This window comes from Coccinella septempunctata, chromosome 8 (genome assembly GCF_907165205.1).
Source record: "Coccinella septempunctata chromosome 8, icCocSept1.1, whole genome shotgun sequence".
Lineage (NCBI taxonomy): Eukaryota > Metazoa > Arthropoda > Insecta > Coleoptera > Coccinellidae > Coccinella > Coccinella septempunctata.
The window spans coordinates 15,148,365-15,220,453 of NC_058196.1; the positions used below are offsets into that span (position 1 = coordinate 15,148,365).

At 37.1% G+C, this 72,089-nt stretch overlaps 2 protein-coding genes across 2 annotated transcripts; one reads left to right on the forward strand and one right to left on the reverse strand.

Moving 5' to 3' along the window:
- Window positions 1-1,801: 1,801 nt before the first annotated feature.
- Window positions 1,802-14,195, reverse strand: LOC123319346 (F-box/WD repeat-containing protein 4). The gene is made up of 5 exons (XM_044906261.1): window positions 13,813-14,195; window positions 13,463-13,744; window positions 13,126-13,413; window positions 7,441-7,711; window positions 1,802-1,995 (listed from the first exon to the last, which is right to left on the reverse strand). The coding sequence occupies exons 1-5, from the start codon at window positions 14,067-14,069 to the stop codon at window positions 1,816-1,818; spliced, it is 1,278 nt and encodes a 425-aa protein (XP_044762196.1). The 5' UTR covers window positions 14,070-14,195; the 3' UTR covers window positions 1,802-1,815.
- A 306-nt stretch (window positions 14,196-14,501) lies between these two features.
- LOC123318858 (programmed cell death 6-interacting protein) lies at window positions 14,502-46,314 on the forward strand. Its single transcript, XM_044905616.1, has 16 exons — window positions 14,502-14,739; window positions 18,430-18,548; window positions 18,607-18,734; window positions 23,534-23,687; window positions 23,750-23,874; window positions 25,911-26,012; window positions 26,068-26,287; window positions 28,827-28,950; window positions 29,009-29,186; window positions 29,613-29,765; window positions 29,823-29,981; window positions 35,846-36,061; window positions 37,489-37,638; window positions 37,715-37,865; window positions 39,148-39,363; window positions 45,533-46,314. The coding sequence occupies exons 1-16, from the start codon at window positions 14,534-14,536 to the stop codon at window positions 45,703-45,705; spliced, it is 2,574 nt and encodes an 857-aa protein (XP_044761551.1). The 5' UTR covers window positions 14,502-14,533; the 3' UTR covers window positions 45,706-46,314.
- The last annotated feature ends 25,775 nt before the right edge of the window (window positions 46,315-72,089 follow it).

Sequence of the window (72,089 nt, forward strand, 5' to 3'; positions counted from 1 at the left end):
ATTGATGAAGTAACAGCGAAAATGTGAAAGCGGTCGAGATGAATTCATCTCGAGAATGTTATTTGTATCCGATACATTTCAGTTATTTAGTAGTTATGTTGTTAATTTTTTGTCCGAAAAAATATTAATTCTTTGTCCAAAAAGAATTTTTTGATTCACTTTAGTCTATCGTGAATTTTTAAGAACATTACAAAGTGTGTCAAAGCGATTGTAAATTTGTAGTAGAATTAAAATTTCCCGTAGGTATAGAAGAAAAGGTGAAAATGATAAAAATTTTTTTTTGAAATAACAACTCTGTGCGAACAACAGCAGCATTATATAACGAACGACATCCTGAAAAAATGTATAAGGTGCTTTCGGTGTGCTACTGGTTGCCAAATTTGATGCTACTAGTCGGAAACAAAAAGAGGGCACATGAAAGAGACAAATCGAGGGACGTGGCTTTATTAGGTCATGTAGCAATGGATCCGACCTTAATATTACGTACTTATAGTACGTTATATGTACTATCCTGATAATCCTTTAACAATATAAGTAATATTGAGTAATATGTGCGTGAACGTTTTCAGCAAAACTTGTATTACTGCATGGAAGTGAACGGTGCCCATTTCCAGCATTTAATAAACTAATCACAAAAGTAAGGACTCTTGCACTATTCTATTTTTTTTTATGGAAGCCTTTATTCCCTAATAGCACATAGTAGTCCTATGGACATCCATAGGACGTTTCCTTCGGACATTACGGACATCCATGGGATGTCCATTTCTGTTACAATGGACGTTCCATGGACATCCGAGAGACGCACAAATGTCACAAGTTTGAACCGAATTCGGACGTCCATCGCAGACGTCCAATGGATATCCCGTTGGGACCATCATTAGCTATCTCAGCGGTACAAAAATTTACCACGACGTTACCTATCCTATCTATTATAGCGAACTCGCGAGTACGTGGGGACATCGCATTAGTGAGTCTTCGCTACAGCCGTCCTAGCTACCGAGACTAACGATTACTTGTAGGAACATATTCATTATATTGTTAACTGATTTATGATAGTAGTCGATTAATACAGAAATACCATATAATAAAAACTTAAAACTCAAACATAGATTATTTTATAATAGTAATTACTCAGAGCGATTTTCCACATTTTCCTTTTGATGCCGGAAAATCGAGATGTTAAGTTTTCGTTGGGCTATACTGTATAATATACCAAGGGATGTTTTGCATTGCCATTTGTTTTCGTCGCGAGTTGCGACAATATCGTACGAATGAAAATCTCGTTCATAGGTTAATCGGACAGATATTTTAGGCATGTATGTGTAGATTACAATATCATTCATTTTGATTCAATCAAAACTTTTACTGATATTTTAGCGATCTAACCATCATCCTCTATATGCGTGGAACTGTTCAATCAAAGAGGAATCTTTGGTTTGATTTAATGAATTGAATCTAATCCTTGAAATCGAAAAAAATTCCGCCAACGGACTACCATATATGCGGTAGTCTTCAACCTCCTAGGACATTTGTTATTTGTTCAATTTATTCGTTAGTTTGAAGAGCCGTCGTGTGCTGAGAGCATTGAACTCTAAAAGAACTTCTTTCGGAGTTCATTGGCTGAGAGCGATGTTGGTCAATATGTGTCGTACTCCCACCTCAATAACTCGAACGTTTTGTGAGCCGAACTATAGATAAGTCGAACAGTGTTTTACGGTCCCTGGGAGTTCGACTTATCGAGAGACCACTGCATGTAGTTGGCTGATATTTCACATCAGGCGACAGTAATAAAACAGCGCTGTATTCTTAATAAATTTATATCACAAGTTGCTTGAAAAAAATTTTACTGTAATCTTGAAAGCCTCCATTCATCACAGAAAAGTCCAACATATTCAAATAAAGATCTGTAGCTGCAAATAAATGTTCGGCATCGAATGCAATACTATGTATCGGTGATGTTGTCCAACTGAGACGAGCAGATTCCATAAAATACACCTGAAAGCAAAAATTATGTAGTGCTTGATCCATTGGTTTCGAATGTTATTAATTTTTCGGTAGATTCAATATACAGGGTCTTTCACGAGGAACCTCACCCATATTTATGCGGGAAACTATACTGAACGTATTTTCATGAAATTCAGCACTTATAAGTATTTCACGACGCTGATGAAATCTAAAATATTTTCAAGGCATGAGCACCTCCGGTTTTTCCGGAAATGACGTCAACTTCCGTTTTTCAAATTAGAACACCATTTTTTTATTGCAGAAATAGATTCCTTAGAAAATTTCAAGTTATTTTGATGTAACATTTTTCAGTTTTGGTTGGAAAATTCTCTCTGAGCGAGAAAATTCGAAAAAAAATCGAAACTAGAGCTCCGCTGAAACCAGAATAACTTCGAGGTTTTTGGATGGAAAATTTTCATTTTTGGGATTTTTCAAGATGTAAGATTGATGTATCCACTTTAAAAATCGAAATCGCGATTCATGATACAGGGGATGACAAAATCGTGAAAAATCAATTTTTTCAAATTAGAACCCCATTTTTTTATGGCAGATATTGAATCTACGTCAAAAAATAATGTGAGTGTATGCATCACACCCTTGCCCTAAAGTGGATATTTTCTGAGTTATTCACAAAAAACTGTTTTTCGTCTTGAATTTTCAGTTATTTCTTTTCCCTTCACGCCAAAAAGATGAAATTTTCAGGAACTGTTACTTAAACCATGTTTTAGATTTTACTACCCTAATATGCAAGAGAAAAAAGTTACAGGTTGTTCCTAAATAGATGGCGAATTTTGATTCGAATTTGTATCGGAAACCTCTTTATTTCAACTAATCGGCCATCGGTTTTCTCTCCAGTGATAAATAAATAATTCCTTATGAACCATATGCAAAAACTTACCATTTTTAGATTCATAGTTTTGAAACTCAATTTGGTTTTTAAACACTTTTGCAGATCTCTTCCTCCCGATGAAATAAGAAGAGCAACGAAGCATTCCTGAGACGTATAAATAAATGTCTAGAAATTAACGGTCAAAACTTTGAGCATCTTCTCTAGTTATAACTGCGAGAGTTTGCCATGGTTCTCCTAATAGTAACTTGAAGTCGGTTTCAAGAAGGGGTGAAAAATCTACAGCATGGTTCAAATAACAGTTCCTGAAAATTTCATCTTTTTGACGTGAAGGGAAAAGAAATAGCTGAAAATTCAAGACGAAAAACAGTTTTTTGTGAATAACTCAGAAAATATCCATTTTAGGGCAAGGGTGTGATGCATACACTCACATTATTTTTTAACGTAGATTCAATATCTGCCATAAAAAATGGGGTTTTAATTTGAAAAAATTGATTTTTCACGATTTTGTCATCCCTAACTTTGAAAGCGATTTTTTCACCCCCTGTATCATGAATCGCGATTTCGATTTTTGAAGTGGATACATCAATCTTACATCTTGAAAAATCCCAAAAATGAAAATTTTCCATCCAAAAACCTCGAAGTTATTCTTGTATCAGCGGAGCTCTATTTTCGATTTTTTTTTCGAATTTTCCCGCTCAGAGAGAATTTTCCAACCAAAACTGAAAAATGTTACATCAAAATAACTTGAAATTTTCTAAGGAATCTATTTCTGCAATAAAAAAATGGTGTTCTAATTTGAAAAACGGAAGTTGACGTCATTTCCGGAAAAACCGGAGGTGCTCATGCCTTGAAAATATTTTAGATTTCATCAGCATCGTGAAATACTTATAAGTGCTGAATTTCATGAAAATACGTTCAGTAGTTTCCCGTATAAATATGGGTGAGGTTCCTCGTGAAAGACCCTGTATAGAATAATGAAAGGAATACGGGAAAAACTACTGGATTGGTAACGATATGCACTGAATCAGAATATTGCTATCTCAAATAGTCTTACCAACTTGAGAAAACGGTATGAACTATGTATATTGAACAATGGTGGCCATTTCGAGCAATTTCTTCTGTTGATACGATTTATATCACATTCTATACATACTTACTTTTTTTTGTGATTTTTATTAGTTATTGTTAGGTATTTATAAACAATGCTGTTGAGTAGTTTGTTCGGATAAAGAATTTTGGGATAATTCATTATTTCAAAATTTTGGAACTATAAAATTTCTCGGAATAAGAGACACACCTACATCTAATCTTAATATATAAAATTCTCGTGTCATAGTTTTCGTTACCATACTCCTCCGAAACGGCTTGACTGATTTTGATGAAATTTTTTGTGCTTATCCGGTATCTATGAGAATCGGCCAACATCTATTTTTCATCCCCCTAAATGTTAGGGGTAGTCCACCCCTAAATTTTTTTTTGTATTTTTTAGACAAAATTTTTAATTTCTATTTTTTTATGATACAACATACAAAAATACATACAATCCTCAATTTTCACCCTTCTACGATAAACCCTTATTTTTTAATAGCCATTTTAGTAATTTAATCATTAGGAAATTATTTATATGGCAAAACAACGTTTGCCGGGTCAGCTATCTATGAGAATCGGCCAACATCTATTTTTCATCCCCCTAAATGTTAGGGGTAGTCCCCCCCTAAATTTTTTTTTTATTTTTTAGATAAAATTTTTAATTTCTATTTTTTTATGATACAACATGGAAATTATTTATATGGCAAAACAACGTTTGCCGGGTCAGCTAGTATGCATATAAATTCGAGATCAGGATAAGAAGCCCACCAACAAATGAAAAAATATACTGGATGTTTCATTGAAAAAAACGAAGTTGCATTCAATATGTTGACCCACTCTATATATATTTCAACTGGCGTAATCATTTTGAAAAAATTCATACAATTTTTGTTTGAAATATTTTTATGTATTTCTTTCTGTAAAAGAGTTAAAGAGCCAATTTATAGTAAAAACCTGTACAAATAAAATACTGCCTTCATTTATATTCTGAGCACTGAAGAATTAGCATAAAGTGTAACTAATTAAATATCTAATAATAATGAAAAAAAATCATTGAGTGCCAAGTTGGGAATATAAAGGCTGCTACACAATTGCCCGAAAACGAGAACATGAACAATAAGAAAAGGAAAAAAGTTTCGAGAAATTTTGGGTCAACTTTCCAGTTCTCGTTCTCGGGCATCTTCTCGTTGTCATTACATGCAATTGGTTTGCATAGGTTCTTCAAAATTGGGATTGGTTAAAAAAATTGCCAACAATAGATTATTTATCGTACGATAGTTTGATTTTCGAGAGCCACAGCGTTGAGAACGGAGAAGAATGTGACAAACAGAAACCATGCATAAACTGATCATCAAGGTGGGTCCATATCAAGAGCTTTCAAAAGCCTGCGGGCCTTCGTTTAGGATATACAGGTTGATCAGATGTTGAATGAAATTTAAAGTTCAATAAATCTTGCACGAATCCACAGACTGATTTCAAATTTTACAGGTCACTTCCTCCGACCGCCTTCGTTCAACATTTGTGCAATATTGAAAAAATCGGGACCGGAGTAGATAAAATTTTGGATTTTTTCTATATACCCTAATGTCAGATCATCCTGTACATTAACACTATAGCATTTTATGACCATAGCAAAGCAAGTCGACAATAAAATCAAAAAATTTGGCTTGGCGCGGTCATACGACTGATGAATATTTTTTGTGAATGAAAACATTTTTATTTCATTTTTGGTTTGATTGGTAATCTACCTTCTATTGTGTAAAATATCATTGCTATATCCGTGAATCATTCCGCAAAAATATATCCATGAAAGCAATGAGGTTCCAACATGACGGAGTGACAGGAAAAACACATGGATTGACACTGCAGGACACGTGGCTTGGCCACCTCGATCCCCTGATCTGACACTTATGGATTATTCTCTACAAACAAGAGGTATATATCATGATTACCTCATCGTTGTTGTTCGGCGCATAGATATATGACAGAATTTAATTTACTCTTTGACATTTGAGTGCGGGAAAAACCACTTCTAGGGCTCTTTCCCGAACCGTTTTGGAAAGTGAGTCTTTGCGAGTTGAAATACGTTCGGGAAAGGGGTTGAACACGCACGCGTGTAGAAAAAAACTTTATACCTAGTGTGGAAAAAATTGAAAAAATTTTACTCTGATCCTGCCTTTTTTCAATTTCAAAAATGTTGAACGAATGCAGTAAAAAAGGGTAAAACAACTGCAAAATTTGAAAAAAGTCTGTTGATTCTTTCAAGATTTATTGAACTTTGAAATCTCATTCAACATCTGATTATCACCCTGTATATTTTAAACGAAGGCCCTCAGGCAAATGACTCCTCTTGATATGAGTCCAATTGGAAGACCTCAGTTTATGGTAAGGCGGCTGCACAATACCGACGGAAAAAAGGAAAAAACACTTAGGCATCTATGCACAATCTATTTCTGGCAACAAGAATGAGAAGATGAGCGAGAACTGGAAAGTTAGCCAAGTTTTCTGTAACTTTTTTCCCGTTCTCTTTCCCGGGTAATTGTACCAGCAATATACGATAGTCTTGAATGGTGCTTTATCATCGAAACTTTTAATAAGATGATTGATGCACCATTCTTGACTTAGTTCACATATATGTAATTTCATGAGACTGGAGCTCGAAAATTTTTGCGATGTAATTACAATTTTTTCTTGTCAACAACTAAAACAAGGCAAATATTGCTCACACGTCAAAACGTAGCGAGTACGTATATTTCAAAAAATCATAAATGGATCGCGCCTTCTAGATAAGGCAGATGAATAATAAACGAAATTAATTCAGATACATAACAACCTCCGATATAAAATCAACTAATGTTACGAATTGCACTAGCAAACCACCCTCACTCAAAGTATCAAAAGAAATGCCATTTCGCGATGCTGACCATGATTTCGGTCTTATTTGACGTCCTCAGAGAAACAATTCGATATATTTTCGTCAAGGTGTTAGTTGTGTTGCTTTGATGAGGTCAAATGGGACCGAAACCATGATCAGCATCTATTCTTTCTTGACGAAATGGTATTTCTCTTGAAAATTGGAGTGGTGTGGTGGTGGTATGCTAGTTCTATTCAGATCGTAATATTTGTTGATTTTAGTAATTGGGATATCTTACGTTGCTATGGTGTAGAAATATTTTGTTATGTATGAAACCGATCGAAACTAACTAGATATTGAAAAACAGTCAAAATATTCTCCCTTGGACAAAATTCATCGATTACTTTGACGCATGAGACGAGGAAGTGTGATAATTTATCTCGAATCAAGAATAATTTTGTTTCTCATTAGCAGACCTGTAAAAGTATACACGAAGTCCGGGTTCAGCAAATAAATGGCAACAAAAGTTTCAAGAGACATATCTAACAATTTTAATATAATCTATATATTTTTGAAGAAGCCGAAATAATTTATATAGGATCTAATATTACTCCTTCAAAGGAAAAAATAATATTGTATGTACCTGCACATATCTGTCCTTTCTGATATCCCATAATGTAGCTCTACTGTTGTCGCATCCCGTTATCAATGTATTAACGAAATCGTAGTCGAAACAGTTAATTTTTGAAGACCAAGGGTCCAGAAATTTTTGAACGCATTGGCCAATTCTGAGGTCCCACCTTCTCAAGTAACAGTCATAGCCCCCTGACCACAACACATCGGGGTTGTCCCATTTCATTTGCAAAATTCCGGCGCCATTATTATCTCCAACGAATTCATGTAAGGTCTGGCCACTGAAAAGCACTTCAATTCCATTAGGTATTAATGTAATACATATGTGAAATGTTCGAATAGAAATATTCGGTTCCCACTCTGAACACATATATACAAGAAGCGTTGTTAGAAGTTTCAGTTTACGAGACAGGACCGGTTTATCCATGTCATGGCATTGCCCCCTAGGCAATAGCAACAGCCCTGTCTTGTAGAGGACTTTTTTACCACAATGCCATCATGTTATTTATTACGCTACCTTTACTACGTTAAGAATGTAGTAATAGAAGAGACAAACGATTGAATGTGATATACATATTTACATATTTTTAAATGGATACAATACAAATTCAGGTGGTTGTTATTCTTAAAATGAACGAGTGCTGAATCCTTTTTTCCTCCTACCTAACATTTTGTCTTCACAACCATCACAACGCTCGAGTAAATCCCCATTTAGCATCGTGAGCTGCTCAACTACAAAGGGCTAGGAAAATTAACCGAACGGTCGATTATTTCAAAATATACATTTTTCTATTCATAATAAGTATATAGGGGTTTTCGGGGTAGGAGATTATGACCCTTCTGTCCAAAGATTATCAAATCAATGAGTGTAACAAAGATGTATGAACAAAACCAGAAGGGAAATATAGAGAACAAATATTTCTCCTCTTCCACCAACGTTTCCTCAGTACCTTAAGGTAAGCCGACGCTTTAACCATCAAGCTACGGACGATATAATCACCGAACTGATGTGAAATGTTTTCGAATTGTTTTTACAACAATGATTGTTAAAACACAGCAATTGAAATCACAAAATTCGAATTCAATATTATAGCAATAGTTTATATCAATTTTCATAATTTGATTTGTTTTTCTTCTCAAGAATACTTCTTTTCATGTCACATTAATGTATTACATATAGGTCTCATACGGAACAAATATTTGCATGATCCATATTGGAACTATTTATGTTCTCAGAAAGGAGATGTGTTTGAGGCGGACATAGGAGCATATAGCTGCTATATGCAGTTACTAAACAAGGAACACTGGATATATTTCTGCTATATAGCTGCTGTGATGTGGTCACCTGCGCTCTCTCTTCCTCTCATGGGATATTTCTTATTCCTAGATTACCCTTTACCAGGCCTGTAAGTATTATGTACTATAATCTTCGCTTCTGTCAAAATCGAAAATTTAAGCTGGTTATTGCTCCATTATGGCAGACGAGTTTTGTGTTTATGATCTGATTGTATTCAAAATTGGTACCTGGAGGTTTTCATTTTCGGAGATTCTTCAAAATTGAAGATATGAGAGGGGGAAAGGGCGACAAGACTAAAAAGCAGAAATGAAAATACCTATTGTGAAAAAAATTTTAAGAACCGCGCTTATAGTGAGATGCACTAAAAAGGAGAAAATATTTTTTCTCTTAGTTATACAATATTGAACCTATAAAAAAACGACAAGAAATATTTCGCAATGATGAGCACTCCAGGCTTTTACTCATATTTTTTTATAATTCGATAACCAAGAAAATTATTATTTCTCCCTTTTTTTAGTGCACTTTGAATATAAGCATTGTGTTAAATTTTTTTTTCAAATAATTTTATCTTTTAATTCATGCGACGAGTGCTTCGGTCTGCAAACGTTGGTAAGTTCATTATTGAGAGTTTCTCGTTGTAAGAATGGCGAGAAACACCAGACGAGTCGCGCGACGCTATAGAGTAGACCCTCGAGCAGCGACAAATCACTACAGGGTCACACCTACCAAAGGCTTTCAGGATCTAAAATAATCTTGGACCTCTTGGCTTTATTGACAGTCTGGAGGATATGATCCGATCAACTCAGGTTGTCCGTAACAATCACCCCTAGATCACAGTGGCTGCTTGAAACTGGACTTCCGTTAAGATAATACCAAAGAATACAGTCGACACAGATTGCGGGCTCCCATATGAAGAACGATCCACTTATCATTGTTGAGAGGTAACTGACAATTTTGACACCACTGTGCGCTAGAATTGAGGTCACCTTGAAGGGAATTGGCACTAGTAGGGTTCCCAAAAATTCTTGTGTCGTCTACGAATTGTGTGGCCGAACATGATATGGCAAGTCTGAGATATAAAGTAGTAACAACACGAGACCTAGCATTGATCGCTGAGGAACTCCACTAATAACAGATCTAGGTGATGCTAGAGATTACCCAACACGAACCTGAAAAGTGCGGTCTGAAAAAAAAACGCCTTGATCCACGCTAGAAGACGACCACGAATGTCAAGATGCTCTAGTTTGTACATGAGGCGCCTGCGAGGCATACGGACAAATGCAAGAGAAAAGTCGAAATAAATAACGTCGACTGGTACACTCATTGACCATGAGTTGACACATTCAAGGAGGTTTGTAAAGACTGAGCGTCCTGTGAGAAACCCATGTTGGAACTGTGCAAAAAGGAAGGATTGCATCCTCTCCTAAAAATAGGTGTAACACGAGCAGTTCGCCAACAGGAAGGGAGAGATAAATAGACTGAATTTAGGATATTTTAGATTACACTTCCCGGGTTTCTCGGCACCAATAATTGGTCGCATAAAGTGTTTGTGACCAATTTCAGATGATAATTATTGTAGATGTTGAGCAACTGAACAGGTGAAAATGCAATCAACTACCCTAACAGGCTTAGGAAGAACTTCCGATAATTGAGGCGATATATTAAAGGATTGCTTTGGTTTTTATAGAAAACCTTCGGTTATGATTGACAGACGACAGTTTGTTTTGTGCTCGCAAGGCGTCGTCACCAACTAGGGCAGAATCCGCCTGACAAACCCGAGTCAGGCAACTTGGGTTGCCCGACATGATCACGATGTAACACACCCTTTTCGAAAATAGGTGTAAAAGGGTCGGAAAATTGACTAACTGTGTCAGATTATTATAGCGGATACAGTCCACAAAAACACTAGAAGCTGTGTTATAGTTTTTCATACATAACGGCCAGACCACCTAAGGTCTGTTGAAATCGCCAGCTATATGGAGATAAGGTTCAATTGTAGAAAGACTTCCAAGCAGAACAGCCACTTGTGTATCAGAAGAACGCGGTCGGTAGATGCAACTTATGGTGAAGCAGCAGGAGCCTTCTTTAAGGAGATCAATGAATAAACCAGTCAATTCCAAGTATATCTAGACCCAAGAGCTGGAGTGAGAAACAGTAAACAATTTCACTGGTGGTTATGTTGTGTGTTGTCGTAGATGATGGACCACTCGCAATCACCAATCAGTTTTTGGATTTTTTGGAAGCTGACAATTTAGTTATGGTCGGGATGCCGGACAAATATAAATACCTTATATCGATGTTAGATTCCCCGGCGTTCAGTCTGTACTTAAGTTGTTCACGTAAACTGTTGAGTTATCTTATTTAAAGAGGGCTCTTATCATCTGAAATACCAACGCCGCGCAAATCTAGCACATTCTTATTCCTAAGGACTCGGACTATAATCATTGAGTTGGAGAATGTTACTTTCAAGATTCTAGGACAGTTCTCAGAGGAAGAGCCAAATCTTCCAACCGAGATGCGCTGCGTGTTAGCCTCCGGAGGCAAATAATCGAGAATTTTGGAAGCAGAAGACAGATCCTCAGCAGGGGTTCGTCTCAGGCAGCTGGCTCAGAAGCTCCATTTTTCGCCAATTGATTAGTAGAATCCACTACAACCTCGAGTGAGTTATGACTTTCAGTCAAGAGATCAATTTTGGAAGTGCACAAGGCAATATTAATGTCGTGTCTAATAATTAATTGGAAATGGTTAGCTAATGCTTTATAAGAATAGATTTACACTCAGTCAGATCGGACTGTAGGGTCAGTTGGGTGGCCTTGATGACGGAAATATCAGAAACAATCTAATTCAGCTTTGCCCTGAGTAAAGTGAATTGAAATCGAGTGGCTGTCAAATCGTTTATCAGGTAATCAAATTTTTGGGAAAGACACCAGGTCCTTCCGTCTGTTTCTTGGAGTAGTGTAATCGACACTGCACTTGAAATCAGCTGATTTTCAGTCTAGTTGCGCAAATGTGACGTCCGTGAAATTACCATCAAATTTTGCATTTCTCACCACAGAACACTAATATTACACCTCCTTTTGACTAGGTGTGAATAAACTACACCTTCTCTGCACTGGTGTAAATCCAATAAGCAAACGAATACTAAAATCTAGTGTAAATTACACCGAGTGTAGAAAAGTGCTACACTTCCTATGCAAACGAGAAGGAAAAAACGAAAGGACCTACTGTTACAGTAGTGTTACAATCAAGTTTAATTTCTCAGGCGATAAGTTTAGGCAGTCTAAATGAAGGGCATTTCGCAGAGCGGGTAGAAGAGGTTCGTTTCGAACATATATGACACTTAGCCATTTGTGAATAATAAGTTCAGAAGGTGTTAATGGAAGAAATTGTAGATATGTGTATCAGGAAGGGAACAGGAAATAACAAATTTCACTTTCCTGTGCCGGTAAGAGAGACTTTAATACCATCCCATGTCAAGCAGATATGGTTGGCGCATAGGTCAATGGCGAAGATTTCCGCCTGAAATGCTGTCGCCGACCTGCCCAGACCAGCACTGAGTTTGGTCTACGACTGTAGACTCCGGCTCCAGAGCCTTGCTTGCTTCTGGAGGCCACGGAAAGAAAATAGAAGACAAATAAATGCAAGGAATGAAAGGAAACGATCTGCAGTAGGTATAGCACGAAACGGGGATGAGAAAAAGACGCGACTACCAAGAATTTAGTAAGCAAGTAGCTGTTATGAAATGATGTATACCTCTCCTATGAATTCAGTACCCACTGATCGGAAAATCCATTGAACAAGACAATGTTGGTGAAGGTGAAAATAAATTTTCTAGTCTATACGGGTACGGGCCAAGATTAATTGTTGGGTTAAAATTAACATTGCTGTAGCTAAGGTAGCGTAAGGACTCAGTAACAAAGCCTACACAGAACACAACTCGTTGTTCAAACTCGTACAAGCCAAAGAGCTTCTGAGGGGTACTTCAGTACCTACAGAAAATCAGGATAATATGAAATATGTATTCGCGTGACCGGGGATATAAACAAAAGCAAATTAATTGGGGAGAGAAAAATGGCCACTTGAAATGTTGTGCCATGAGTCTCCTTCTCAATTAGAATTCTCATTAAAATTTGGATGGATTTAGTATAATATTAACTACAAATATTATTCATTTTTTTATGGAAAAATCCAATATGGCTGCCATACACTAGAAAAAAAGTTAAAAGTTGTATAATCTCATCTAGGAGGCCGTAAAATAAGTAAAATATTATGATTTGTTTTCTTTCAGTAAATTTCTATGAGTGAATATATGCAATAATGAATAGTTCTCCATAGACTTTTTCAGCAGATTCATAATAATAAAGGATGAATAAGAGAAAATATGTTTCATATAGTCACCTTTCTGTGTCTGTCACAATGATACAAGTCCTACATATATTTGCAGCAGTACCTATGCTTAGTTTATCTTTATTGAAAGCCAGACACCATACAAGATCCTCATATTTTAATATTTTACAAGGGACTAAATCCAATTCATCAGAAACATTCAACAATTGTACTACACCTTCCTTACTTCCAACAGCTACTGAATTCATTTCCATATCAATACTGGTCAATCTGATATCATTAAAACTTATATTACTGGTACATTCTCCTTTTTCTAAAGAGAACAGTTTGACCACATGTCTAAAAAGGAAGAATTAATTTGTTATAATGCGATATTGTGATAACTCACCCATTGGCAGTACACACTTTATCGTTTTTAACAACAAACTTGCATACATCCTTATAATTAAAACCACAAAAGTCATGTTTTAGTTTATTTGAAAATATCTTTTTTTTAGACCTTTGATAACATTTTATACTATCATCTTTGCCAAACCATATAGAATTTTGTTCCAGATGAAAGTGAGGTATAAATTCCTTCGATAAAAATACTTTACTCTCCTTATAACGTCCCACCTTCCAATTATTGGAAATTCTATGTTTTTCGAAAGGTGTTAGAAATCTTTGAGATCTATAATGAAATATTATTCAACATATGGTAACATGTTCCCATTATTCAAATTAAAATCTGTTTGATACCTCTCTTGAATATATTGGCTGCATTGATTAGTAACCAAATATTTTTCACGGCGATTAAAAAGAATCAGATCCCAATGATGACTGATTATTTTATTGAAACGACTGCACACTTTCCTCAAGTTCTTCAATTCTGTTATTGATAAGTAACTAAAAATTATCAATAAAACTTCGGTCGACAAGTTCTCCAGTGAGAATATATTATCGTAAAGCATAATTGAATTATGTAGCAACTCCACTTCGAATTTCAAGTTATTCATGAATTGTTAATTATATAATAGAATTACTTATGAATCTTTTTATCATTATATATATGTTTTTTATGGGATGGAATGGTATAATTAAACATAAACAAATGAGAGAAAAGAAAAAGCGATCAACTTGGTTATGTTTCATGTTCTACTCTGTAATCTGTGGTTATGTTTATTCAGAACAGCTGATCTTTGACAATCAAGTCTCCGCCACAGAAAACCAAACAGCTAGTCTTCATAATAACTATTTTTTGGGTATTTCGAGTGAGTAAGTCAATTTCTGGAGGTAATTTTTGGCAGTATTCTTTCTGAATATCAATTATGTTCAGAATATTTGTTTATATTCATCATTTCCATGATTTAAATACTCCAACGGTAACCGAGTTATGAGCACAGCCTGTATATTGAGTAGTGTCACTTTTGACACAAGACGTCCAATTAGCTGTCAAACTAATAAACTTATTCCAATCAAAATGGCTGAGTTATTGCAAGTTCCTTTGAAAAAACCCTCCGAAATTGATATTGTTAAGCCACTTCAAAATGTTATACAATCGAGATTCAGTACAGCAGATGAGCCAGTCGATTATTCTGATGCAATAAACGAATTTGCCAAAATAAGGAGCAATGCTATCTGGAAGGCCTTCGAGAAGTACGAGAGCTCTTTGGAGATTATTTATGGGTATGATTCATCATTTGATTATCATTATCAATGAAGATCATTTGTTGCTTGATTCATCCTAATTTTCAATAATTCTATGTGTAAGTCATGTATCAAGATAAAGTAATAACTTCAATTCTCTCAAGAGGAGGCCGACTCAGGATCATAAAATTGCTTTGGACTATGGCTTAATAATACCAAAGAGCACACAACAACGGACAGAATTAGATTTCACAATATCAGCTCGATCATTAATATTTTCATTATGAGTGCTATCCCATTGACTCGTATCCCAATTGAATTAAGTACTCATGCCTTTATACTCTTTATAGCTTTTCCTTCGTTTTGTCAAGAATTTCGTGTTGGTTATCCTCACAAATACTTATTTCATTTTCTTGTTCGAAACAAAACTAACTAACAAAAACAATTTGTTGTGTTTGGAATAATAGACCTTATGCAAGACCTAGCTAGATCCTAAGATTTGGAGGAAATCACGGAGGAAATGTAAAGAGACCTACAAACATTGAGCATCCAGTGAAAGGATAATGAATGCTCTATCATTTTTTTTATTCCAAAGCATGATAAAGTTGGGTGCAAATCAGAATGAGGGACACTTATTTTTGTGGTTTTTTTCTGATTTCATGATTTTGGCTTCCGATTTTGTGAATATTCCACTTGTGGATTTTGGCTTCTTTCACAACAATGAATTTGAATTCTATATAATGAATATGCAAGATTAAGTACAAAGAATCAGGCAATCCAGGATATAAATCAATCAAATTTGATTGATCGAACATCATCCGAAAATGGTCCTTCCAATTCATGTTTGCTATCTACTTATTTTGAGGCTTGAATATCCCTACTATTAATGAGAATTAATTGTAACAAATGTTACAATCTGAATAGAACTAACCAACCACCATCGTTCCAATAATGGAAAATGGTCATCAGGGAACGAAACAATAGCTGCATAAGGCAAAAGGTCCTGGAATACTGGCGCAACCTTTCTGGAATGCGTCACTCATACAGGGCCATGTCAGTGCCTCTCAATTTATATACCGACTAATGGCTAGGATTCTCTAGAACCAATCTGAGATCTATGATGGCGGTTTTCACGAGACTTTGCAGACTCAGAGTTCAGTTACATAAACTTAATATCCTCAATGAATCACTCTGCCTAGAGAAGGACGAAACGATTGAGCATATCCTCTGTGACTGCCCGGCGGCAGACAGGGTAAGACTTGCAGTCTTTGGCTTTCTCAAGCTGAATCTAGAGGAACTCAAGAATCACTCCCCCTCAGACATCATCTTCTTCCTGTGTAAGATTGGACTGGCTCCCTGAGCTTGTTTGTGTGCCACAATAGACCGCTTTGGTCTAGATGGTAGGTTTGGTGGGTCCGACCAACACCCCCTTCAATCTGTTGTCTGTAGTGAAAAATGGTTTGCATAAATAATTTTCAATTGGATTTTGAAGTTTTTGGTGAAAGTCCAATCGATGGTTCCTTTATTCGATTTCAGCAGTCGCACCCTTAGGAAATGAGGACCGACTCAATTCATTCTGCCAACTATAAGAACGAAGATAGTAGTAAATATCCATTTGCCCCAACTCTCAGATTGCAGGTACCGCATATTTCACGATGATCAAGCATCAAGAGAGGGCGCTAGAAACGTTATGATTCGCGGCTTTAACCGTTGCCTCGGAAACGAATAATAAACGAAATTAATGAATTTGGATACGTAACACACGCTGATATAAAATCAACAAATGTTACGATCTATCAATTTATATTGTGGGGGAAGATACGAGGACAGAAGCGTATTGGATGCGGGAAAGGTTGAACTCCATAAAATCCCTGCTGCAGGTATATACATTCGTTAATTTTATTATTATGTATCTGAATTAATTTCGTTTACTTGCAAAAATGCTTCCGAGAAACTGATCTTGAAATGGACATTTTCAAAATATCTTTGATAATTTATCCAACTTTGAAGACGACTAGGACGAAAACGATAAACGAATAATTGTAAATACGCATATAAATACCGTCTTTAGACGCACTATTTATTCCTCTTATACTTTTATAATAAGTGATTAGTTGATATACGTATTTTCTGGGGAGATACCTATGAAAAACCACAAAAACATTTGTTTAACTAGACATTTTGTCTGTCACACCCGGTATTTCTATATCTCGTTGAACGCAAAAATTAATTTCGAAACTATCTTCATAAAATTTTCCTACATCTAAACCTGATAGTTTCTGAGCAATTTTCAATTTTTAATTCAAAACTAGTAAACCATTTTCGTCATTATCTCGTAAATGGTCCTTCTAAGGTATGAAGTGATCTGAAGAATATCATCATAATTTGAGCTCGTCATTCCATTTTTGAGGTCAAATACAGAGTGTTACATTTAAAAAAGTGCAACTTTGGCCTACATCTTTGTTTTCGAAGACCCTGTCTATATGACAATAATTTTAAATTGTGCTTTTGAACACCACAAGAAAAGATTTTCGAAATATCTTTATTTACTCGCGTCTGGGGTGGGCCACCTGGTATATATGTCGATATGTCAATTTGAAAACTTGCCAAGCCAATTATGTCACGATAGGGATGTTTTGATGGAAAATGCCGGAACAGGTCAATTTTCATTCCTAGAAGGACATCTTTCGAGTACAATTGTAAGCCAAAATCTCCTCAACCCAAAGGGTAGGGGTGACCCCTATTCTGTAAACAAATTCGACATCGAATTCACTGAATTCAACAGATTAACGCGGGAAATGTCTCTAATAGCTCTCAAGGCAACATGACACAGTAATTAAACTTTAGTTATTCCCTCACTCAGTACATCAAGAGTGAAATTAAATTCCTTTTTTTTCGAGAATGTTTCGTATAAATATTATTAACTGTCTGTCCCCTACTGGGATATATGCTCGAGATTAAAGAGGAACGCTGCTCTCAGTCTCGGAAGTTGAGGAGCGTGACAATGATCGGAAATCTTTGTAGATGCCTGCTATAGGTACATAGCTGCGCAAGTTTTCTTGATTTCTGATCGGCACGGAGTCTTTTAGGCAACACAAGTAAAAAAATCGAACAGTATCAGATCCGGGGAATGTGGGGGCACAAACGACCAATCTATTAATCTGAATATCTGTCCGTTAAATCAACATTTTCGGCATTATAATACTTATATGGCCTCCCTCCCAATACTTTTCTGTAGTTTCTGACCATTTTGTAGATGTCTGAATTTACCCAACGAAACAACCATTTTTTATAAAAATCTATATATCATTACTGGCAAAAAAAGTATTAAGGTCAAATCTGGCCAGAACGTAGTTTATACCTCAGTTTAGAACGGCAAATGCTTCTTATTTTAATCTATTACATCAGTGCTGAAGGTGATTTGCATGAATGATTAATTTTTATTTATTATTAAACTAGGGATTTTCACTTTAATTTGAAGTTTGTATCACACTGAACATAAATACTAGGATACACATGTTCAGTTACCCATTATGAGATGGCACTGCCGCTAAATTTGATTTTACATCGAATTGTCCGAAATTACCCGTACTGTCCGAAGTTATCCCAATTTACCGGTACCTCTAAATATAGTAATTTCCCGGGACTCTGCATGTGCCAATCTGCCCATATGCGCTTAAATAACAAGAGTTACTATAATCTTTAGCACCTCAATGTTTTTTATTTAAGATATTACGACCAGCTGGCTTCAATTGAATCAAAGATACCACCGAATGAACTTCAAGTACCATTTAAGTGGAAAGATGCATTTGACAAAGGGTCTATATTTGGATCCAGACAAAGTTTGAGTAAGTTATAACCTTCGTTCTTAATATTCCCTTAATTTGACCAACATTTTATTTTCAGCTATTTCATCCCTTAGTTATGAAAGAATTTGTATATTATTCAATATTGCTGCGCTTCAGAGCGCTGTAGCAGCAAACCAGAGTATAGAGAGTGATGAAGGATTAAAGTTAGCAGTTAAACTTCTTCAGGTGAGATGACCTTTGAGGAAAATTATTAAAATCTATTCTGAAAACGATCCACAATTTAAGATCACACATTTTCACCGATAAAAAAATAATTATGTTTGCAGGTGGTACTGAATTTTTTTGTTTTGTTATTTTAAGACTGGTAAAATTCCAAATTCCCATTGATATCAGAACCATCGATTATGAGAATTCGACAGGGATTTGATGAATAACAAACCTGGAATTCAAATTATCCGAGTTTATAATCGTAAATTTAAAAAAGTTTTGGAATATTGGTATAATAGATATACAGTGTGGGCTTTTTAAAACGAAATAGACGAGATAACGGGCGGAATAAATTTATTTCGAAAAAATGCTCGATTTTTGTTTCGAGGGGTACAACTTTTAAGGTCAAACTCACAACTATATCGCTTCAACCCTTCGTGTTAGAACACCAACCCCTAAATTTTGAATAGGAAAGATAGGGTGAGTGATACCTCATTTGAAAGGCTTTTTTATCCTGAATTCAGCGTATTTATTTTTTTCTCATTTAATGCATTCGTTTTCGAGATATTCATTTTTGAATTTCGTACAGTACCAGTCATTCCCCTAACCATGCTATGTGAAATCATCAATTATTTGACTAATTCATTCTGTGGTTACGATGGTAACCGTTAATTGTCAACATTAGACAACGAAATATTTAATATTGGTAATTACTTTCTTCAACAATTAAGGTGGTTGTTTCGTCGTTTTCGTTTTAAAAAGCCCTCCTAGTATGCAGATCGTAGACAAATTATATGATTTTCACAAAAATTAGTTTCAAACCACGACACGTGTTTCGCTATCACAAAGGAAACTATCTATTAGTGCATAATATAAACTACAGTGGAACTCCTCTAACTCGAACTTCCCTATCTCGAAGAATTCTACAAGTCGAATTTTCTACAGAAACAAAAACGTTTTTGCAACATCACCACGTATTTTTTTCTCTTTAAGTCGAATTTCGATAACTCGAATATTTCTAAAACTCGAACTAAAATTCGGCAGTAACTGAGGCGGCAACTAAGCATAACTCGAATTTTTTAGGGCAACACACACTGCAACTTCGGGAAATTACCGAGTGGAGAGCCAGGGACAGATCCAAACTTGTTTTTTTTTTTAGTGTCCTTACATACGTCGCATCACGCACGCGCTCTATAAAATATTATCAGTTCTAATTAGCAACAGTTATGAAATTCGAGAAAGGATTTGTGTTGTGTGATATCAGTGATGAACTGAAATTGCATCGAAGCTAAACTTTGTGTTTAACGCTAAAGAAAAATTTATATTGTTATACATCTTCAATACATATATGTACATATACATTTATATATGCGTACGTATTATGTTCAATTCAAAAACCCTCAATTCAGCGCATTTTTCCATAATTCGAATTTTCTGTAACTCGAAGTCAAAGTACTGACCCTTGGAGATTCGAGTTAGGGAAGTTTCACTGTATATTGTTCGATGATATCGAAAACTATCATCTGCCTTAGATTTCAACGAAGTATTTTAGTTTTTCTTCATTTGATATCGAAGTTTTATAAATTTTTGTTTTATGTAAGCGACTGAACTGAATATAATACTACTTCATAGGAAATGGATCACGCCTTCATAGTAAGGCAGGTAAATAATAAACAAATCAATTCAGATGCATAACATCAGCAGATAATGAAATCAACGAATGTTACGATCTAAATCGAACTAACAAACTACCATCGCTCGAAGTATTACCAGAAATTTCATTTCGTCGACAAACGAGTAGATGCTGACCATGGTTTCGGTCTTATTTGACCTCGTGAGTGCAACAAAACTCATTCTTCAACGAAATGCTATGAATAAAAGGATCCCGCAATTTATAGCATGAGTTTTGTTGCTCTGACGAGGTCAAATAAGACTGAAACCATGGTCAGCATGTACTCTTTGTCGACGAAATGAAATTTCTGGTAATACTTCGAACGATGGTAGTTTGTTAGTTCGATTTAGATCGTAACATTCGTTGATTTCATTATCTGCTGATGTTATGCATCTGAATTGATTTGTTTATTATTTACCTGCCTTACTATGAAGGCGTGATCCATTTCCAATTTAGTTGAACACAAATATTCAAAATAGATTCAGTAATGGGGAGTTATTGAGGTCAATCTGGCGCATAATACAGGGCGCCTCATTTAAAAAACACGGACTGTTCTCTCTATCTTTGAAATAGTAGTTGATTTCTATGATCCGTTACGAGTATCCTAAAACGTTAGAATTACCGGAAAAAATGTTTTAGAATTTTTTGAATATCTCGAATATAAAGATATAACACTTCAGAAACATCAATAACTCCTAAATTGTATCTCATTGGACTCAAAATACGCAAAAAAAGTAGCAATTCACCAAATTCAATCATTTAATTTTCATAATAAAAAAGGATCGATAAAAAATCATCCCCATCAACAAAACGTTAGGGCTGATATTTAAAAAACTCAGCCATTTTTCACCCCTCTTATAGGGTGCATGACGAACTCCTCAATTATGCATGAAAAATTGCGTAAAATGAAATATAAATGGACCTGTACGAGCACTTTTCTTATCCTACTATTCATGGATCATTTTACCCTGAACAAGCTAAATGAGGAATAATGAGTCCCCGCATGGCACATCTTAGCCCAAGATAGATCGAAATGGCAGTATACCATCAAAACGGATATCACAGATATAGGGTCTTCCATCTGAAATATCAAAGATTTTTCCATTTTCGATAAAATGCCAGAATTATTTTAGATTATTATTTAAATCTAAAAAATGAACATTTAAAATAATTCCCGGTATTCGTGAACGTCTAACCTACCCTCAAACTAGAGATACCTTGTATATACAGGATGGGCCATCCATAACTTTCCATCCCGAAATAACGCTTAAACAGGTCAAATTTTGTTTGAAAGGGGGACAAATAAGGGTGTTCAAATGAGTTTGATTTCACTATCTAGCCGCAACCCCTAACAGCTCTCATTTCAAAAATGAGGGAAAAGGGGTCGAGCAGCATCTTGTTGGAAAGGCAATTCAATTTTTGTATTTTTTTCATCGCTTTTTGTATTTTTTTCATCGCTTTGTTATTATACAGAGTGACTCAGTATTTCATCAATAACTTTCACACGACGAATTTGGATCTTTGAGATGGAAAAAACGCTCGGACGGGTCAAAAAATTAATTCGATATCACTACTCCTCTAGCCGCTACCCTAACAGCAATTATTTCAATTCAAACGAACGCGCACGATTTACGACCTATTATCTCTATTCAAAAATAATTGCTCTATGTGGTAGCGGCTAGAGGGGTAGTGATATCGAAGTAATTTTTTGACCCGTCCGAGCGTTTTTTTCATCTCAAAGATCCAAATTCGGCGTGTGAAAATTATTAATGGAATACTGACTCACTCTGTATAATAATAAAGCGATGAAAAAAAATACACTCATGCAGGAAATTGAATTGCCTTTCCAACAAGATGCTGCTCGACCCCTATTCAATATTCAAAAATGAGAGCTCTTAGGGGTTGCGGCTAGAGGGGTAGTGATTTCAAACTCATTTGAACACCCTTAATTGTCCCCCTTTCAACAAAATTTGACCTGTCTGAGCGTTTTTTCGTTATTCCATCCCAAAGCTCAAAATTCGGGGTGGAAAGTTATGGATGGCCCACCCTGTATAATAGATAGATACGCTTTATTTGATCAATTTTTACATATACCAAAAAGGTGTAGATCGTGTCATAAATAATACAATAACTAAAAAAAAAACAATGAAATGCAATCAAAACCCCAAATTTACCCCTATAACCCCTCAAAATGCCATTCAAGGAAGTATTCTCCTAGAGAATAATAACATTTTTTACATAAAAAATTTTTTAAAATCTTTTTATACTTATTGTTACCTTTACAATTAATTTTGGACTTGAAACTATTCGGTAATTTATTCCATATTGCAAACACATTTTTCGGTATGTATGTTAAGCTTGTTATATCCTGTATTAAATTGTTTTTATTTCTTGTTTCATATTTATGTTTGAGCTCATAATGTTCAAATTCAGTATAATTATTTGCTACATAGATAATGCATTCATATATTTATATTGACAATATAAAGTTTAAATGTTTTCTGCAATAAAAAGATTTTTGCAGCTTTCGGTTGGTTTCATCTTGAATACAATTCTCAAACTTCTTTTCTGCAATTTGAACATTCTGTCAGCTTCGCTACTCCTGGCCCAAAAAAATAATTCCATATCTGATCTTGGAATGAATGTAGGCATGGTACGCTGACAAAGCAGCTTCAACTCCTATGTTTTCTCTAATTACACGAAGGGCATAACAATATCTTGAGACATCTGTGGCAACTTTCTCTACTTGTGATCTCCAGTTTAAGTTCTGATCTATTACTATTCCCAAAAATTGTATTTGATTAACTGTTTTGATTTCGGTGTTCTGTGCTCTAACTGTGAATCTCTGGTCATCATGTTCTCGAAATATCAATATTTTAGTTTTTGTGACATTCAAAAGCATGATTCTGTTATCTGTGATTCAAAAGTAAATCATTTCCTGTCAGCCATTCATTTATGCTTTCCAATCATAGAAATCCTTTTTTTCTCTTTTTTTCTAATTCCTTTTCTATATTTTCCTTGCATGGTTCTTTATTTATGAGTTCGTAAGCTTTTCAGGATTCTCTAGAATTTTTTTGTGCCAGCGAACGAATCGAATTTGATACAGTCAATTTTAAGACTCAGAGTTCAATTTTTCACATTTTAGCAATCAGCGGGCATTTTTCATCATCTGAAATCTACTGTGATGCTTTCAATTCAACAAGATCCAACACCCGATTTGAATCCTGATACTTTGGGGGCCCTTTCCGCTTTGATGCTAGCACAGGCCCAGGAGATTTTCGTTCACAAGGCCATTCATGGTTCGTAGTTGCCTAACAGTTCTTGTTTAACAAAAAAAAATTACTATTTATTTCTATTTCAGACAACATGAAAGATGCTATTGTGGCCAAGTTAGCATCGTCGTGTGAGGACCTTTATAACGAAGCACTGAAGATATTTCAACGGGAGAACCTGAAGCCGATGTGGGATAAGGAATGGATACCAATGGTGAGTTCCCTTGATTCTACTACGAAAAAATTGGATCGATTGCCGATGTCCCCAGGCTATACTTTCAACTTACTTAGTAGTGACTGTATTCTCGTATGCCTATCTGAAATATTATATGTAAAAAAATTTTTTTTTGCAACTTTTCCTTGTTGAAAAGCGTGAAAAGTTACAAACTGAGAGATTTATACAGGGTTGGACATAAGTCTAGACTAAATTACTATTTTTTTAACCAATAACTCAAAATGAAAACACTGAAACCCGTTTTTCACATAATAACATATAGCGTATTAGGTTTCGTAGGAAATCTCACTGAAAATGAATCCCACCATATTTTTTGTCAATTGTCAACGAAGGGGTAGCCAGAAATATTTTTAACACCCCCCCCCCCCATTGTTACTTCGGCAACACTGCATTTTTGAGTAACTTAACTCCTTTTTTCTGCTAGGCTATGATACTAGTCTGAGGATTTCAGTTTGGAGAGATTTCGTTTTTCATATATTGGTTAGCTTCTGGGGTTTGCGCGAAGAAACGGATCAAATAAACTGCTCCACATGAGTTAGGGATATTGACTTAAATTGCAAAAAAATAAAGTTAGAATAAGATTTTTGTGATGAAAATTCATATTAATATGATTTCAAGTTGCAAATTAATTTTAGCCTGTAAGTCTGCAGCGTATACAGAGGGTTCGAGTAAAATAACGAAATTTTATTCCCAGAGAATACAAGCATTCTAAGACTATCAATACAATGTATGGCCTCCACGGGCATCAATAACAGCTTGACATACTACACACGAGGTTGTTGAACATTTCCTGAGGAATTTGGTTCCATAAACGGGGCAGAAGCTCTCTCAGATCATTTAAGGATTCTGGGGTAGGTTGATGATTATCAAATCTTCTTTGGAGCATGCAATTCAAATCTGGTTCGTGCGGAGGTATTGGTGAATGTGGAATACCAAGCTCACCGTGCGCATTCTCAACTATGGCTGCACGGTGCGTTCTAGCGTTATCGTCTAGAAATTGAAAAGTTTCACCAATAGCAGCGTGAAAATTTGGCACAACATTGTCAATGAAATGCTCCCTATATTGTAAGGCGGTCATATTCCCAGGAAAAATGTGTAGATCCTTGCGCCCGTTGAAACATATCCCGGCCCATACCATAACACTACCCCCTCGGAATGGATGGACTTCTTGGACATAGCGACGATAACGGGGTATGCGTGGGATTGTCCATATCCTTATTCTTCGAGAATCTGAAAATCGTCAATATCTGGATTCATCAGTGATAAGGACACTACGCCATTGATCGTTCCAATTGATATGCTGCCTTGCCCATTCCAGTCTTTGACACTTATTGTCACGTATTAATGGAACTCCTCTTATTGGACGTCTAGAACCTAGATTCACCTCCCTCAAACATCGTCTGATGGTTTCGATGGAAACTTGGACCCCATCTGCATTTTGAAGAGTATTCCGTAGCATTCTACACATAGATGGAGGGTTTCTTCTCGCCGAAACGGTGATGAAACGATCTTCAGCAGTTGTTGTTTTTCGTCGCCCACCAAGCCTTGGTCTTTCCAACACGGAACCTGTCTCCTTGAACCTATTCCAAAGTCGAGATATCACACTTTGGCTGACTTGGAGCCTTTCCGCTACAACAACCTGAGTTAAGCCACCCTGTAGCATTCCGATAGCCTTATTAGCCTCAGCGTTTGTTAATTCGTATTGACATTTTCAGAAAACTTGTTTCAAATCAAAGCCGTTGATAAACTGACTTCATTTCGAAATAAGAACATTCATGAAGCATATGCAAAGAACCAAACTTCAGAAAAAAGGCGACCAGATTGACGAAATGTCTCATACTGATTTTTATTGGATCGATTCGAGTTATTATTGAGTTTTAAATGATTTTACAGCGATTTTCTCGAAGATTACATACTTTTAAAAACGATTGAATACGATATACCTAACTCTTATGGAGCAGTTTATTTGATTAATAAATTATAGAGTGCATTCGAACTTTTAATGTTTGCTTCAGATCGCTGGCAAACAGGCAGGTTTTCACGCAATAGCGGAGTTTTACCAGAGTTTGGTATGCAGGAATGAGAAAATGATAGGAGAAGAACTCGCCAGGCTGCAGGTAAGCACTTTCAACTCTTTTATCCGTAAGACATGGTAATTTCATTATTTTGCAGCATTCCTTGGAGCTCTTCAAAGCATCTCAACAGAGATCAGGAAGAACTTTATTCAACAATATCTTCGTGAAGGCACAAAGGAATCTGGCAGAGGCCACCAAAGACAACGACTTCATCTATCATGAGAGAATTCCTGATGTCAAGACTCTCGAACCGCTAGGAAAAGCTCAGCCCGTGAGACTCTTGCCTGTACAGACCCCTATGAGCCAAAATTTCAAAGGTGAGAATCAGAAATTCTTCTAGGGTTCAGTCAAGTGAGTGATGTCTATGGAACGATGTAATAAAAATACATATGCTTTTTTCACTTGCGAACCGAATTACAAATTCGCCATCTGGTGAATATGAACCTCGAAGACCATTGGCTATGTTTTTAACTCAATAGTTTTTCTTGAACACATCATGTTCATGGAAAAAGAGAAATAAAAAAATCATTTTTCATCTAATACATGGTATATCTATGGAGGTCACGTTGCACGGTTCAAGATGACATTCAGTTTCATCATCGTGGGTTCTGAAAATCTGTTCTCATAGCGTGGGAGTTTCAGCCGTTCAAACATTGGATTTATGAAAATTATTCACTATTCCGGATCATCCTTCCTTAAACTTAAAAATTATACATAGAATTATACTCAAAAAAAATTTTCATGAAATTAATATTCACTTTGTTTATAAGGGATGACGATAAAATCTAAAATATATTTTAAGTTTCTGTCACGTCCAGTTGTAACGGAAGTAGCTATCAACTCCGTTTTTCATATGGCATGCCTAATAAATAATTTGATTTTTGGATTTTCCATCAAATTTCATTTCTATGATGAAATCACTGATATTCCGAAGCTTTTAGGAGATTGTATTATAGTATTTATTATTTATTTATTAATTAATTCTCACAATGATTCTACCAAGTGAAATAAAAGAAGAGTAGATCAAAAGTGAAAGTGAATTTAATCCATGTGAAGTTCAGATAGTGAGTAGGGTTCGATATAGACCAAATAACTGAATATTTTCCTCTTGAAAGTCTTCATGTTTGTGATGTTTCGGTATTCCTTCGGTAAGGCGTTGTAGTATTTCATTGCCATATAGAATGCACCTCTTTCATACATCGTTAGGGAATGTTAAGGGTAGATGTAGGGGACCACCTGTCTTGCATCTTCTCGACGTCTGCATCCGGCGCATAGGTCTCACGAGAGATGACAATTTCGATTTCGTTTATAATGAATCCATCATCTTTTTGATATCTTCATCGCAAAAGTGCTCTTGACACACAAATTGATTCGGAGTCGATTCTTGAGATAAGGTTTTTTCCAATTTTCTCTCAAAAATGCTCTCGGAAATTTTATCTCTTCTCCTTTTCTTTCTGATGCCAAACCACTCTTACACTAGCTCACGCTTCAGAATATCACCAAGGTCATATGTTGTTCTCTTATCAAAAATCGAAAATAATAATATTTCTATCATCTGTCACCAGGAAAACAATTCACTCAGCCAATTTCATCTAGTTTAAATCAAAATTTTGCCATCCCGTGATGCCCAGCGCGCCTGTTGGCAAAAACATGAACTACCATATTGGTACATATTTAAGGGGACAAAAAATCTATGGTCTCAAAGCAGCGATCGTTCTCCTTCTCTCTACTCTCCATATTATTAAGTTTCAATGACAGATTTATTCAATGAGTAACACTATCTGAAAGTGAAAATACAGCATTTTTACTTATCCTGAAAATAAGACTTATCTATCGAATAAATTTAGTTGTTCGCACGTGAAAGTACCGGGCCTTAGTTGTATTTGTTAAATATCTCGAAAATGATCAATTATGGGTATATTGTTGTGGAGAGCAATCATAATTTTGATAAACAAAATATGGGTCAAAATAAGGGATATCTCTGCGAATTCTCTGTAAAAAATTTTCATAATAAATACCCACAGTGGACAACTCACAACATGTCCTCCTTGAAATTCAGTCCTTCTAACGAAAGGACAAGTTGAAATGACAATCTTTGTGGTCATCCCGAATAGGGAATGTTTGTCCAAAAACTTAAATATCCCTGGGAAGCTTCGTAATATCATTTCCGCTTGCCGCGATGATAAAGTGAGTACCGAATTCAGTACTGAAATTGAATACTAATAACTGCGCGATCATGGTATTTTCTCAGTACTGAAATAAGTTCAAATTAAGGTTTGAATTTAAATAAATTCAAACCTTAATGCATATATTTCGATGCATAAATATGCATCGAAAGAAAAACTGAAAGGATTCATTCAAAATGATATCGTCTATGATATATCTTAATTTCAATTATTTCGATTCGAATGTTAAAAAATACTCACAAGAAACAAATTCCTCATAGACCTTGTTTCGAAGCATTCTGCAAGGTCGAAATTCTTTTTAATTGTGATCTGGTTCATCATTATTTTCTATTTGATTCACTTGTAAAATAGCATCTGAAAAAGTGGAAATTCAGTTTTTACAATGTTATCATTTCGGATGCACTCTACCAACTTGAATTCAAAAGTGGCGGTTAGAAATAATTCAATAAAGACTCATCAGTCTTCGCCTCCAAAAATATCTTTTGTGAACTTTTATCATTTATTGAATTATTTCTGACCGCCACTTTTGATGAATATTGATAAATATGAATAGTTTCAGCCGGGTCATGGATATTTTATTCCATTATCACCTGCATTTTACCGTTTCTTCATATGCACCCAGTAATGCCACCAGAGGATGTTCATTCCCACATTTGCAAATTTGTTTCAGATCTTTTCAGCGATCTTGTGCCGGTCGCTATACACCAGGCCCTGGCAGCTTATGACCTCAGGAAACAAGAACTTGTCAATGCCGAGATTGGAAGACTTAGGGAGTCGACACAAGTGTTGAACGGGTAAATTGCCCCTTCAAATTGCGGAAATAGATTTTTTCAACGCTTTGCAATTTTCTAGATTGTTATCGGAAATGAATCTGCCCGCTTCAATAGAATTAACTGATGGCAAAAGCTTGCCTCCTTCCATCATTGAAAAGGCCAATGCTGTAAGCGAGTTGGGCGGGTTGAGCAAGTTGCAGACTTTAATTGATGAGTTACCGGAACTACTTAAGAGAAATAAGGATATACTGGACGAGGTGAGTTGTTGGAAGGAAAATTTCCATGGAAGAAGCTGATGTTGATAGCTGTGACTTCCATATACAGGTTATTTAATCTTAAACTGGACAAACGTATACGCGGTGTAAATGAATATTGCAAAAATTAATGCAATACGACTGACCTACATACCTCTGTTGATAATTTCTCAAAAACCATTACTTTTTTTTTATGTTCAGAATCTGTCAGAAATTAATTTCTATATGGTATAATATGAATAGTAACCAATTTTAGGGGTGGCCTTTTCTATCCCTTGCAATTATGAAACCACCAATATTTTTCTTGCCTTCTCGCTCCTATAGAATGCCTGCAATTTCATTTTTGGTTTGTAAGAAAAAACAGTTCTTCTTTACTGACAACTAAATAAATTCGAATTAGGAGACACGACAAACGTTCTTTCTTTGCAGACCGACAGAATGTTGAACGAAGAGAGAGAATCTGACGACTCGCTAAGATCTCAGTTCAAGGAAAAATGGACAAGAACCCCTTCCAGCAAGCTCACCGAAATGTTGACCTCCAATTCCGCCAAGTATCGTCAGTTGATTAATAACGCAATCAATGTGAGTTTGCAGACGCAATCCGATAGGTTCTGAAGAAGTAAGCCATTTTTTTTTCAGGCCGATAAAATAGTCCGCGAGAAGTTCGAGAAGCACAGGCACGGAATGATGATGCTCAGCAAGCCCACTTCCGAATGGGAGAATGCCGTACCAAGGGGCGCTTCCGAAGATTTTTTGAATTCTGGTGCAGCTGATATTCTCAGGGGCTTGATGGAAGAGGTGAGTCGATTATTGCAAATTTCAGATGCTTCGGTATTTTAAGAGAGGAGTGCTCACCATTTGAATGGAAAATGGATTCTGTTAAATTTTTGGTATGTTGTACATTTCGAACTCTCTGGCAAAAGTGTTCATATGGTAACAAAAAATCGTATGATTATTATTCGAGATACAAGATGCAGGGTGTCAAAGATGAAAAGTGAAGGTTTCGGCTGAGAATTTGTAACAATTTCGAGAATTGACGAAACGAGTATTGTGCGAATACGACTTCTCAATGATGACACGTCACGGTTATCTTTTATCCATTATAATTGTTCGTTTTGTTCTCTATGAATATTAATTTTGAACGAACCAGTTAGAGTTTTCTGATGAAAATAGCGGATTCAATTTAGCTTGGATGACATTATTTTGATCGAAATCCATTGGTATTTTTTATTCAGGTTTGATAAATACGTCAAATGCGATTAAATGGCTAAAATTTTAATATTCGATAACAAGGTTGAGTTGGGCTTAGCGACTTTTCGACTCTGAGCACGTCAAGTGTACTTCATTCGCGTTCGAGCATGTTATCCGATCACGCTCGCACTTCCCCGAGTTTGCTGATTGAGAACGATGGGGATCTGTCAAGGCTGAGTTCGGCTTGAAGTTCTACAGATCGAACGGAGAGAACACGGGGAACGTGACGTCATTATTAGTGACGAATTTTGGCGCTAGTGGTTAACTATGGTTAGGTTGTACTAGTTACTTGGGTAACCACATTTTGGCGAGGATAACCATGTAACTATGACGTTTTAATGACGTCACACGAAGTTAACCACGTAACCTTCCTCTTGAGTAAGGTTAATGGCGTGGTATGTCATGTATTTCTATCTCCTTTCATTGAGTGAAATGGAATATTGGACCATTGATGTTATGTGGGATCAGAAATATAGAATCTCTGTGTGGGATTCACAAAGTTTCGAAGAGATGGATGCTATAATCAAAGATTAACCTTCCACTTCCATATAACGTTATTTTTATGAATAAAATCCAATTTCTGTTCCAGACAGAAATTAAATAATAAGGATACTGGGAAAATAATCCGTTTAATTAATTTTTTCACTCGTTAAGTAAAACTGAAAATTTGAATTTGATAATTTTGATTATTCTTAAGCTTATGAATTATTATTTACTAAGTATGCCGAGGTCTTGGTCGGATTCAGACTTTTTGGATGATTTTTTGCTTTGATAGACTTGATAAAGCCCTATATAAGCTATTTGGCTTTTTGGACCCTATATACATAGTATATAGGGTCCATATACTATGTCAAGCAAAGATATGAATTAATGAGTATCTAGACAATCAAATGGAAAAGTATATGTGTAGATAGTGAAATAATGAATCCTCAATGTAAAATCATTTTTATCTATAACAAACTCACAAATATAAAGGAGTGTGAAAAAAAGGGTATTTTAAAAGGCACGGTCACTAATAACTTTTAATATTACAGATCTTCCTTTGAACAAAGCAATGGTATTCTCAATTCGTGTCGTTTCAGAGAGTAGAAAATTGAAATGCTTCTCCTTGGCCCTTGAATTTCCACTATCACTACTGATATAAAAATTTTTGCTGCTCATTATTTGAGGAACATGAAGCTTAAGTTCCCAACTGGTGAAAGATATGTGTGAATTTGAATTCATATTCCATGTCTCTTTCCATATCATTCAGATTATCAGATGTTCATCGATATGGACACATAAACCAATGTTTGCAGGGATAAACAAGTTTCTATCAATTGGTACTTTCCATAAAAGTATTTATCTTCTCCTTGTTGAAACATATTTTGATATGGTTTCTCTTTCCTTATTCCTCTAACCTCCATTTATTAATTTATTTGGAAATCCATTAATCGAACAAATCAGACAGAACTGCCAGTTGACACCTTCCAATAAATGTCATCAGTAACTATGACGTCACACATAACCATAGTAAGCTGTGGTTACAGCGCCAAAATTCGCCTTAGATCTCGTTCCCGGTCATTTTCAAACCCGAACGTACTGGAAGTTCTCTGTCGACATCACCTAGGAATTTCAAATGGTTGTCAAGACTATAGGACAAGACGAGATGACAACTTTTTGCCGCGTCCTATTTTGGCACTCCGAAAATAATTTTATAGAAATATTGGTGAAAACCAACGACGTAGATTCAAATATGCATTCGATAAGTGCAATTTGTAAAAAACAATTAGTGACAATTCCGAAATATGGTGTTTTTTTAGAACACGACATATGTAGGAATGGGAGGTTTGAAAATTGTTTTGGGTGTTGGTGCTTTCAAGCTTCCCGCAGTTCCTCGGAGCTCAAGAAAACAACGACCAACATTTCACTGAAATTTGGTACTGGCCTCATTGTGCGTTGCTAAATTTGCCGTCACCATTGCTAGCTTGTGTGATCTAATTATGTACCAAGAAATAAAGAGTAATAGCCTAGCCATTTATTTGTATGGTATTATTTGTACTATTTGATTTCTGTTTGTTTAGAAGTTTATCTGATATTTGAAACTGCAAAATGAATTTGAACCATGCTATTATAAGATTTGGTGTTGAACTCTTTTTTGATTATGAGGAAGAGGAAAGTAAAGGCATCTGAAATGGTACCAACTTTTGTCTTCAATATCAGATTGAATTCTACATTGCTTTAATGATTCTGCAGACATTTTTTCTGAAATCTGAGAAACATCTTCAAATTTTCTCAAATAGGGCATCATTCCAATGTCAATAACTTCGAGATTTTTGCTTCATATTCAGTTGCAATGTCCGAAAAAATAATTTTGTTTTCCATTACGGCGGTAGAGGCAGTTTTTCAAAGAGGTGCTCGTTGGTTTTTGTCACAAACGGCAGTTACAACTTCACACTTGATAGCTTCCTATCGTTCTCTATCAGCAAACTCGGAGAAGTGCGAGCGTGATCGAAGAACATGCTCCGTCTCGACAGAAAAGGGAATACTCAGAGATCGAAATCGAACGCGATTGAAGTACACTTGACGTGCTCAGAGTCGACAAGTCGGTAGGTCGAACTCAACCTCTGTCGGTAAGATGGTTAAAATCCAATCTTAACAGACTGCAGAGGCTACAAAATTAACTCATAAAACGACTAGATCATCTTTCTCATGATTATCCAACGAAAGAATTTTACAATTTGAAAAGGTACCAACCTTAATATCTCGGCTCGCATGCATCAGAAAAATGCAAAAAGAGGTAAACTTCAGTTTGTAGGGCGACAGTTGTACGGGTGATCCCAATCAATTTCTATCAACCCTGTGAGCCTGATGACAGCAACCCCTTAAATCTTCAATGGGAAGGGGGATTGAGTGACACCTTGTTCTGAAGATAATTCGATGGCGTTTTCAAATACATAATAATAAAAAAAAAATTAGTATAGATAGATGATTTTTACAATGTTGTCCATTATTTCGTAGACAAAAATACATATATAAATATAACCTTTTTTCAAATTCGGTACTTACGTTATGGAAAATTTCACCTCGAAATTCTTGGCATGCGTTTTCTACATCTCGGGGCTGTGTTTTATACACAACCGATTTTTAATATCCCCAGAGCAAAAAATCCAAAGGTGTCAGCCTGGGGAGCGTGGTGAAGAAATTTTCTTCGTTCATCCCTGTCATAGAGCACAAAACGAGAAATTATAATGGATAATATCACCGTGATATATTGTACAGGGTATCCCAAATTGATTGATTTTGGCTGTTCCTGGTATTTCCAGACTAGATAGGTGAAAACGTTGAAAAGAGTCCTGGGCACGATTTTCGTGAATAGTACATTAGTCCATCTGATTCCTCAAATATAGAAGAACTGCTTGTCAAATGTCACTACCGATGCGCTACATAATTCCACTAGAGGTGAAAAAGGAAATAAAAAACTTAAAGGAAATAAAAAAACTTAGGACAGTACATCCCCTAGAAACGACTCTATAACACCTGTAATCCTCAAAAAACTGCCTAAAAGAGCAATCGCCATCCTCACATCTATACTCACTTCACTTCACTTTTATTTAAGCACTCGGTTGGCCATGGAAATTTGACACATTTCACTCTGTATAGTACGAAAATGTGGGGTTATGACGCTTGTCAAAACATTTTTTGGTTTTAAATCAACGCTTTGTTGTCCGTTCTACGTAAAAGTTTCTGTTATTACGTATTTCATCACAATGTAGAATCTCTTCGGAAAATATGCGACGAACATAATTGAAGTTTATACAAACTGATTGAAGGCATACCAAATCTAGTTATTTGCATGGAAATTACAAGAGATCAGTATAATATCATAATATGCACTAGCTCGAGGAGAGTTAATGTTCGTTATCTTCTTTGGCTATAGTTTGAATGCCTACGTTACATCAATTGTAGATTTCAAAAATATTAACCCGAAGATGAAATGCATATGATGCAGTGGTTGGGAATAGGTATCTCTGGAAGGAATTAACAAATAATTACAAGAATGTTAAATTCTTCAACAAAAATCATCTTGCATCAATGTAAGTAAAAGGAATTAAAGAAAGTTTCAAGTCAAGATGAACTTCACCTTTGAACAAAAATTTCACATGAATAGACAATTAATAGGACAACTGGCGCGTATTTGTGGCTGTTCATCTTAATACATTGATATAATAATAATAATTAGGTATTTATTGGTATTTTATTTATAATAAAATATTGCTGTGGATAAAGATAGAGGGCGTTAATGTTGAATTTTTTATAAGGAGACAGAATAATATTTTCTTCGAAGTTCGAAAGTCTAAAAGAATTAGAAAAGGCATAGACGTCGGAGGAGGCCACGTAGAACATTTAATTTAAGTTTATTCTTTTTATGTTACATTGTTTTTAATTATGTTTTATCGTCGAAATAAATAAATAAAATAAATAAATCGTTACTTCAAATCCCCTTCCGATCCTCTGAACTGTTCAATTGTGTTTTTCTTGAAAACGGATGAAAAAAATATACAGTGAAATTATTAGCAAAAAACGCGAAATAGTTATTTTCCTATCAAGTGCGGAAAGTGATACTTGATACGGGCAAGACACTTTCCGCAAGAGTTAGGAACAATATTTTTTCTACAAGCGCTTGAAATAATATAAATATATCAATTGCACGATGCAGATCATATCTCATTTGATTAATTCATATAAAATGACAGACGTAATTTAGCATGTCGTTACCATCGGTTACTCATCGTTGACGTACGGTGCATAGAGACATGATAGAATTTAATTTATTCTATAAGATTTGCGTGCGGCAAAAACCCCTGCTAATCCATTCCCGCACGCATTTGCGTGCGGGAAAGAAATAGCAGGCGTTTTTCCCGCACGTTTTGGAAAAGTGACTCTTTGCAACTTGAAATGCGTGCGGGAAAAAGGTTGAACGCGCACGCTTGTAGAAAAAAATATTTAACTTTAACGCCCCCTATCTTTTTCCACAGCAATATTTTATTGAGTTATATTTGGTCCTATCGCCATATTTTGGTCCAAACAATCTGCCCTTAGCCTATGTCCCAATAGTTATGAATCACCCTTTATGTATTTCCTTGATGATCTCTCTTCTATCGATAATTTTTATTCTTGATTGTTGTTTAGATATGTGCTGTTGTGTTATATTCATCCATATATGGTGATTTGAAGTCAAATTCTGTAAAAAACTGACATAAAAACCGAATCGAGTAAAATTAAAGAGTACATTAATTGATGATAGTAAGCGTGAAATATATTAAACTTTACTAAATGATCAACGTATCCAATGAAGTACCTATTTTGGAAAATTTGTGTCTGTTATGAAATTTTCAGTTATGTAATAAATATTCTTCTATTTTTTGCAGGTTGAAACCTTGAAGGCAGAACGCGATGTTATCGAATCCGAGTTAAAAAGCACAACTATTGACATGAAAGACAAGTTCATGGCTGCTCTTGCTCAAGATGGCGCTGTGACCGAGGCTGCGCTTTCTGTAGAAATTCTTGGAGAGACCTATGGTCCTCTGCAGAAACAAGTTAGGGAGAGTATCGAAAAACAAGAAGGCCTGATCCAGAGGATAATGGTTTGTTGTTTTTTTCGAAATCTGTTTTCCACTCACTCAGCTCGAAATTATTTCATGAGAGAAATATTAATCTTTATAAATCTTGTTGGAATCCTAACGCAAAATGCAACCTATCAACAAATGTTACGATCTGAATCGAACAAGCCAAACGGTCATCATTCAGGATACCGACGGAAAAACTATCCTGACGAAGTTTCGGTTTTATTTGACATCATTTGACGGTCAGATTAACACCACTCTCACCTCGATTGAAAACGGCAGAGAAGTGACGAACTCTAATTAATACTAGTTGGGCCCCTACACATCATCTGGACTCGTGTTCCACAATTTTCCAATATGGCGAAAGAAAAATTTCTGGTTACCAGAAGTTTTAGGAGTTGTGTATGATGTGTAGCGCTAGTGCTGCGTGTGAATCTGGCAGCAGCTGACACCTGTAGCTGAGCGGAACTTCGACGGTGATCGTAGGGGGTGTATGATTGTAACATCTCATTTTGCCGCTTCGTACGCGTATGGTTGAAACTGTATGAAGTAGTCCTTAATCTTTATACTTTGGTTGAAATTAGCGATTAAAAGCATATAATTTATGCACCGGACAATTAAACACAACCTTTAACTCACTTTTTTTTTTATTTACGTTAGGAAATATTAAAGTATAGGGGGTATTTCCGCATAAATATCAACACCAGAGCAAGAAGAATCAACAAAGTTCGAAGACCCGCATCATCCTTGAGAATATTATGGTAATATAAAAAATAGATCCTTATTGATTAAGGTATTCCAATAAGACGCAACGAGCCTATATCACTATGTAATATAAACATAGAAAAATGACCCTTTCTAATATTTGGTTCCCTCGTTTTTGTTCTCCGCTTTCCCCATTATCGCGTGTGTATGGAACAGTAGGATACCGAAGCATAGCCTCTGATCTCGATTTAAATTTATTTTTTTTTCACTTTTGACTAACTGTAACGACTGTTGGAATTCCATTATGCTTCAAAGGAGCTATAAATTCATACGATTTTCGTCGTAATTTAAGTTGTGTTGCTCTGACGGGGACAAATGAGACAGAGATAGGATACCTAAAAGATACTTCTACTATAAAAAGAGTAAAGTTCTATGAAAATATATAAGATTATGCAGTCGAGTATTGGAATTACCAAGAGCTGCTTAGAAGCAGGTTCATTCGGTTAAATTGAGAATTTGTCTGAATGCCCTAAGCAGCCGTAGACGTAGGCGTATATGTAGACGTATATAGTATATACGCTACCTACAGTGGGAAAAATGAAACTGATATCCCCGCAAAAGGTTAAAACAAAATAGAATCAGTGATTACACCGTAGATTTGGACAATAGATACTGATAAATGGAGCTGTCAAATCGGACAAGAAAACAAACAGCATATACTTTGAAATTCTCATTATTTTCAGGATGCCAATGCTCAGTTCGTACAAGAAAGAGGTTCTACTGCTGGTAAAAGAGAAGAAATGATGTGTTCGTTGGCTGGTGCTCACGATGCCTTCAGAGAACTCTTGAATAATTTGCAGGAAGGCACGAAGTTTTACAATGATCTGACTCAAGTAAGTATCGGGTAAAAACCTCATCTTGAGCTAATTCCTTTTGTCATATTTTTTGCCTAATATGACTCTTTTACAGTTGCTTGTAGCATTCCAAAACAAAGTTTCGGATTACTGCTTCGCCAGAAAGACTGAAAAGGAGGAGTTGCTGAAAGATCTTACGCAAGAATCTAGCAGGCATTCGGCCCCTGTACCCCACGCCCCCTTCCCCAAAGTCGGTGCAGATTCGAGTAAGTACAATTTTTTTTGAGGGAATTTGAACTTTGACTCTACATTCCTTTGCCTTGCAATGATTACTTCCACTATTATTGGCTTTGTCCCATCAGTAATATTCTCCGATCTGTGAGTTCAACCCACCGCGCTCTGTGATCGGTGCCAAATTGACTTCCGGCAATCTGACAACCTATATCGCAATCTGACATCGTCCTGTAATTTCCTGTGATCGTGGATATCTGTCAAGGATCACAGATTACAGAAACAAGTTTAAATGGGAAACGCACCTCTAAAATCATATAACTGATAGCGTTTTCTATTGGTGAAACTAATAAAAATTCATAAATTCCTGATAAATTGAAAATTATTTTATGTTAGTTGTTATATTTTTGATATTATGAATTGAATTAATAATATGGAGTGTGAAGAGTTGCGGACGAAGTAAACGACATTGAATTCCGATGTCAAAAGTTTACGACGACAAAATGTTTGAAAAGTGGTTCAATATTATTGATCCCCCAAATTGGACCAATTCAACCATGGAACAAATTAATGATAGGTTTTTCGTGTGTGGGGGTGTGATTCATTGCCGGGTGCAAGAAGAGTGCTATCGGAATACCAAGCGATTTGTATTTTTGTGAAGCGAAAATATCAATATTCAACAATAAACACTCACAATATTCATTTGGCATCCTCTTGTTGGAATTGATAAATTAATGCCTTCGAAAGAGAGTATTTCAATGGGGAATTCTCCTCGATTTAAGTTATCACAGCATGTGCAAGTTTAAACTGAATAATTATAAGTTTCATTCATGAATTTTTCAAATGCACCCAGGAAACTATTCAAAATCATTCTTCAAATATGAGGTTTTAAAATTTAAATCGCTTCGTTTCTAGTTTACGATTTCACAACAGCGCCTACTAGAAAATAAAAAGAACTATGGCTTGTTCATAAAATAACAGCTGTTGATTTACAGTCATTATATCGCGCGTACTTACTGGCGAGACTCAACAGCAGTCCACTTGAAGGTAAAGTTTTCGAAAATTTGTGGAGTAAATGTACATTTACGGCTGGTTTCACTAGTGTTTTCAGCTAATTGACCAAAAGGGATAATCAAAAAAAAATTAAAAAGTTTTTTTATTTCAAAAATACAGAAAAACACCATAAAAATATAAGGTAATAAAAAATTCTTACCCCCCCTCTAACCGTCAGTGGCTGATTTGTCCCTTGTATCATCAATCTATATATTCTAATATAGTGTATGCGACTCACCTGATTTTATATCATTTAAATTTCAGAAGATAAGAGGGAAAGTCCCACGACACCAACACAACCTCAACCAAGTTCGGCCCCACAAGCACCCCAGGCGCCGCAAGCTGGGAATCTGCCATATCCAGTACAGGTACAAGGCATGCCGATACCGTATGCACCACCAGCTGGCACACCCTATCCAGCCTATGCGGCACCTCCAATGCCCCAAGGTTACAACCCCTATGGCACCTTGCCCTATCAAAGTGAGTGAAAACCTTTTTAAATGTCGATGTCGCTTTGTTTATCTTCTAATTTATATGTGAATTCGATAAAATAATAACCCTATCGAAATATTCGCAGTTGAGATGTAGGTAATATTCCTAAAAACGAATTAAAAATCGGGCTTTTTTCCGGGAAATAATTCTTCCGCCCGACTTATGCCACTGAATTTTTTCTTACGTTACGAAGCTAGTAACATCACTATTGCAACAGGTATCTAAACATAATTTCACGCAGCTTGATCGGGTATGATAGACTTCTTCGCACTCAGTCACGGAATTTCAATCATAGAGTTAATAGTTTGGTAAGGGTGTTACATTTCACTGCGACCTTAAGGTCTATCCCATCAGCGCTGTTCTCACGACTGCGCCATCTAAAGCTCCAAAGTTCCAATGAACTCCAGTATCTGAAAGGGCTTCAAGGAGGCTAAGTCCTCATTCCTCCTATAATTTTTTCGTCCAAGATATCCCTGGCGCAGGCTTGCGATGTAACCAAGTGAACAGTTTCCTCCTCTTCCCCACAGAATCTACACTCGTCACTTTCTGATAAGCCCATTCTCATCATATGCCTTTTAAGGCCGGCGAGGAGGCGTAACTTTTTCTAACTCAGATCCAAATGCTTTTTCCTCTGGAATGTTTTTCTTTTGGCTTCTTCCTTCTCCAGAAACTTCATATTTTTAATAGAAGGCCATGAATTCTTTCATACATGCATTTAATTATGCCTCTTTTGAAACTTCATTTGATTTATTCATTTATTTATTTATTCAAATCGGAAATAGAAACGATATACAAATATGTGCATCTCACCGACGCAATCGTGTTGCCTGTTTGTGAGCTCGATTGGGATCAACCGTATTTGCTCAATTTTCAACCACAATAAAAAAAAACGAAACAAAAAATAATCAAGTAGAGAAAGATTCATAAATAGCAATCTGTGAGACATAATGTTGTCATGATATAATTAAGCTACAATATCAACAGAACTTAGCCGCAATCCACTTCTTTAGTTTATTCTTCCTGAAATAACCATAATTCAAAACCTTGGGTTCATTTGGAAGAGAGTTAAAAACACCCATTGCTCTAATAATTCTGCCATTGGAACTTACAGTACTGAATTTAAACGGCAACTGAATACTCCTGCTCCTAGCGATACTTCCTGACCGTAGAAATTCACTCTTAAGTACTTAACCGAATCGATCCTATTTATTAATTTTTCACTCATACAAATATTCATTATAATATTTTTCCGTAACAGCTGTTGGTACCTTAGTCAAACTGCAGTGCGTCCCCTCTCTTTGTCTCTTTCCGTCACTCTCGATGGTCTTCAAGATGGCCGCTTATCCAACAGCGTCCATAGAATCCGCTGTTGACGACGATTGAAGTTGACGGCGACAAAGTCACACTTAAGATGTCTAAAAACATGGTGTATGCACTGATTAGATTTTGTTTTTCCCGGTGTAAGTAGCGCCGTTTAGGAATTGACAGTTGTCAATTGATATTTGAAAATAATTTGAATTAATTCCTACGACTTGCGAATGTGCTGTATTTATAAGCGATTATTGGTGTGTGAAAATGTATTACTTTCGAGAAAGGTCGTATGATATTCATTTATTGAACATGTCGTTCAGTTTTCTGTATGGACAATCAAGAACTACAGCTAAGAATTCGGTGTTGTTGGACTATCACCCTTTGTTGTTGGAAATTGAGGCAGAGCCAAATCAGATGAACATTCGGGACGGATAGAGCTAACAGTTTCATGGCAACTTCAGCAATATTTAAGCAATAAAGGAACTGTATTGAAAATACGTAATGTGAATTGTGAGCATATTAAGAAACAGAAATATGTTAATCTGTTCGAGACTGTTCTTCAAATATTCTTCACAAGTATAGTGAAAATTGCCTTTCAGTCAACTGAATATATTGAATATTTCGCCTATAAACTGTGTTTTATTGAAATCATATTGAATTGCCTTCCTCACGAATACAATTTGTCAAACAAAAATTATCTTGAAGAAAAATAGAAGTACTCCTTCGTATCCTTCTATAGTGTTGAAATATCTGCAGATTCGTTTTTACAACGAAAATACAAGTGTAAGGGGCTGTTTCACCACTTACTGTTAAAGTGTTCGATATGTATTCAGCAGATATGCTAACATCATAATAAATCTGTCAGTTAAATATTTATCAGTTTCACCGCCCAAGTTCCAAGTAATTTATCTGCTAGTTAACTATCTGGAAATTTTACTGAATGACAGTTTGGCAACGCCGTACTCGTGATTGAAATTAGGATAAATGAGCATAGAATGAGGACAGAGTTAGTCAGTTATGAAGTACATTGACAGAAGAAGAAGAATTATGAAGACTTTTCTCATGTCTCTATGCTCTGATTTGAAATATCCAAAATTCAAATTTTTCTATCATTTTCAAATTGGTTGGTGAATTTTTAGTGCATGAGAAAGCATGTTAAAAAAAAAGGAAAGAAATGTGAATTTTTCACGTGAGAAGACCGATGCTCTCGTCTCGATTATAACAAAGCGTAAAAATATAATCGAGAACAAAAAAAGTGATGCTGTGACTTGGCAAGAGAAGGAGAAAGCGTGGAAAGATATAGAAATGACTTTCAATAGTAAAGGATTAGGGCCTTTTCGTGATGCGAAGCACCTCAGAACGTAATTAACAGATGACTTCGTCAGTCGGAATCGGCACCTGAATTCTTCGTCATCATAGTTTTCAAAATGTTCCATTCTAGTTCTAATTTCACGACGTTTGCGAGGCCTCGATAAGCTCGCAAAATAATAGTCACTCTCATCTTCAAGACACTCAAAAAGATCCATTATCACAAAATCTGGTGTTGCGTCTGCAAACGTTCACGAGATACCTTCGAGATAAACTGATCGAGAGCAAAATTTTCTCGAAGTTTTGACAGTTCGGAGTGACGTTATCTGGTACATGAACTTTTATCAGCCATTCGATCTCCCAGTCAAAATATTCGACAGTTTACCAGTAAGGATAACCTAACAGACACCTGTGAAACACAATTTTCAGATTTATCTGGTGGATTAGTTGTGCATAGCTTATCTGCCACTTTAACAGTAAGTGGTGAAACAGGCCCTAAATCACAAATATTCGTTAACAGCTGATTCTTTGATAGATCAGGAACACAGAGATTACTGTAATTTGTGATCGATATAAACGCAGAACAAAATAAAGCGAGAGAGTATCATTAGATTTTCTTTCATAGAACAAGGATAGAACATGGTGGCGCCGCCACGAAACGAATCTCTTATTTTCGATTTAGTCTAATGTCATTCCATTCAAAAATTGACGAGTGCATACACCATATTTTTAGACATCTTAGTCACACTACTGTGGTCGGCTCACTGGTAACAGAAAATGATAAAAATATTTGACGATTATTGATGTTTGAGAATTAATTATGATCACTCTGTATATTCCAGAGTTGAATGTTTATTATAGGATTAGCCAACTTGTCTACTCGAAAAAATACTGTCTATATCGCTGTCGTAACTAGTTTCTTTATTAATTGATATTTAAAAAAACTCCATATTTTCAATTTTTCGCTATTATCTGGTAGAGGGTTCTCTAATATTAATGACCATGTTCTTTTTTCTCCGTTACTAAGCATCTGTGATAACTAATTTACATTTTTGGTTCATATTTCTATAAAAATCTCACACTCATTATTTAACAAACTAACTCAAACCATAACAATATGTACCTATCTTTATGAGAGTTTATGTAGAGAGTGAGTAAAAAGTAACGAAAAAAAATTACATTTTCGAAATTCACTAGTTTTGAGAAGAAAACTCTAGGTAGATTTTCATTTAAAACTACCTACGGCTTCATGTATAATTGAGGATTTTTTTATCACCCTCTACACTCCTCGTGGCCATTGATGATTTTTTTTATCAACCTCTTTTATTACAGGAATAAAATTCCAAATTGAAATTAGGATTTGTATTTTGTCATTGAATGTCAAGAATTTTTTTCGTGACTCCAAAATATCAGCTTCTTCAAAATCGGTCTCTTGAATCAAGTTATATCTTTCATCCGTGTATCACATTTTCCGATTCCTCGTTGCTTTCATAATTTCTCAGATACACTGTGGCTGTTGCAAGTTGAAGTGTCAAGAAATCTCCGAATATAGTTCTGATGGGTTTGTGTATGATGAAAATGCTGATAGCTTGAGCATGCCTCTCTCATTTGGCGGGCTATTTATTTCCATCGTAGTCAGCGTTTGGAATCAGTTCAGCGCAGATGTTGCTCTTTCAGGAGTGTGATATTCCCAAACTGTTTGGATATACTCACTAGTAAACCTCTTACATACATACATACAACCTACCCTGTCCTAAACCTGTACCAATCCCTAGTGTTATTTATTTCTTCCCTGATTTCTGTCGCCTGGTTCTCTCAAATCTTTTTAGTGGTAACACTTGACTGTGCTCGGTTGATACTATAAATTTCTCTCATATAGAGAGGAAGGTGATGTGTGTGAAGTTGAGCCAGCAGTTGTCGATTTTGAAAGAAAAATTTTTGTGCTGAATTGTGCTAGGTTTGTGCTGCTTTGTGCCGTTGAAATTTTTTTATTCCACACGGTTCTCGAAATATTTCACAAAATGTATCGAATAGGCCAGCCCAGCACTTATCGAGAAATTGAGTTTTGGCGACAGAAACAGGTTGTGCTATGCATGTACAGTGTTGTGCCGTTCGAATTTTTGCGAAAGTTCCCCTTATCTCCCGGAAAATCGAAAATGAAGAAATAAGTTAGACCAGCACTTTTGTTTTTTTTTTCTCAAAAATTAGTGGAAAAATTCGTCGGATTTTCTGGGAAATCTTGAAATGAAAACATATGTGAACAATTGTGCTACACGTGTGCTAACTTGTGCCGTTGAAATTTTCACGAAAAATGGAGATTTTGGAAAAAAGTCAGCCCAGCACTTTCGTGTGTTTGCAGTTCAATTTTTTTTTATAGTTGTGCTACATTTGTGCTGATTTGTGAGAGATTTTCATAAAGAAACTTTCCTTTCAAATGTTGGATATCAGAAAAATCAGTAGATTGTCTGAAAATCAGTATACATATATGGCAACAGGCCTAATATTCAAACCGTTGAGGTTGGCAACCCTCCATGCACAACTTACTTATCAACTCATTTGCAAAGCGTCATAAATCATCAGAAGTGTATCAAAAACGGCACGAAGCAGCACAAACCTAGCACAGTTCAGCACAATTTTTTTTTTGAAAATTGAAAAGTGCTGGCCAACTTCACACACATGGGATGGTGTCTATCCGGGATAGACTATCCCCCGAGAAGTAGTGACCATGTTTCACTCTTGGGTAAATTCTATGCCGTCTCTCTGGCTGATCGACGAGGTTTGCAGATAGTTATTTTTCTCTGCACCCTTGTTCACGATAGTGTTGATTGTCCTTACCTACAAGAAAGACTTAATTTTTATGTTCAGCAGATCATTGGATGATTCGAACCCACATTCAGTATATGTGTAGCCTAATGAAGACCTTGTGAGAGACTTGTGATATTTTCTTCGACAATTTGACCATTGTAATTGGTCTACGTACCATTAGAAAAATAAGGCTGTTTTTTATTTATTATTATTTATTTATAACAATAATTGAACTTCGACAAGACTAAACTCGAAGATTTTTGATGATTAAAATTGACGGGGCAAGAGAAGGAAATTCACCAATAAAAGGGTTCATTAATAGCAATTTCGTGTATGTTAAACAGTGCTATTATTAAGAGGTCGGTGGAAAATAATAATTTTATGGAGGAAAGTCTCCATTCTTGACACATATCGAGGATATATATTCTATTCTATTCTTCTTTACGAAATATTGTTTTCACAAGGAATCATATATCATAATGCCACTATAGTTTATTTATTCAACAATTCCATCTGAAAGCACACCTTATAGAAGAAATCAAATCGAAAAAAATCCTATAAAAATTTTTTTTTGCATCGATAACTCAGATTTATCAAATCGAAATTAGTTCACAATGAGAAGAATTAACAAGATATACGAATGTGCAATATGAGGAATGATTGACAAATTCTGCTATTATTTCTAGAAAACTCGCACGCTATAGTATTTCATGATTATATTTTCCAATTCCAGATTACAATTATCAAGGTGGGTACCAACAAAGCCCTGGATATTCTGGACAGCCACAGGCATACCCACCAGGAACTTATCCACCTGGTACCTACCCACCTCAAGGTTATTATCAACAACCTCCCCAAGGATATCCTCAGCAACCCCCTCCAGGTGGTTATCCTCGCCAGTGGTAAAACAGTTCAATTTGGATCAACTGCCACTCATTCATTAGGGTTATGAGTCAAAAAATGGAATAGTTATGCGCCAATATATATTTTATATTAGCTTGATAGGTTCAATTTAATCCATGAATAATTTAATTATCTGTTGAAACTTTTCTGATGAAAAATTGTATAAATGCTTCAAACAATATAATTGAAAAATGTAAAAAGAGTTCGGTTGGTTTCACCAACGTTGATTGCCCAATTAAGCAGTCCAAATCTTCATTTAATGGTATTTAACCGTAATTGGATGCCATATTTACAAATCATCTTGTTGATCATTCGTTATAATTTCCAATTTATATATTGTCAAGCTTTGGTCGCAAGAATGACGAATCATTTTTATGGAACTAGCCGTTTTAAAAACAATAAATTTTATTCTATAAAGAATGTTGATTTGATAATGTTGCCTTTCGAAACTTTGTAATACAGTTTTAATATTTATTATTTTTAGTCTATTCTTAGGTGTTGAATAAAGTCGAGCAAATTATTGAAATACCTTTTTTCATATGGTAGTTATCTCTATTTTTATATATTATGCTATTCAAACTGTAATCATTGAATTAAATTCTATTAAGTTTTGCTTTTTTATTTTGTTATTGTTATCAATCCAAAAAATAATCGTTTCGATACATATTTCAATTATGCGCAAAACACATAAATCCTTTTTCCTGTCGCCTTCATGGTGATCAATTCAATATTCCTGTCTGTTGACAGTGGTTGTTACCCCAATAATATGTAACGTTGTTTGGATTGATCAAGTTGTCTTTCTTAATGCCTAATATATTCACACAACTACTACACTAACTTATTAGTATTATTAAATAAATGACAAGTGCTCAGAAATAAAAATAGATACAGTACAGTTGTACAAATTCGAGCACTCAATCAGCCTAAATCGAATATATTTTTGAAGGTTAAAAAAATTCTACTCTCTCGAATCGAATCTGTTTTTGAAGGTTGAAAAAATTCTACTGGACAGGAAGTTTTGTCGCTGGGTAGTCATGAAGTTTTCTTTCTTGAACTTGTACCGATGTCCTCGTAAGTTATTGGTGTTGCGGGAGAGAAGTGAAGATACCTGTCATATTATTGACTGCCCGGAAACTGAATATGAGATTACCTCTCAGTCAGCGATCCTGAAATGAGGTTATACGGAAGATACGGAGTCTCTCTTCATATACTGGATGGATGGGACCATAAGGAACGCGAGTAACAAGACGCTGGGAGAACAACCTCGGAAACACTTTCAGATGATGCCCTGAATGTTGCCTTTTTTACATGGGGGACCAGCTCAAGTCAGGTGTTAACCCTAAGTGCTCAAGTGACTCTGTCGTACCTAGGTGATGTCCATCCAGAAAGTAATAATGTTTCGGATTCTGCTTGCCAATGTGAAGAACTACACTCTTTCCGAAATTTAGTGGAAGCAACCAATTTCTGTCGGTGAGAATATCCAGGTCTTCCTGAAGCAGTTCATAATAAGTGATGAGGTTGTTGAAAAGTTTTGTGTCGTCGGCAAATTGTAGACAAGGGCTAACACTACTTTATTTACACAGTCACTAATTTCCTTTCTCTACTTTGGAATTTGCAACTCTTTGCACTGTTCACTCTAGTATTCGGCTCGTATCTTCCCCGTCCCCCTTTTTTTTTATAGCAGGGGGAATCTGCGACCGTGAAAACACGGGGCTCTATCTCTCGCCCAGAGGAACCCATTTCTAGGGAACACAGTGGGGTTACTCACTCTTCAGAGTTCGCGACGCACTAAACCTAACCTGCTTTTTATTGGTTCCGGGCATTTGCCTATAAACCATTTATCCCCTGATCGGTTAATTTCTTCTATAAACCATTTATCCCTTGATCGGTTAATTTCTTCTTGCACATTGTCGTGCTAGGGTTTTCATGTTCGTCCATTTCGGATATCTCTTCTTAGTATAGTTTTGATAAGTTTCCGTTCTCATTTTAATCTCTCCTCAATTGATCTCGCGGTCTCCTTTTGTAAATTCTCATTCTTCCTCTGTCTTCCTCCGGATCGTAGTCCACTAGTCTCCTGAGTTCTTCGTTTGGATGTTCCTTAGTTCCTTCGCTGTTTCGAATAACTTTTCAGCTTTCCTCTTCATAAATTCGGTGATGGTTTCCCACTTCAAATCACGATATATGTGTTTGTTCCTGACAAATCAAGGCGCATCTATGGCACATCGTAGTAGCTTTTTTTCTGTTGCCTGAATTCTTTGTATATGGATCTTTGCCGCGAATCCCCAAGCACCTGATCCATAAGTCAGTTGCGGTCTAGCAACGGCTTTAATTATTTTCAATTTTGTCTCATTTGACATGTGGCTCTTTCTACCTATCAGCGGGTAGAGCATATTCATCGCTGCCTTGGTTTGGTCAACGGCTTGTTTGATATGGCTTCTCCAAGTTAGACCTTTGTCTAGGGTGATACCTAAATATTTCGCTTCGTTTTTCCATTCGATTTCTTCTCGATCTACCTCTAGATTTGTTGTAGTTCTCAGTCTCCTCTTTTGCAGTAATATTGCTTGGCTCTTTTGTCCGTTGAGCTTTATTTTTCATTTAATACACCAGTCATTTATTTCATCTATTGGCGAATCCAACTACCGATGAGGGCGCTGCGACTTGTCAACATGGCGAAAATGAGTAATCATCGTGAAAACTCTATTGTGAAAGCAATGTTATCGTAGATTTTATTCGATTATAGAGATATTTATGAAGGTAGTGAATAATTATGGGATTATTGATTGTGCTCGGGTTCCTCCAAAACTTTCCTGAACATGTTGGTGTCGTTTGATGAAGATTTTACAAGAACTTATATCCAGAAAATTTCATTCTATCATCACACTCAAATGAATCATGTAATTTGTGGAAATAAATTAATGTAAATATTTGAGATAATTTATTTGGATGAAAACATATTATGCAGTTCAAAATGCCAACACAGAAATTATTTTTCAGCATTTACAACCAACTCAACAAGACCGCCTGAAAATTAATTCTACAGTTGTAATTTCATTAACGAAATTTGAAATTCTTGTCGAACGGTTTGATTATTGATCACATTCAACTGCTTGCAAAATTCAAATCACCACTTTTCATTTGAAATGTTCCCAACATATCATCTCTTGAAGATTGCAAGTAATGCATGTACAACTTCAGTTATGTCAGAAATTTAATCTCATCTACTTTCTTCTGCTCAGGTTTCTCGGCACTATCAAAATCATGGAAATGAAAATTCGCATTGCCTTTCTTAATCGTCCAACACTAGAAAATTCATCTAGAACAAAGATATCTACTAACCTAAAATTATAGCGAAAATTGGTAAATAGTTTCGCAACTGAATGACACTGAAATAAATACTCACTAAATTTTTTTAATACCTATTTTTCTAGTCAGACATCCAAAAAATTTTGTGAATATAGTTCACTGGTAACCGAATATGTAATGAAAATATCTAACACAAAGAAGTTGAACTCAAGTTATTACTCACTTTCTAGGTTAGTGATTTGGCCGCTAGGCGGCGTTTAGATTTTTGGATTCGCTAATAGCTTCTTGTAATATTCCTTCTATGATTTCTGGCTTGCGATGTCGCATTGCGATTCCCGTGTCGTCGGCATGTAGTGTCAGCATAGTCCTTGGAGATTTTGGTATATCGTGAATATATATGTTATACAGTAACGGCCCAAGTACTGACCCTTGAGGCACCCCTGCTTCCATATATCTGGTTGTGGAGTTTTCTCCTTCCACTTTCACGTAGAATCTTCTGTTCGTCAAATAATTCCTAATCAACTTGCACAGTTTGATTGAATATCCAGCATATCTCATTTTGACATCTAGTAGTACAAGACCAGTTGCTTGTTTCTTTTGGAATCCTTCTGTTATGTATTCTGCGAGTCTCAGTTATTGCTGTTCTGTTGAGTGATCTCTTCTGAATCCGAATTGCTCTGCTGGAATGAGATTCAGATTTTCAGTTTCTTCTGTAAGCCTCCTAGCGATTACTCTCTCTACTACTTTTCCTAGGGCGGACAATAAACTTATCGGCCTGTAGTTTTGGGGGAATTTTTTATCTTTGCCTGGTTTGTTGATTGCTGATTTCTGCAGTTTTCCACTTTTTCGGATAGTGTTCAGTCCTCATTTTACCGTTTGCAATATTTGGGAGAGCAGCTATACCTTTTTCTAGGTAATTTCTTCAACATAACATTCGTTATTTTATCACTCCCCCGTCCCCGAACACATAGGTTGGTGTGACTGCGTCTCCCTTTCTGCAGCACCCTTGTTCGGAATAGCAATCCACAATCCTCTTCTTCTTCGACGTGTGACTGCTTGTGTGATATACCAGTATCGTCGTTCCCGTTCTATTGAAAATTACCTCTATCAAGTTTCGAATGATTCTTCAGATGAGTTGATCTAGCTAGACTACAACCCAAGCACAGTTAGCTTTTTCACTTCAGCTTTGCGTGTTCATCACCCAGTTTCAACAAGATATCCCACATACCTCAGTAGCTAGGTTTGTTATCGGAGAATCTCTTGGTTACCAGGTAAAAGAGGTAACGCCGACAATCAGCTAGACTCAGGGCTTTTCCGCGTCGAGGCTGTTGTTTGAAGAGATCGGATAATCGGCCAATTCTTCCTGAAAACGAATGCTCTTTCTCTGGGCATAAATAGTTCTTCGGCGACATAATGGGCCGGTGAATAATTTTCAGGCACAGAGAAAAGATCCTGCTGCTTCTCAATGGTAATTCCGAATCTTGCTTTCCAAGCTCCTTTATATTTTGCCAAGAATTGGTCGAAGCTCCTTTCATCACGCTCCGCTTTATGGAGATCTTATAAGTGGAGGGGATACCTTCTACCAGATCATTGATCGTAGAGACGGCGGCGCAGTATATATTCCAGCGTAGCCTGAGTATTCCTCAGACTCACTCGTCTGCATAAAGTAAGTCAAGGTCGGTGTGTTCTGTTCTGTGCTCGTCTGTTCTAGAACGCTTAGTGAAATGGATTATAGAGTTTTGCCCGGATGTTTCGTAAGCAGTTCGGATCCCTTCAGATCCCTTCCTGCTGAAATGGTTTCAACCATTTTTCGATATCTGGATGCTGATTCATTGTTATCCGTCTATTCGACGAGTCGCAGATTCAGAGATATCTGCCTTTATGACCCGATGCTCAGGCGTAAGCTCACTTCTAGAACGACTGAATTGCGGAGAGAAGAGCGTAGGCGACTGCTGAATCCAAAATTTGGTGTGAGTATTGTTCGGAATGATGATTTCTCTCGCTCATCATTTCGAGAAAATACCACTCAAAAAAAAGTTCTTGTACAAACAAGAACACAACGAACGCGTGCTTTGACAATTCCAAGAAATTGGAGTTTATGCTCCTCTGAGCAGAAAGTCAAAACAAATCATCGCTCGATGAGGCTATAAATCTGCTTGCGCTTTCGATATTATTAGTTTTTTTTTGACTCTTAGTTGTTCTTTCGATATTATTAGTTTTTTTGACTCTGAGTTGTTCTTGGCAACAAATATCATCTTTATGACAGTTGGGACTCAACCTAAACAATTATTTCTAAGTCAATCTCTATAAAAAATCCATATGTACCTACTCCCTAACAATTTTTCTCCCGACACAAGTTAATCATCATTTTTATGTTTATGTTGTGGTGCTTTTCGAGAGGTAGATGATAAATTTGGAAAAGATTCAGATTGAGTTCTAGCCTGGTTAGCTTCGCCAAAGATCTGAACTGCCTTGAACCGTTAAGGTCAGTTCATATTATCCGTCCGGCTCGGTTCAGTTCAGCTCAGCCAAAATATTCTTCCAGAGAATATTGTGCGGATGGACTGAAGGGCGTGGTTGGACTGAATGAGACTGAACGTATAATATGAATAAGCAACCGCTCAGTTCAGCTCAGTCAATCGAGGGTTTTCCTTTGTTGTGAAAGCTTCTTTGAACTTTTCTTTTGTATTAATTGCGAAATTTTTCACAATATACAGGATGATTCATAACTATTGGGACATAGGCTTGTGCAGATTGTTTGGACCAAAATATGGCGATAGGACCAATTATACCTCAGTGAAATATTGCTGTGCAAAAAAAGATAGAGGGCGTTAAAGTTGATTTTTTTTTCGTTTTTTGCTAATAATTTCACTGTATATTTTTTCATCCGTTTTTAAGAAAAACACAATTGAACAGTTCAGAGCATCGGAAGGGGATTTTAAGTAATGACTTATTTATTTTATTTATTTATTTCGACGATAAAGCATAATTAAAAACAATGAAACAAAAAGAATAAACTTAAATTAAATGTTCTACGTGTCCTCCCCCTACTTCTATGCCTTTTCTTATTCTTTCAATGAAGGACTTTCGAACTTTGAAGAAAATATTATTCTCTCGCCTTATAAAAAATTCAACTTTAACGCCCTCTATCTTTTTCCACGGCAATATTTTATTGAGGTATATTTGGTCCCATCGCCATATTTTGGTCCAAACAATCTGCCCTTGGCCTATGTCCTAATATGAATCACCCTGTATAATCGAAATGATTTCCTGTTCATTCTAAAATAGCCATGATGTGTGGACCAATTTTTTTTATAATGTCCAATATTCACCTTCAACTCTCCTCTTTTCAAATATTGGTTAGACACCCAATCTTTTTACCGACATTTTGTTCCTCTTCATCTTCGTCTAACAATAATGCAAAAGCACATCATTCATTCAGGAGTAATTGTAGCAATTTTATTTTCAGCAGAAGGGTTTACGTCCTATGAGATAGGGCACGTAAGAGAAACAACGAAAATAATAATAATGATAATTTAACAATATTTTTTAGGGTCCTTCTTGTACTGTTTTGATCAAAATGATAGGCTTCAAGTGTCAAGTGCTGGTCGATTCGAATGCAACCGAAGATTCACGACACACGAAGCGGAAGGTGACTGAGACGATCGTGACTGATAATATGAACGCAACCTCCGTCAACGGCTAATGATCCTTCCGCCGGCCTGAACTGAGCGGAACGTATAATATGAATCGACCTTTAGACAGACGGAAGAGTTATCGAGTGGAGGGGATACCTTCTACCAGATCATTGATCGTAGAGACGGCGGCGCAGTATATATTCCAGCGTAGCCTGAGTATTCCTCAGACTCACTCGTCTGTTCTAGAACGCTTAGTGAAATGGATTACAGAGTTTTGCCCGGATGTTTCGTAAGCAGTTCGGATCCCTTCAGATCCCTTCCTGCTGAAATGGTTTCAACCATTTTTCGATATCTGGATGCTGATTCATTGTTATCCGTCTATTCGACGAGTCGCAGATTCAGAGATATCTGCCTTCATGACCCGATGCTCAGGCGTAAGCTCATTTCGAGAACGACTGAATTGCGGAGAGAAGAGCGTAGGCGACTGCTGAATCCAAAATTTGGTGTGAGTATTGTTCGGAATGATGATTTCTCTCGCTCATCATTTCGAGAAAATACCACTGAAAAAAAAGTTCTTGTACAAACAAGAACACAACGAACGCGTGCTTTGACAATTCCAAGAAATTGGAGTTTATGCTCCTCTGAGCAGAAAGTCAAAACAAATCATCGCTCGATGAGGCTATAAATCTGCTTGCGCTTTCGATATTATTAGTTTTTTTTTGACTCTTAGTTGTTCTTTCGATATTATTAGTTTTTTTGACTCTGAGTTGTTCTTGGCAACAAATATCATCTTTATGACAGTTGGGACTCAACCTAAACAATTATTTCTAAGTCAATCTCTATAAAAAATCCATATGTACTCCCTAACAATTTTTCTCCCGACACAAGTTAATCATCATTTTTATGTTTATGTTGTGGTGCTTTTCGAGAGGTAGATGATAAATTTGGAAAAGATTCAGATTGAGTTCTAGCCTGGTTAGCTTCGCCAAAGATCTGAACTGCCTTGAACCGTTAGACAGACGGAAGAGTTATCGAGTGGAGGGGATACCTTCTACCAGATCATTGATCGTAGAGACGGCGGCGCAGTATATATTCCAGCGTAGCCTGAGTATTCCTCAGACTCACTCGTCTGTTCTAGAACGCTTAGTGAAATGGATTACAGAGTTTTGCCCGGATGTTTCGTAAGCAGTTCGGATCCCTTCAGATCCCTTCCTGCTGAAATGGTTTCAACCATTTTTCGATATCTGGATGCTGATTCATTGTTATCCGTCTATTCGACGAGTCGCAGATTCAGAGATATCTGCCTTCATGACCCGATGCTCAGGCGTAAGCTCACTTCGAGAACGACTGAATTGCGGGGAGAAGAGCGTAGGCGACTGCTGAATCCAAAATTTGGTGTGAGTATTGTTCGGAATGATGATTTCTCTCGCTCATCATTTCGAGAAAATACCACTCAAAAAAAAGTTCTTGTACAAACAAGAATACAACGAACGCGTGCTTTGACAATTCCAAGAAATTGGAGTTTATGCTCCTCTGAGCAGAAAGTCAAAACAAATCATCGCTCGATGAGGCTATAAATCTGCTTGCGCTTTCGATATTATTAGTTTTTTTTTGACTCTTAGTTGTTCTTTCGATATTATTAGTTTTTTTGACTCTGAGTTGTTCTTGGCAACAAATATCATCTTTATGACAGTTGGGACTCAACCTAAACAATTATTTCTAAGTCAATCTCTATAAAAAATCCATATGTACTCCCTAACAATTTTTCTCCCGACACAAGTTAATCATCATTTTTATGTTTATGTTGTGGTGCTTTTCGAGAGGTAGATGATAAATTTGGAAAAGATTCAGATTGAGTTCTAGCCTGGTTAGCTTCGCCAAAGATCTGAACTGCCTTGAACCGTTAGACAGACGGAAGAGTTATCGAGTGGAGGGGATACCTTCTACCAGATCATTGATCGTAGAGACGGCGGCGCAGTATATATTCCAGCGTAGCCTGAGTATTCCTCAGACTCACTCGTCTGTTCTAGAACGCTCAGTGAAATGGATTACAGAGTTTTGCCCGGATGTTTCGTAAGCAGTTCGGATCCCTTCAGATCCCTTCCTGCTGAAATGGTTTCAACCATTTTTCGATATCTGGATGCTGATTCATTGTTATCCGTCTATTCGACGAGTCGCAGATTCAGAGATATCTGCCTTCATGACCCGATGCTCAGGCGTAAGCTCACTTCGAGAACGACTGAATTGCGGAGAGAAGAGCGTAGGCGACTGCTGAATCCAAAATTTGGTGTGAGTATTGTTCGGAATGATGATTTCTCTCGCTCATCATTTCGAGAAAATACCACTCAAAAAAAAGTTCTTGTACAAACAAGAACACAACGAACGCGTGCTTTGACAATTCCAAGAAATTGGAGTTTATGCTCCTCTGAGCAGAAAGTCAAAACAAATCATCGCTCGATGAGGCTATAAATCTGCTTGCGCTTTCGATATTATTAGTTTTTTTTTGACTCTTAGTTGTTCTTTCGATATTATTAGTTTTTTTGACTCTGAGTTGTTCTTGGCAACAAATATCATCTTTATGACAGTTGGGACTCAACCTAAACAATTATTTCTAAGTCAATCTCTATAAAAAATCCATATGTACTCCCTAACAATTTTTCTCCCGACACAAGTTAATCATCATTTTTATGTTTATGTTGTGGTGCTTTTCGAGAGGTAGATGATAAATTTGGAAAAGATTCAGATTGAGTTCTAGCCTGGTTAGCTTCGCCAAAGATCTGAACTGCCTTGAACCGTTAGACAGACGGAAGAGTTATCGAGTGGAGGGGATACCTTCTACCAGATCATTGATCGTAGAGACGGCGGCGCAGTATATATTCCAGCGTAGCCTGAGTATTCCTCAGACTCACTCGTCTGTTCTAGAACGCTTAGTGAAATGGATTACAGAGTTTTGCCCGGATGTTTCGTAAGCAGTTCGGATCCCTTCAGATCCCTTCCTGCTGAAATGGTTTCAACCATTTTTCGATATCTGGATGCTGATTCATTGTTATCCGTCTATTCGACGAGTCGCAGATTCAGAGATATCTGCCTTCATGACCCGATGCTCAGGCGTAAGCTCACTTCGAGAACGACTGAATTGCGGAGAGAAGAGCGTAGGCGACTGCTGAATCCAAAATTTGGTGTGAGTATTGTTCGGAATGATGATTTCTCTCGCTCATCATTTCGAGAAAATACCACTCAAAAAAAAGTTCTTGTACAAACTAGAACACAACGAACGCGTGCTTTGACAATTCCAAGAAATTGGAGTTTATGCTCCTCTGAGCAGAAAGTCAAAACAAATCATCGCTCGATGAGGCTATAAATCTGCTTGCGCTTTCGATATTATTAGTTTTTTTTTGACTCTTAGTTGTTCTTTCGATATTATTAGTTTTTTTGACTCTGAGTTGTTCTTGGCAACAAATATCATCTTTATGACAGTTGGGACTCAACCTAAACAATTATTTCTAAGTCAATCTCTATAAAAAATCCATATGTACTCCCTAACAATTTTTCTCCCGACACAAGTTAATCATCATTTTTATGTTTATGTTGTGGTGCTTTTCGAGAGGTAGATGATAAATTTGGAAAAGATTCAGATTGAGTTCTAGCCTGGTTAGCTTCGCCAAAGATCTGAACTGCCTTGAACCGTTAGACAGACGGAAGAGTTATCGAGTGGAGGGAATACCTTCTACCAGATCATTGATCGTAGAGACGGCGGCGCAGTATATATTCCAGCGTAGCCTGAGTATTCCTCAGACTCACTCGTCACTTCTAGAACGCTTAGTGAAATGGATTACAGAGTTTTGCCCGGATGTTTCGTAAGCAGTTCGGATCCCTTCAGATCCCTTCCTGCTGAAATGGTTTCAACCATTTTTCGATATCTGGATGCTGATTCATTGTTATCCGTCTATTCGACGAGTCGCAGATTCAGAGATATCTGCCTTCATGACCCGATGCTCAGGCGTAAGCTCACTTCGAGAACGACTGAATTGCGGAGAGAAGAGCGTAGGCGACTGCTGAATCCAAAATTTGGTGTGAGTATTGTTCGGAATGATGATTTCTCTCGCTCATCATTTCGAGAAAATACCACTCAAAAAAAAGTTCTTGTACAAACAAGAACACAACGAACGCGTGCTTTGACAATTCCAAGAAATTGGAGTTTATGCTCCTCTGAGCAGAAAGTCAAAACAAATCATCGCTAAATGAGGCTGTAAATCTGCTTGCGCTTTCGATATTATTAGTTTTTTTTTGACTCTTAGTTGTTCTTTCGATATTATTAGTTTTTTTGACTCTGAGTTGTTCTTGGCAACAAATATCATCTTTATGACAGTTGGGACTCAACCTAAACAATTATTTCTAAGTCAATCTCTATAAAAAATCCATATGTACTCCCTAACAATTTTTCTCCCGACACAAGTTAATCATCATTTTTATGTTTATGTTGTGGTGCTTTTCGAGAGGTAGATGATAAATTTGGAAAAGATTCAGATTGAGTTCTAGCCTGGTTAGCTTCGCCAAAGATCTGAACTGCCTTGAACCGTTAGACAGACGGAAGAGTTATCGAGTGGAGGGGATACCTTCTACCAGATCATTGATCGTAGAGACGGCGGCGCAGTATATATTCCAGCCAGGCGGTGGCAACTCATTCAGATAATTTTGGACCACGAGTTGCAAGCGTACGCTGTTAGAGCGCTAGTGTCGCTTTCCTTGGCAACACAGAAATACACAATTGGCAACCACGCAATCGGCAAATCCTTAACCATAAAATTCGAAATGTAAACAAACTTTGACGTTTGTCAGTACTCTTTTCGAGATTATACGGTCTAACAGAGTTTTTCTAGTAAATCAAGATATTTATCGGAATTATCGGCAGTGAATTGACTGATTTAGTTTCGTAAAGAAAGATAAACATTCTTTGGAAATACTTCATTTAAAAGGGATGAATTGTGTAATAAAATCGAGCGATGATATTGGTGATCCATTATACCTAGACACAAATTCCTATTATTTCACAGATACTTTCTTGAAGTTAACCTGGGTTATAATGTTGAGGTAGCATACACTAACTTTGTGAAGGAGGTAGAAGCTAAACATCTTGATAAGTAAAGCGTTTAAGTGGAAGTATTAAAGTTTCTATTTAAAATATTTCAATTCCATGTTATGATATAGGTATTCCTCATCCTGACATCTCAAGAGACATAAATATGTTTCAGCTCATGGAACAAGTTCTTCAGATGAAAAAAAGCATTCATTCGGAAGTATGAAAATTATGAAATTGTATTTCTAATTCGTCAATTGAACTTAGCAGAAAACTCTCGCGAAGAAAAATCGTTTTTTCGGAATCAATATTTCTATTCAGAAACCCAGACAATGATCCCAATATAACTTCTCCAAATAATAATTATAATACTTTGTTGGACAACGTGAGATAAGAGGAAACATAAGAAACAAAACTTGTTTTGACTTGCAATACTAGCATCAGCCATTTTTTCACCCCTGCAAAATAACTCGAGGTGCTGTTTCAAATTGACGGGCACGCATTGAAGGACGGCCGAATTAGAGAAATAATGAAAAATTCGAGAGAAATTTTAAGTTGAATAGGGAGAATAAAAGAAGAAAAACCTTCCTGTTCCTAATTTCATTAATTTTTCTGATTACCATCAGGAAAAGAAATACAAGAAATCATAAAAGTTTATTTTCATCTTTTATTTTCCTATAAAACTCAAAATTTTTCTCGAATTTTTCATTATTTCTCTGATTCGGCGCTCTTTCAATGCGTCCTCGTCGATTTGAATCTCTCGCCTGCTGCTAGTAAGGTCCGGCCGGGAGGAAGCGGAAGCCGCACGGGCAAAAAGAACGTAGTTCCACAGTACGCTGTTTCAGCGCTAGTGTCGCAGACAAAAAACACGGTCAAGAAGATTAGCACGGGAGTTACCATTCTCTTGATGTTTATGTTCTGTGATTCCAGCGTAGCCTGAGTATTCCTCAGACTCACTCGTCTGTTCTAGAACGCTTAGTGAAATGGATTACAGAGTTTTGCCCGGATGTTTCGTAAGCAGTTCGGATCCCTTCAGATCCCTTCCTGCTGAAATGGTTTCAACCATTTTTCGATATCTGGATGCTGATTCATTGTTATCCGTCTATTCGACGAGTCGCAGATTCAGAGATATCTGCCTTCATGACCCGATGCTCAGGCGTAAGCTCACTTCGAGAACGACTGAATTGCGGAGAGAAGAGCGTAGGCGACTGCTGAATCCAAAATTTGGTGTGAGTATTGTTCGGAATGATGATTTCTCTCGCTCATCATTTCGAGAAAATACCACTCAAAAAAAAGTTCTTGTACAAACAAGAACACAACGAACGCGTGCTTTGACAATTCCAAGAAATTGGAGTTTATGCTCCTCTGAGCAGAAAGTCAAAACAAATCATCGCTCGATGAGGCTATAAATCTGCTTGCGCTTTCGATATTATTAGTTTTTTTTTGACTCTTAGTTGTTCTTTCGATATTATTAGTTTTTTTGACTCTGAGTTGTTCTTGGCAACAAATATCATCTTTATGACAGTTGGGACTCAACCTAAACAAATATTTCTAAGTCAATCTCTATAAAAAATCCATATGTACTCCCTAACAATTTTTCTCCCGACACAAGTTAATCATCATTTTTATGTTTATGTTGTGGTGCTTTTCGAGAGGTAGATGATAAATTTGGAAAAGATTCAGATTGAGTTCTAGCCTGGTTAGCTTCGCCAAAGATCTGAACTGCCTTGAACCGTTAGACAGACGGAAGAGTTATCGAGTGGAGGGGATACCTTCTATCAGATCATTGAACGTAGAGACGGCGGCGCAGTATATATTCCAGCGTAGCCTGAGTATTCCTCAGACTCACTCGTCTGTTCTAGAACGCTTAGTGAAATGGATTATAGAGTTTTGCCCGGATGTTTCGTAAGCAGTTCGGATCCCTTCAGATCCCTTCCTGCTGAAATGGTTTCAACCATTTTTCGATATCTGGATGCTGATTCATTGTTATCCGTCTATTCGACGAGTCGCAGATTCAGAGATATCTGCCTTCATGACCCGATGCTCAGGCGTAAGCTCACTTCGAGAACGACTGAATTGCGGAGAGAAGAGCGTAGGCGACTGCTGAATCCAAAATTTGGTGTGAGTATTGTTCGGAATGATGATTTCTCTCGCTCATCATTTCGAGAAAATACCACTCAAAAAAAAGTTCTTGTACAAACAAGAACACAACGAACGCGTGCTTTGACAATTCCAAGAAATTGGAGTTTATGCTCCTCTGAGCAGAAAGTCAAAACAAATCATCGCTCGATGAGGCTATAAATCTGCTTGCGCTTTCGATATTATTAGTTTTTTTTTGACTCTTAGTTGTTCTTTCGATATTATTAGTTTTTTTGACTCTGAGTTGTTCTTGGCAACAAATATCATCTTTATGACAGTTGGGACTCAACCTAAACAATTATTTCTAAGTCAATCTCTATAAAAAATCCATATGTACTCCCTAACAATTTTTCTCCCGACACAAGTTAATCATCATTTTTATGTTTATGTTGTGGTGCTTTTCGAGAGGTAGATGATAAATTTGGAAAAGATTCAGATTGAGTTCTAGCCTGGTTAGCTTCGCCAAAGATCTGAACTGCCTTGAACCGTTAGACAGGCGGAAGAGTTATCGAGTGGAGGGGATACCTTCTACCAGATCATTGATCGTAGAGACGGCGGCGCAGTATATATTCCAGCGTAGCCTGAGTATTCCTCAGACTCACTCGTCTGTTCTAGAACGCTTAGTGAAATGGATTACAGAGTTTTGCCCGGATGTTTCGTAAGCAGTTCGGATCCCTTCAGATCCCTTCCTGCTGAAATGGTTTCAACCATTTTTCGATATCTGGATGCTGATTCATTGTTATCCGTCTATTCGACGAGTCGCAGATTCAGAGATATCTGCCTTCATGACCCGATGCTCAGGCGTAAGCTCACTTCGAGAACGACTGAATTGCGGAGAGAAGAGCGTAGGCGACTGCTGAATCCAAAATTTGGTGTGAGTATTGTTCGGAATGATGATTTCTCTCGCTCATCATTTCGAGAAAATACCACTCAAAAAAAAGTTCTTGTACAAACAAGAACACAACGAACGCATGCTTTGACAATTCCAAGAAATTGGAGTTTATGCTTCTCTGAGCAGAAAGTCAAAACAAATCATCGCTCGATGAGGCTATAAATCTGCTTGCGCTTTCGATATTATTAGTTTTTTTTTGACTCTTAGTTGTTCTTTCGATATTATTAGTTTTTTTGACTCTGAGTTGTTCTTGGCAACAAATATCATCTTTATGACAGTTGGGACTCAACCTAAACAATTATTTCTAAGTCAATCTCTATAAAAATCCATATGTACTCCCTAACAATTTTTCTCCCGACACAAGTTAATCATCATTTTTATGTTTATGTTGTGGTGCTTTTCGAGAGGTAGATGATAAATTTGGAAAAGATTCAGATTGAGTTCTAGCCTGGTTAGCTTCGCCAAAGATCTGAACTGCCTTGAACCGTTAGACAGACGGAAGAGTTATCGAGTGGAGGGGATACCTTCTACCAGATCATTGATCGTAGAGACGGCGGCGCAGTATATATTCCAGCGTAGCCTGAGTATTCCTCAGACTCACTCGTCTGTTCTAGAACGCTTAGTGAAATGGATTACAGAGTTTTGCCCGGATGTTTCGTAAGCAGTTCGGATCCCTTCAGATCCCTTCCTGCTGAAATGGTTTCAACCATTTTTCGATATCTGGATGCTGATTCATTGTTATCCGTCTATTCGACGAGTCGCAGATTCAGAGATATCTGCCTTCATGACTCGATGCTCAGGCGTAAGCTCACTTCGAGAACGACTGAATTGCGGAGAGAAGAGCGTAGGCGACTGCTGAATCCAAAATTTGGTGTGAGTATTGTTCGGAATGATGATTTCTCTCGCTCATCATTTCGAGAAAATACCACTCAAAAAAAAGTTCTTGTACAAACAAGAACACAACGAACGCGTGCTTTGACAATTCCAAGAAATTGGAGTTTATGCTCCTCTGAGCAGAAAGTCAAAACAAATCATCGCTAAATGAGGCTGTAAATCTGCTTGCGCTTTCGATATTATTAGTTTTTTTTTGACTCTTAGTTGTTCTTTCGATATTATTAGTTTTTTTGACTCTGAGTTGTTCTTGGCAACAAATATCATCTTTATGACAGTTGGGACTCAACCTAAACAATTATTTCTAAGTCAATCTCTATAAAAATCCATATGTACTCCCTAACAATTTTTCTCCCGACACAAGTTAATCATCATTTTTATGTTTATGTTGTGGTGCTTTTCGAGAGGTAGATGATAAATTTGGAAAAGATTCAGATTGAGTTCTAGCCTGGTTAGCTTCGCCAAAGATCTGAACTGCCTTGAACCGTTAGACAGACGGAAGAGTTATCGAGTGGAGGGGATACCTTCTACCAGATCATTGATCGTAGAGACGGCGGCGCAGTATATATTCCAGCGTAGCCTGAGTATTCCTCAGACTCACTCGTCTGTTCTAGAACGCTTAGTGAAATGGATTACAGAGTTTTGCCCGGATGTTTCGTAAGCAGTTCGGATCCCTTCAGATCCCTTCCTGCTGAAATGGTTTCAACCATTTTTCGATATCTGGATGCTGATTCATTGTTATCCGTCTATTCGACGAGTCGCAGATTCAGAGATATCTGCCTTCATGACCCGATGCTCAGGCGTAAGCTCACTTCGAGAACGACTGAATTGCGGAGAGAAGAGCGTAGGCGACTGCTGAATCCAAAATTTGGTGTGAGTATTGTTCGGAATGATGATTTCTCTCGCTCATCATTTCGAGAAAATACCACTCAAAAAAAAGTTCTTGTACAAACAAGAACACAACGAACGCGTGCTTTGACAATTCCAAGAAATTGGAGTTTATGCTCCTCTGAGCAGAAAGTCAAAACAAATCATCGCTCGATGAGGCTATAAATCTGCTTGCGCTTTCGATATTATTAGTTTTTTTTTGACTCTTAGTTGTTCTTTCGATATTATTAGTTTTTTTGACTCTGAGTTGTTCTTGGCAACAAATATCATCTTTATGACAGTTGGGACTCAACCTAAACAATTATTTCTAAGTCAAACTCTATAAAAATCCATATGTACTCCCTAACAATTTTTCTCCCGACACAAGTTAATCATCATTTTTATGTTTATGTTGTGGTGCTTTTCGAGAGGTAGATGATAAATTTGGAAAAGATTCAGATTGAGTTCTAGCCTGGTTAGCTTCGCCAAAGATCTGAACTGCCTTGAACCGTTAGACAGACGGAAGAGTTATCGAGTGGAGGGGATACCTTCTACCAGATCATTGATCGTAGAGACGGCGGCGCAGTATATATTCCAGCGTAGCCTGAGTATTCCTCAGACTCACTCGTCTGTTCTAGAACGCTTAGTGAAATGGATTACAGAGTTTTGCCCGGATGTTTCGTAAGCAGTTCGGATCCCTTCAGATCCCTTCCTGCTGAAATGGTTTCAACCATTTTTCGATATCTGGATGCTGATTCATTGTTATCCGTCTATTCGACGAGTCGCAGATTCAGAGATATCTGCCTTCATGACCCGATGCTCAGGCGTAAGCTCACTTCGAGAACGACTGAATTGCGGAGAGAAGAGCGTAGGCGACTGCTGAATCCAAAATTTGGTGTGAGTATTGTTCGGAATGATGATTTCTCTCGCTCATCATTTCGAGAAAATACCACTCAAAAAAAAGTTCTTGTACAAACAAGAACACAACGAACGCGTGCTTTGACAATTCCAAGAAATTGGAGTTTATGCTCCTCTGAGCAGAAAGTCAAAACAAATCATCGCTAAATGAGGCTGTAAATCTGCTTGCGCTTTCGATATTATTAGTTTTTTTTTGACTCTTAGTTGTTCTTTCGATATTATTAGTTTTTTTGACTCTGAGTTGTTCTTGGCAACAAATATCATCTTTATGACAGTTGGGACTCAACCTAAACAATTATTTCTAAGTCAATCTCTATAAAAATCCATATGTACTCCCTAACAATTTTTCTCCCGACACAAGTTAATCATCATTTTTATGTTTATGTTGTGGTGCTTTTCGAGAGGTAGATGATAAATTTGGAAAAGATTCAGATTGAGTTCTAGCCTGGTTAGCTTCGCCAAAGATCTGAACTGCCTTGAACCGTTAGACAGACGGAAGAGTTATCGAGTGGAGGGGATACCTTCTACCAGATCATTGATCGTAGAGACGGCGGCGCAGTATATATTCCAGCGTAGCCTGAGTATTCCTCAGACTCACTCGTCTGTTCTAGAACGCTTAGTGAAATGGATTACAGAGTTTTGCCCGGATGTTTCGTAAGCAGTTCGGATCCCTTCAGATCCCTTCCTGCTGAAATGGTTTCAACCATTTTTCGATATCTGGATGCTGATTCATTGTTATCCGTCTATTCGACGAGTCGCAGATTCAGAGATATCTGCCTTCATGACTCGATGCTCAGGCGTAAGCTCACTTCGAGAACGACTGAATTGCGGAGAGAAGAGCGTAGGCGACTGCTGAATCCAAAATTTGGTGTGAGTATTGTTCGGAATGATGATTTCTCTCGCTCATCATTTCGAGAAAATACCACTCAAAAAAAAGTTCTTGTACAAACAAGAACACAACGAACGCGTGCTTTGACAATTCCAAGAAATTGGAGTTTATGCTCCTCTGAGCAGAAAGTCAAAACAAATCATCGCTAAATGAGGCTGTAAATCTGCTTGCGCTTTCGATATTATTAGTTTTTTTTTTACTCTTAGTTGTTCTTTCGATATTATTAGTTTTTTTGACTCTGAGTTGTTCTTGGCAACAAATATCATCTTTATGACAGTTGGGACTCAACCTAAACAATTATTTCTAAGTCAATCTCTATAAAAATCCATATGTACTCCCTAACAATTTTTCTCCCGACACAAGTTAATCATCATTTTTATGTTTATGTTGTGGTGCTTTTCGAGAGGTAGATGATAAATTTGGAAAAGATTCAGATTGAGTTCTAGCCTGGTTAGCTTCGCCAAAGATCTGAACTGCCTTGAACCGTTAGACAGACGGAAGAGTTATCGAGTGGAGGGGATACCTTCTACCAGATCATTGATCGTAGAGACGGCGGCGCAGTATATATTCCAGCGTAGCCTGAGTATTCCTCAGACTCACTCGTCTGTTCTAGAACGCTTAGTGAAATGGATTACAGAGTTTTGCCCGGATGTTTCGTAAGCAGTTCGGATCCCTTCAGATCCCTTCCTGCTGAAATGGTTTCAACCATTTTTCGATATCTGGATGCTGATTCATTGTTATCCGTCTATTCGACGAGTCGCAGATTCAGAGATATCTGCCTTCATGACCCGATGCTCAGGCGTAAGCTCACTTCGAGAACGACTGAATTGCGGAGAGAAGAGCGTAGGCGACTGCTGAATCCAAAATTTGGTGTGAGTATTGTTCGGAATGATGATTTCTCTCGCTCATCATTTCGAGAAAATACCACTCAAAAAAAAGTTCTTGTACAAACAAGAACACAACGAACGCGTGCTTTGACAATTCCAAGAAATTGGAGTTTATGCTCCTCTGAGCAGAAAGTCAAAACAAATCATCGCTCGATGAGGCTATAAATCTGCTTGCGCTTTCGATATTATTAGTTTTTTTTTGACTCTTAGTTGTTCTTTCGATATTATTAGTTTTTTTGACTCTGAGTTGTTCTTGGTAACAAATATCATCTTTATGACAGTTGGGACTCAACCTAAACAATTATTTCTAAGTCAATCTCTATAAAAATCCATATGTACTCCCTAACAATTTTTCTCCCGACACAAGTTAATCATCATTTTTATGTTTATGTTGTGGTGCTTTTCGAGAGGTAGATGATAAATTTGGAAAAGATTCAGATTGAGTTCTAGCCTGGTTAGCTTCGCCGAAGATCTGAACTGCCTTGAACCGTTAGACAGACGGAAGAGTTATCGAGTGGAGGGGATACCTTCTACCAGATCATTGATCGTAGAGACGGCGGCGCAGTATATATTCCAGCGTAGCCTGAGTATTCCTCAGACTCACTCGTCTGTTCTAGAACGCTTAGTGAAATGGATTACAGAGTTTTGCCCGGATGTTTCGTAAGCAGTTCGGATCCCTTCAGATCCCTTCCTGCTGAAATGGTTTCAACCATTTTTCGATATCTGGATGCTGATTCATTGTTATCCGTCTATTCGACGAGTCGCAGATTCAGAGATATCTGCCTTCATGACCCGATGCTCAGGCGTAAGCTCACTTCGAGAACGACTGAATTGCGGAGAGAAGAGCGTAGGCGACTGCTGAATCCAAAATTTGGTGTGAGTATTGTTCGGAATGATGATTTCTCTCGCTCATCATTTCGAGAAAATACCACTCAAAAAAAAGTTCTTGTACAAACAAGAACACAACGAACGCGTGCTTTGACAATTCCAAGAAATTGGAGTTTATGCTTCTCTGAGCAGAAAGTCAAAACAAATCATCGCTCGATGAGGCTATAAATCTGCTTGCGCTTTCGATATTATTAGTTTTTTTTTGACTCTTAGTTGTTCTTTCGATATTATTAGTTTTTTTGACTCTGAGTTGTTCTTGGCAACAAATATCATCTTTATGACAGTTGGGACTCAACCTAAACAATTATTTCTAAGTCAATCTCTATAAAAATCCATATGTACTCCCTAACAATTTTTCTCCCGACACAAGTTAATCATCATTTTTATGTTTATGTTGTGGTGCTTTTCGAGAGGTAGATGATAAATTTGGAAAAGATTCAGATTGAGTTCTAGCCTGGTTAGCTTCGCCAAAGATCTGAACTGCCTTGAACCGTTAGACAGACGGAAGAGTTATCGAGTGGAGGGGATACCTTCTACCAGATCATTGATCGTAGAGACGGCGGCGCAGTATATATTCCAGCGTAGCCTGAGTATTCCTCAGACTCACTCGTCTGTTCTAGAACGCTTAGTGAAATGGATTACAGAGTTTTGCCCGGATGTTTCGTAAGCAGTTCGGATCCCTTCAGATCCCTTCCTGCTGAAATGGTTTCAACCATTTTTCGATATCTGGATGCTGATTCATTGTTATCCGTCTATTCGACGAGTCGCAGATTCAGAGATATCTGCCTTCATGACTCGATGCTCAGGCGTAAGCTCACTTCGAGAACGACTGAATTGCGGAGAGAAGAGCGTAGGCGACTGCTGAATCCAAAATTTGGTGTGAGTATTGTTCGGAATGATGATTTCTCTCGCTCATCATTTCGAGAAAATACCACTCAAAAAAAAGTTCTTGTACAAACAAGAACACAACGAACGCGTGCTTTGACAATTCCAAGAAATTGGAGTTTATGCTCCTCTGAGCAGAAAGTCAAAACAAATCATCGCTAAATGAGGCTGTAAATCTGCTTGCGCTTTCGATATTATTAGTTTTTTTTTGACTCTTAGTTGTTCTTTCGATATTATTAGTTTTTTTGACTCTGAGTTGTTCTTGGCAACAAATATCATCTTTATGACAGTTGGGACTCAACCTAAACAATTATTTCTAAGTCAATCTCTATAAAAATCCATATGTACTCCCTAACAATTTTTCTCCCGACACAAGTTAATCATCATTTTTATGTTTATGTTGTGGTGCTTTTCGAGAGGTAGATGATAAATTTGGAAAAGATTCAGATTGAGTTCTAGCCTGGTTAGCTTCGCCAAAGATCTGAACTGCCTTGAACCGTTAGACAGACGGAAGAGTTATCGAGTGGAGGGGATACCTTCTACCAGATCATTGATCGTAGAGACGGCGGCGCAGTATATATTCCAGCGTAGCCTGAGTATTCCTCAGACTCACTCGTCTGTTCTAGAACGCTTAGTGAAATGGATTACAGAGTTTTGCCCGGATGTTTCGTAAGCAGTTCGGATCCCTTCAGATCCCTTCCTGCTGAAATGGTTTCAACCATTTTTCGATATCTGGATGCTGATTCATTGTTATCCGTCTATTCGACGAGTCGCAGATTCAGAGATATCTGCCTTCATGACTCGATGCTCAGGCGTAAGCTCACTTCGAGAACGACTGAATTGCGGAGAGAAGAGCGTAGGCGACTGCTGAATCCAAAATTTGGTGTGAGTATTGTTCGGAATGATGATTTCTCTCGCTCATCATTTCGAGAAAATACCACTCAAAAAAAAGTTCTTGTACAAACAAGAACACAACGAACGCGTGCTTTGACAATTCCAAGAAATTGGAGTTTATGCTCCTCTGAGCAGAAAGTCAAAACAAATCATCGCTAAATGAGGCTGTAAATCTGCTTGCGCTTTCGATATTATTAGTTTTTTTTTACTCTTAGTTGTTCTTTCGATATTATTAGTTTTTTTGACTCTGAGTTGTTCTTGGCAACAAATATCATCTTTATGACAGTTGGGACTCAACCTAAACAATTATTTCTAAGTCAATCTCTATAAAAATCCATATGTACTCCCTAACAATTTTTCTCCCGACACAAGTTAATCATCATTTTTATGTTTATGTTGTGGTGCTTTTCGAGAGGTAGATGATAAATTTGGAAAAGATTCAGATTGAGTTCTAGCCTGGTTAGCTTCGCCAAAGATCTGAACTGCCTTGAACCGTTAGACAGACGGAAGAGTTATCGAGTGGAGGGGATACCTTCTACCAGATCATTGATCGTAGAGACGGCGGCGCAGTATATATTCCAGCGTAGCCTGAGTATTCCTCAGACTCACTCGTCTGTTCTAGAACGCTTAGTGAAATGGATTACAGAGTTTTGCCCGGATGTTTCGTAAGCAGTTCGGATCCCTTCAGATCCCTTCCTGCTGAAATGGTTTCAACCATTTTTCGATATCTGGATGCTGATTCATTGTTATCCGTCTATTCGACGAGTCGCAGATTCAGAGATATCTGCCTTCATGACCCGATGCTCAGGCGTAAGCTCACTTCGAGAACGACTGAATTGCGGAGAGAAGAGCGTAGGCGACTGCTGAATCCAAAATTTGGTGTGAGTATTGTTCGGAATGATGATTTCTCTCGCTCATCATTTCGAGAAAATACCACTCAAAAAAAAGTTCTTGTACAAACAAGAACACAACGAACGCGTGCTTTGACAATTCCAAGAAATTGGAGTTTATGCTCCTCTGAGCAGAAAGTCAAAACAAATCATCGCTCGATGAGGCTATAAATCTGCTTGCGCTTTCGATATTATTAGTTTTTTTTTGACTCTTAGTTGTTCTTTCGATACTATTAGTTTTTTTGACTCTGAGTTGTTCTTGGTAACAAATATCATCTTTATGACAGTTGGGACTCAACCTAAACAATTATTTCTAAGTCAATCTCTATAAAAATCCATATGTACTCCCTAACAATTTTTCTCCCGACACAAGTTAATCATCATTTTTATGTTTATGTTGTGGTGCTTTTCGAGAGGTAGATGATAAATTTGGAAAAGATTCAGATTGAGTTCTAGCCTGGTTAGCTTCGCCGAAGATCTGAACTGCCTTGAACCGTTAGACAGACGGAAGAGTTATCGAGTGGAGGGGATACCTTCTACCAGATCATTGATCGTAGAGACGGCGGCGCAGTATATATTCCAGCGTAGCCTGAGTATTCCTCAGACTCACTCGTCTGTTCTAGAACGCTTAGTGAAATGGATTACAGAGTTTTGCCCGGATGTTTCGTAAGCAGTTCGGATCCCTTCAGATCCCTTCCTGCTGAAATGGTTTCAACCATTTTTCGATATCTGGATGCTGATTCATTGTTATCCGTCTATTCGACGAGTCGCAGATTCAGAGATATCTGCCTTCATGACCCGATGATCAGGCGTAAGCTCACGTCGAGAACGACTGAATTGCGGAGAGAAGAGCGTAGGCGACTGCTGAATCCAAAATTTGGTGTGAGTATTGTTCGGAATGATGATTTCTCTCGCTCATCATTTCGAGAAAATACCACTCAAAAAAAAGTTCTTGTACAAACAAGAACACAACGAACGCGTGCTTTGACAATTCCAAGAAATTGGAGTTTATGCTTCTCTGAGCAGAAAGTCAAAACAAATCATCGCTCGATGAGGCTATAAATCTGCTTGCGCTTTCGATATTATTAGTTTTTTTTTGACTCTTAGTTGTTCTTTCGATATTATTAGTTTTTTTGACTCTGAGTTGTTCTTGGCAACAAATATCATCTTTATGACAGTTGGGACTCAACCTAAACAATTATTTCTAAGTCAATCTCTATAAAAATCCATATGTACTCCCTAACAATTTTTCTCCCGACACAAGTTAATCATCATTTTTATGTTTATGTTGTGGTGCTTTTCGAGAGGTAGATGATAAATTTGGAAAAGATTCAGATTGAGTTCTAGCCTGGTTAGCTTCGCCAAAGATCCGAACTGCCTTGAACCGTTAGACAGACGGAAGAGTTATCGAGTGGAGGGGATACCTTCTACCAGATCATTGATCGTAGAGACGGCGGCGCAGTATATATTCCAGCGTAGCCTGAGTATTCCTCAGACTCACTCGTCTGTTCTAGAACGCTTAGTGAAATGGATTACAGAGTTTTGCCCGGATGTTTCGTAAGCAGTTCGGATCCCTTCAGATCCCTTCCTGCTGAAATGGTTTCAACCATTTTTCGATATCTGGATGCTGATTCATTGTTATCCGTCTATTCGACGAGTCGCAGATTCAGAGATATCTGCCTTCATGACCCGATGCTCAGGCGTAAGCTCACTTCGAGAACGACTGAATTGCGGAGAGAAGAGCGTAGGCGACTGCTGAATCCAAAATTTGGTGTGAGTATTGTTCGGAATGATGATTTCTATCGCTCATCATTTCGAGAAAATACCACTCAAAAAAAAGTTCTTGTACAAACAAGAACACAACGAACGCGTGCTTTGACAATTCCAAGAAATTGGAGTTTATGCTCCTCTGAGCAGAAAGTCAAAACAAATCATCGCTAAATGAGGCTGTAAATCTGCTTGCGCTTTCGATATTATTAGTTTTTTTTTGACTCTTAGTTGTTCTTTCGATATTATTAGTTTTTTTGACTCTGAGTTGTTCTTGGCAACAAATATCATCTTTATGACAGTTGGGACTCAACCTAAACAATTATTTCTAAGTCAATCTCTATAAAAATCCATATGTACTCCCTAACAATTTTTCTCCCGACACAAGTTAATCATCATTTTTATGTTTATGTTGTGGTGCTTTTCGAGAGGTAGATGATAAATTTGGAAAAGATTCAGATTGAGTTCTAGCCTGGTTAGCTTCGCCAAAGATCTGAACTGCCTTGAACCGTTTGACAGACGGAAGAGTTATCGAGTGGAGGGGATACCTTCTACCAGATCATTGATCGTAGAGACGGCGGCGCAGTATATATTCCAGCGTAGCCTGAGTATTCCTCAGACTCACTCGTCTGTTCTAGAACGCTTAGTGAAATGGATTACAGAGTTTTGCCCGGATGTTTCGTAAGCAGTTCGGATCCCTTCAGATCCCTTCCTGCTGAAATGGTTTCAACCATTTTTCGATATCTGGATGCTGATTCATTGTTATCCGTCTATTCGACGAGTCGCAGATTCAGAGATATCTGCCTTCATGACCCGATGCTCAGGCGTAAGCTCACTTCGAGAACGACTGAATTGCGGAGGGAAGAGCGTAGGCGACTGCTGAATCCAAAATTTGGTGTGAGTATTGTTCGGAATGATGATTTCTCTCGCTCATCATTTCGAGAAAATACCACTCAAAAAAAAGTTCTTGTACAAACAAGAACACAACGAACGCGTGCTTTGACAATTCCAAGAAATTGGAGTTTATGCTCCTCTGAGCAGAAAGTCAAAACAAATCATCGCTCGATGAGGCTATAAATCTGCTTGCGCTTTCGATATTATTAGTTTTTTTTTGACTCTTAGTTGTTCTTTCGATATTATTAGTTTTTTTGACTCTGAGTTGTTCTTGGCAACAAATATCATCTTTATGACAGTTGGGACTCAACCTAAACAAATATTTCTAAGTCAATCTCTATAAAAAATCCATATGTACTCCCTAACAATTTTTCTCCCGACACAAGTTAATCATCATTTTTATGTTTATGTTGTGGTGTTTTTCGAGAGGTAGATGATAAATTTGGAAAAGATTCAGATTGAGTTCTAGCCTGGTTAGCTTCGCCAAAGATCTGAACTGCCTTGAACCGTTAGACAGACGGAAGAGTTATCGAGTGGAGGGGATACCTTCTACCAGATCATTGATCGTAGAGACGGCGGCGCAGTATATATTCCAGCGTAGCCTGAGTATTCCTCAGACTCACTCGTCTGTTCTAGAACGCTTAGTGAAATGGATTACAGAGTTTTGC

What these genes read in the sequence shown, in the direction of transcription:
- LOC123319346 (XM_044906261.1), bottom strand. Translation starts at nt 14,069, where the DNA reads ATGAATAACTTGAAATTCGAAGTGGAGTTGCTACATAATTCAATTATG. An exon ending in AGCCAATATATTCAAGAGAG is followed by an intron (nt 13,745 to 13,812) that starts GTATCAAACAGA and finishes ATTTCATTATAG; the next exon opens with ATCTCAAAGATTTCTAACAC. An exon ending in ATTGTGACAGACACAGAAAG is followed by an intron (nt 7,712 to 13,125) that starts GTGACTATATGA and finishes AGTGCTTTTCAG; the next exon opens with TGGCCAGACCTTACATGAAT.
- LOC123318858 (XM_044905616.1), top strand. Translation starts at nt 14,534, where the DNA reads ATGGCTGAGTTATTGCAAGTTCCTTTGAAAAAACCCTCCGAAATTGAT. An exon ending in TGGATCCAGACAAAGTTTGA is followed by an intron (nt 18,549 to 18,606) that starts GTAAGTTATAAC and finishes TTTTATTTTCAG; the next exon opens with CTATTTCATCCCTTAGTTAT. An exon ending in TATGAGCCAAAATTTCAAAG is followed by an intron (nt 26,288 to 28,826) that starts GTGAGAATCAGA and finishes AATTTGTTTCAG; the next exon opens with ATCTTTTCAGCGATCTTGTG.